The sequence below is a fragment of the Felis catus genome, chromosome D1, assembly GCF_018350175.1.
Source record: "Felis catus isolate Fca126 chromosome D1, F.catus_Fca126_mat1.0, whole genome shotgun sequence".
NCBI lineage: Eukaryota > Metazoa > Chordata > Mammalia > Carnivora > Felidae > Felis > Felis catus.
This window is the reverse complement of record NC_058377.1, coordinates 18,579,406-18,650,928: the sequence shown is the minus strand read 5'-3', so window position 1 is coordinate 18,650,928 and position 71,523 is coordinate 18,579,406. Positions and strand designations below refer to the sequence as shown.

Genomic DNA, 71,523 nt, shown 5'->3' with positions numbered 1-71,523 from the left:
TAGAAATATAGAAATATAAAAAAGTAAGAGAAGAAGGGGTGCCTGGGTGGCTCAGTCAGTTAAGCTTCCGACCCTTGACTGTGGCTCAGTCATGATCTTGTGGTTTGTGAGATGGAGCTCCGCATTGGGCTCTGTGTGCTGACAGCGTGGACCCTGCTTGGGATTCTCTCTCTCTCTTCTCTCTCTCTCCTTCCCTCACTTGTGCTGCCCTCTCCCTCTCAAAACAGTAATAACTACAGGGGCGCCTGGGTGGCGCAGTCGGTTAAGCGTCCGACTTCAGCCAGGTCATGATCTCGCGGTCTGTGAGTTCGAGCCCCGCGTCGGGCTCTGGGCTGATGGCTCAGAGCCTGGAGCCTGTTTCCGATTCTGTGTCTCCCTCTCTCTCTGCCCCTCCCCCGTTCGTGCTCTGTCTCTCTCTGTCCCAAAAATAAATAAACGTTGAAAAAAAATAAAAAAAATAAAAAAAAAACAGTAATAAATACATAAACTTAAAAAAAAAAAGTAAGAGCAGAAATTACCAGTCACTTGTGATCTTACCATCATTAGCATTCCGTCTTTTTCATTGTATGTGCATATAAACACACAACACAATACAAATTAGTCTATAAGTCAAATCTGGATTCCCATTTTCCTCTCAACTTTATATGACAAGTATTTTCCATATAATTAGGCAGTTTTTGAAGGTAATATTTTAAAAGCTTTCAACAGGTTCTGGGACATAGTAAATGTTTAACACATAGTGGCTATTATTATTTATGACACAGTATTCCACCAGATGAGTACACCGTAATTTATCTGACTTTCTGATTTTGATGAACATTTAATTTTTTTGTGTGCTTATTTATTTCTGAGACAGAGAGAGACAGAGCATGAGCGGGGGAGGGGCAGAGAGAGAGGGAGACACAGAATCGGAAGCAGGCCATCAGCCCAGAGCCTGACACGGGGCTCGAACTCATGGACCACGAGTTCGTGACCTGAGCTGAAGTCGGACGCTTAACCGACTGAGCCACCCAGGCTCCCCAGGCTCCATTTCAACGTGGGGCTCGAACCCCCAAACCATGAGATCATGACCTGAGCCGAAGTCGGGCGCTCAACCCACTGAGCCACCCAGGCGCCCCTGGTGAACATTTAGGTTGCTACCTTTCCCCCACTATTATAAACAATTGTATCAAGAAATATTTATATATAAAGTTGTGTTTGTCACTATGTCATACACCTGAAATGAATGTAACTTTATCAACTATACTCAAATAAAAATAAAAATACAATACAATATAATATAATACAATACAATACAATACAATACAATACAATACAATACAATACAATACAATAAAAGTGTGTCTAAGTTTCTCATCAGTTTCTTAGGCTCGACTCGTGGTAAAGAATTACTAGATCAAAGCTTAGGCACATCTTCACTTTTTATTTGGAACATATATTACCAAAGTGTTTTCCTAGGAGTGTACCTGTTTAAATTCTAACAGCAGTGTGGGAGAGGGTCCATTTCCTTTAACACGGAACTTGGGTGATCGTGTCACTTTGGTGAGCAGGGCTATATTGGTAAACAGCCTAGGGGTGCCTCAGTTGGTTGAGTGTCTGACTTTGGCTCAGGTCATGACCTCACAGTTCGTGAGTTCAAGCCCCGCATCAGGCTCTGTGATGACAGTGCAGAGCCTGTTTGGAATTCTCTCTTCTCTCTCTCTGCCCTTCAGCCACTAGTGCTTTCTCTCCCTCTCAAAATAAATAAATAAAGTTAAAAAAAATTATAATTATAATAAAATAAATCCATGCATACGCACAGCCTGACTGGCCCAGGTGCTTCTCACCCACCCGTGGAGGGATTTGGCAAGAAGGTGAATTGGCTTTGAGACAATACCAGTGAGATCTGGAAATTTCCTCTTCACGTAAACAGTTCTGAGCTATCACTTTTCTTCCCTAACCTGGCCCTTGTTATGGATCCTCCAAGAACCCTTGTGTTTCTTTTTATGTAACGTTCGCCCCACTGGTAATTCCTTATGCATCCATCCTCCCTGTTGGACTACCAGCTCCCCAAGATCAGGACTCTCTCGTCACATTAAAGCCTAGCACAGGGGCGCCTGGGTGGCGCAGTCGGTTAAGCGTCCGACTTCAGCCAGGTCACGATCTCGCCGTCCGGGAGTTCGAGCCCCGCATCAGGCTCTGGGCTGACAGCTCAGAGCCCGGAGCCTGTTTCAGATTCTGTGTCTCCCTCTCTCTGCCCCTCCCCCGTTCATGCTCTGTCTCTCTCTGTCCCAAAAATGAATAAACGTTGAAAAAAAAAAAAAAACAGCCCAGCACAGAGCCTGGTACCGAAGGGGCACCCAGCGAGCGTTTGCGAATGGAAGAACCATAGCCACGCGTAAACATGCCGTCAGTTAAGAGCCTTGAGCTGAATCATCCTCTCGAGGCTGTGTGGGTTTAAAAATGGAGGAAGTATTTCTTATATGTGATTAAACAAAATAAGCCAGTTACAGAACACTCTGTACTTTATGATCCCAGTTTTGCACGAGAGGGAGCAAGACAGGGAAAGAGGTAGAGAGGGACAGTGAGAGATCCAGAGACCATCACAGAGGTGGGGAGACCCAGGCAAAGACTAAACCCTGAAATATTAACAGCGATCATCACAGGGAGGGTGAGAAGGTTTCCTTTTTTTGAGTGTGTCTGCATTTTGCAAACACTTTATAATGTGCACGAGTTGGAAACGTTTTTTATTAAAATTATTACCAGATCTCAAATACTTTGAAACCTGGTATTCTAGTAATTTGGCAAACGTTACCTTATTTCCAGAGCCCTTTTCATCAGGTGGAGACATCTTAGTTATGTGGCCTCTTTCCTTCCCCCAGAGTTGTAATTTTGATTTTTTACTTGAGAAACCAGAGTGGAGAGGACACAGAAAAACCCACAAAGTTCCTAAACAATCTTAGAGGTTTTCCCCAAGCCAGCCGATCTCTTTGGGAAGGTGAGGAATGATCTTACTGAATGAAGAGGTGACCTAAGGTCAGCATTAAATAGATGTGTTGCTTTTCCCAGGGTTGGCTGAAAAGATCAAGTGACTTTCTGTACTGCGAAGTTATAATTCAATGATTAACGGAATCTCCTCACAGATTTACAGGCGTCAGTTCTCATTCCCCAAAGTGCTCCCCTCATTACCATCTCTCCTCTCCAGGGAAGAGCAGTCGAGCCCAATCCCCAGGGAGGAACCCCAGAGTTGCATTTGAGACGGAGAGACAGGTGCTAAGCAGAGCACAGGAGGGGAGGTGGGGGCAGGGGAGATAGGAGAGGGCAGGAAGGGGCATCCAGAAAAGGGAAAAACTATAGCCTCTATGTTTGAGGTGCTTATAATCTGCCCAATATTTCTTTTACTGCTTGAGAATTTCCTACTTCCTACCTTCCTCCCCACCCCTCACCCCCAGTAATTGTAGGATCCATAGTCCCTGGAAATACAGAATCTCAGAATTTTCTGGGATCAAATATAGAGGAAAACGTGTAACTCTTTTCATCAGACACGGTTTAGAACGTGTGTTTCTCCCTAACTTCCGGGAATTTGTGAATTAAAACTCATCAAACACTGCTTAAATGCTCTGACTATTTGATCCTGGACCCCTTGCATACTACCCTTGCGCCTGGTACACAACGTCTTATTTACTTGGTCTGTCTTTATGCGGTTTTGTATCCTTGTTCACCTCACAAATGATTGTAATCCACCTTAGATGCCAAAGTGCGGTATCTATTCATCTGTTCATTTATTTATTCTATGCGTTAGGTAAAGGGTAAGCTGCTGTGACAAAAGTGTAGCCCCTTTCTTTCTTATATACATCCCCTGACCTGAGTGGTGCAGGCTGGCAGGTGAGCAGGGGATTCTGCCCCAGGAGCTCCTTTGGGAAGCCAGTTTCCAGAATGTTCTTGATCTGCCACCTAATGAGATGATGTCGTTGTGCGATCAAAAGAGGGCCATAAGTATATCTGCATTTCCGCTTGTGGCAGAGTGAAAGGGTGCGATTCCAGAGCAAACGGGTTATCCTTTTATCTTTTTTAAAAAAATAAAACACTATTTTTTTAGAGCAATTTTAAGTTCAGGGCAAACTTGAGCCGAGAGTACAGGAAGTTCCCATACACCCCCTGCCCCTATACATGCATGGACTTCCCAACATTTGTTACAACCCGTGAATCTACATCGACAACATCGTTGTTATCCAAGCTCCATAATTTACGTTACAGTTCACTCTTGCTGTTGCACATTCTATGGGTTTGGATGAATGTATAATGGCACGTATTCACCATTGTGGTGTCATAATAGTGTCACTGTCCTTACGATCCTCTGTGCTCTGTCTGTTCATCCCGTCCTCCCCTCTCATCCCTGGCAACCACTGATCTTTTTACTGCCTCCATAGTTTTGTCTTTGCCAGAATGTAATAGCTGGGGATCATACAGGATGGAGCCTTTTCAGGTTGGCTTCTTTCACTTAGTAACATGCATTTAAGTTTCTCTCTGTCCCCATCGGTGTCCACCTTGCAGACGGTGGATCAGGAGACTTCTCAGCTTCCATAATTTTTTTTTTAATTTTTTTTTCAACGTTTATTTATTTATTTTTGGGACAGAGAGAGACAGAGCATGAACGGGGGAGGGGCAGAGAGAGAGGGAGACACAGAATCGGAAACAGGCTCCAGGCTCTGAGCCATCAGCCCAGAGCCTGACGCGGGGCTCGAACTCACGGACCGCGAGATTGTGACCTGGCCGAGGTCGGACGCTTAACCGACTGCGCCACCCAGGCACCCCTCAGCTTCCATAATTATGTGGGCCAAACCCTCATAATAAATCTCAATATAGGGGCGCCCGGGTGGCTTAGTCGGTTAAGCTTCCGACTTTGACTCGTGGTCTCACAGCTCATGCGGTCGACCACCGCGTTGGGCTCTGTGCTGACAGCTCAGAGGCTAGAGCTTGCTTCAGATTCTGTGCCTCCTCCTCTCTCTCTGCCCCCTCCACCACTCAGGCTTTGTCTCTCTCTCTTTCCCTCAAAAATAAACGTTAAAAAGTTTTTAAATAAATCTCAATATATAGATTTATATTTATATAATATATATTTACATATACATTAATATATTTACATATATATTAATATATATTTACATATATATTTGTATAAATATATATTCTGTTTCTCTGAAGAACCCTGACTAGTAAATCTCGAAATACACAATCCTCTGTAGAATCCTGGAAATCCAGAATCCCCATGTTGAGCTCCTTCTCGGGACTCAAAGTTCCTTGAAGGGGGGGGGGAACTATAGCTTTATTTATTGCTGAGTTTATTCAATTAAATATTCTTCAAGTAAAATATAATTTGTTAGTAAGAGTAGCAATAAAATGATCTCATTTATTCAGTGTGATTTATTTATTTTATCTTATTTAATTACCATACCATACTGGGGAGGAAGGTAATATTAGCCTCATTTTGCCGACGAGGAAGCTGGGATTTAGCAAAAGACAAGTAATTTGAGTAAAGTCACATGGTTCAGAAGCCAAATCTGCCTGACTCCAAGTCTTACTCTGTTTTTGCTACAAACACCTTCAATATAGAAAATGGAGCTTTCTGGGGCGTCTGGGTGGCGCAGTCGGTTGAGCGTCCGACTTCGGCCAGGTCACGATCTCGCGGTCCGTGAGTTCGAGCCCCCCATCAGGCTCTGGGCTGATGGCTCAGAGCCTGGAGCCTGTTTCCGATTCTGTGTCTCCCTCTCTCTCTGCCCCTCCCCCGTTCATGCTCTGTCTCTCTCTGTCCCAAAAATAAATAAACATTGAAAAAAAAAATTAAAAAAAAAAAAAAAAGAAAATGGAGCTTTCTTTTAAATGTTTATTTATTCATCTTAGAGAGAGAGCACGCATGCACAAGCACGGGAGGGACGGGGGAGACACAGAATCCGAAGCAGGCTCCAGGCTCTGAGCTGTCAGCACAGAGACCGACACGGGGCTCGAACCCATGAACCGCGAGATCATGACCTGAGCTGAAGTCGGACGCTTAACCGGCTGAGCCACCCAGGCGCCCCCAGTCTCCTCCGTTTCTGATGGGAAGCCTGATTCTGACAAACAGCCCCGTGTCCTCGGCTCCCATCACTCACGCCTCCTTCCCCGCCCTCCAAAGGAGCTGGTCACTGATCCAGGCACCAGTCCAAAAGAGAGGGAGAGGAACATTTCTCAGGCTGTCCCGTGGCTGGCAGAGGAGCCATCAACGCCTGGTCTGGGGGTGCCCCTGCATGAATGGATGCCTCTGGGGCAGGGCTGAGGGGAAGCCACAGAGAAAGTGCTACCCACCAGCCCTGCCCCTGCCTACCACTGACCACAGAGAGAAGAGAGCATCCCAGAACCATGGGATCTTCTTGTGTGTGTGTTTTGCACATACCTCCCCCTCTTTCCTTTGAAAGGACCATAACAGCTAAGTATCTGAACAATCAAGGCTTTATAAACTAATTTTTGACGCTTATTTAAAAAAAATTTTTTTATTGAGTTTTTAGTCGTTTGTTGAGAGAGAGAGAACACAAATGGGGGAGGAAGAGAGAGAGAATCCCAAGCAGGCTCCGCACTGTCAGCACAGAGCCCAGTGCGGGGCTTGAACCCACGAATTGTGAGATCATGATCCGAGCTGAAGTTGGACGCTCAACCGACGGGGCCACCCAGGCGCCTAACAAAATGGGGATTTTAAAGGTGGTTTAGCAAACGAAGAGGCTTGTTTAGATGACCTCAGCCCAGTCCACCAAGCTTTTGTTAAGTGCCTACTATGTACCAGCCGGGCACTGGGACCACACGATTGAATGGCATGATATTTCCCTTAAGGGAAACATGCCAGTTAATAGACGTTAATGGCACGAAGGTGAATGCTCTGGGAGGGTCGTAGGGGCACAGAGGAGGGGCACAGCCCGGCAATTCATGGAGAGCTTCTGAAGGAGGTCCGATCTGACTTGAGTCCTGGAGGAGGAGTAGAAGTCAGGCAGGTGGAAAATCTGGGGAGGACACGCTAGGGAGTCAAAGCAGCATGAGAAAGGGCACACGATGTGAGGTGACAGAGAGGAGATGCACCTTCTGCGTTCCGGTGGCTTATCTCCATGAGGAGGAAGCTCCATTCTCAATTCCCACCCTCTCTCTCCCTTGACTAATCAGAGTGGCTTCTGATTAGTGAATCTGAGAAGAATAATTTCCATGTGCCCGATTCAGCTCTCTTGTTTTCCCAATGGGAGTGAGCCATTTACAGGGAGCTCACGTTTGTCTCCTTCTGGGGTCTACAACGAGGAAGCCCCCTCCACTGCAAATAAGAGTCGCTTTCTTCAGTGTGGATTTTATCTGTAATAAAGGGGGTATGTATGTTGGTCTTTCGCATGCGATCTCCTCTCATATACTTAATTGACTCAGGACTCCAGCAGGGAAGAGAGGTGCTAGATGGGCCTTCTAGAACACACACAATGGGGATGTAAGGTGTGTAGTGTGAAGGGCAGCAGATGAGTTTCGACAGATCTGGAAGAGCCAGGTCCTTTGTCTCGAAGGCCATGGGTTGGATCCCTCTGATTGGTTTTAAGGTGGGTAGTATCCCTCTCAGAACTACATTCTACAGTTGTTCGCTCTGGCAACAGTGTAGAACATGGATGTTGGGGAGAATTACAGAAACAAAATCAAAGGCAGGGAGACCAATCTGTAAGTGACTGCAGCAGTATGTGTGGAGGAAGGCGAGGCCTGAGCTGCCTCAGGGGACAAAGCACAGAGGAGGGCATGATCCAGTAGATGCTAGGAGACCATATGGGTGACATTTGAGTATTGGCCATGTGTGGTGGAATGCATAAGAATAGTCTGGGATCAGTCCCCGTTTCCTGACTTCGGTAACTGAGTGGATTATAATGTCAGTTACCAGGGCGCCTGGGTGGCTCAGTCGGTTAAGCGTCTGACTTCAGCTCGGGTCGTGATCTCATAGTTTGTGAGTTCGAGCCCCCTATTGGGCTCTGTGCTGACAGCTCAGAGCCTGGAGCCTGCTTCCCATTCTGTGTCTCCCTCTCTCTCTGCCCCTCCTACGTTCACACTCTATCTCTCCCTCTCTCTCAAGAATAAATAAACGTTAAAAAAATATATAATGTCAGTTACCAAGAAAGGAAACAGGAAAACAATCTGGTCAGGGGGAAGTGAGGCAATGATGCGCGCGTGTAGTTTGGGCCATGTTGATTTTTATGTTTGGGATCTCCAGGTGAGATGTCTTGAAGCCTACGGTCAGGAAGGGTCTCAAGTCCAGCAGGGATGTACGTCACTATGGAAGATTTAAATATGGAAGCCATCAGCTTCCAAGGGAGCATTATAATCATGATTGTGTGGGATAGTGTGGGAAAAGAGAACATGGGGCCAGAAGGGAGCCCTTTGGGGAATGCAGACATTTAGGAAGTTGGCAGAGGAGGAAGACCCCATGAAATAGGACAGAAAGAAATGATCAGACACGCCGGGGGAGAATCATGAGAGATGTCAAACAAGTGGAGAATTTCAGAAAGAACCGAAGGAGAAATTGTGTCGAACACAGCAGAGAGGCCCAGTTAGACTAAGACTGGGGGTGTCCAGTGGCAATGTGGAGGCGATGCCTTTGGGAGCGGTTTGGATTGAGTGGTGTGGTCAGACGCCAGGTACGGTGAGGAGTGAAGACCCCATTCAGAGGGGCTGTTTTCAAGACGCTCAGCTGAGAAGCCAAGGGGACGTCAAGAGAGACCTTCTCCTCTGAAAGTGAATCTTGAAGGAGGGCAGAGGGCAAGAAAGGGAATTTATGGGGCTTATGGACCGAGCAAGGTCCCAAAGAGGACAGGAGATAATGAATTAAAAGCTGACGTGGGGGGAGGGGGTAGAGGGTGAGGGGCAGGGAGGAGGGGGTGGCCCCTTGAAGAGAAGAAGAAGTTATCTTGAAGAGGAGATGCCTTCTTCCCAGAGACCCTGAAGAACAAGGAAGGGTGTTTGCAAATGGGACAGGCATTGTCTCCTTGTTGAAGCAGTTTTTGGTGACAGCTGGCGAAAAAGACAGTAGAAGTTCAGGCCAGTGGCCTCAGTGTTTTTGGTGAAATAGGAGGCAAGGCCACGTGCTGACCTGGCCTTGGGACTTGAGAAAAGATTGGAGGCTTGTCCTGAACACCAGGCAGAATGGGAGAGGGGACGCTAACTGAGGACCCGGGGATCTAGGCTGGAGCCAGCCTGGCCAGAGGAGACAGGAGCTTCCCCGCACACCGCGTGGAAATGGCAAGAGCGAGGACCTCAGTGGTCTGTGAAACTCGAGAGGTGGCACTGAGGGCTATGCGAAAACAATGTAGACAGAAGAGGTCACCAGTAGGTGGTGGTTTCGTTCAGTTACGAGGTCCTAAACCAGTAACTAATGTTTGAACGGCTCTTTACATCTGGGGAAATGTTTTTGTAGACGTATTTCATTCGGTGTTCATAGCAGCGCTACGAGGCATCTGTTATTACGTTCCTGTTCTGCAGAGACAAAGCGAGACTCGCAGAAGGAGTGACTTCCTCAAGGTCAGACCAGCAGCAAAGGCGGGCTTCAAAGTATATTTTTGGTCTCCAGGCTTCATACACATACGATCTGGTATGTAAAAACATGGAGGATTCAAGTCAGGAACAAACAGAGACACGTTGGGTTAATTTTTCTAAGAATGAGGATGAATCTTTCCTTCTCTGCTCGTGACCCTGAGTGGGGTGCCTCCAAAAGGCTCACTGATGTGATGTGTACATCAAGGTGAGTCTTGGCTTTACCTGGCTATTCGGCCCACCCAGCCCACATGGGTGCATGTACACGCTGGCCAGTTCACAGCTCTGTGCTACCGTACCCGCTCTTCTTCTGCCTACAGGATTCACCCCATGGTTACCTCCTGGCTAATTCCTACGTCTTTCACAGCACCCCCCAAATGCCTTTCTTTCCAGAGACTGACCCAAGACACTGCTAGGTGCTCCTCATCGTACCCTGGGCTCTTCCCTTACTCCATCACATTGAATTTGTGGCCTATACACCTGTCTCTCTCACTAGACTAAGAGCTCTTAGAGACCGGGAACTCTGCCCTATGTGTCTTTACGTCTCCAGACCAAGTGCCGAGCACGGTGCTCGGGTCAGTCACCTGCAAACATGGAAAACGTGACCCTGTGGCACAACTCTCCGTGGAAACCAACTATAAGAGCGTAAGTTGGACCATCACACAATCAGCCTCGACACAGCCTCACTGTTCTTTTGCTGAGAAGACAAGCTGTGGCAGAAGGATTGAGGGACAGGTCATTAGGAAAGCTTTGCTTCCTTCCCCTAAGACTCGTCTTCCTTTTCACATCTGAAGTTCTAGTATTTATGTATATCCAGAAACTGACTACTTTTCCCCACCCATACTACGGCTACTAGCCCATCTCTGGGCTGGATCGGTGCGACAGCGTCCTAGCTGGTCTCTCTGCTTTATCCTTCCCAGGGGACAGAACGTTCCGCACACCACACCAGAGGCATCCAATTACAATGTAGGTCAGATGAAGTCCTTCAGTGACTCAATGGCCCCAATGGCTGCTGCCGCGTGCTGGTGAAAGCCAAAATCCTTTCAAATGCTCTACACGATCTGGCCCTCGACTCCACCTTCTACTCAGCCACAGTGATGCCCTCACTATTTTTTAAGACACCAAGGCCCCTCTCACCTCAGGACCTTGCATTGACCTTCCCTTGCCTGGAATTCTCCTCCTCCAGATTTCATTATCTCTCTCTCTCTCCTTTGTTCCCTCAGCTCTTCTGACTCAGGCATGTCCTTCTCAGTGAGGCATAACCCCTGTGCCACGCCCACCCCACCCCCAGCCCCCGCCGCCCCCATCAGACATTATAGCTTCCGACCCCTGCCCCTGACAGTGGCATCCGTCTCCTGCTTTATTTCTCTACTTAGCACTCAACGCCGACCAAAATACTACACGTTTCACTTTCTTACCCTGTTTATTCTCTGCCTCCCCCAGCAGGGCACAATTTAGAACCGCCTGGTTCATTTCCGCATCCCTCACGCCCAGAACGGCGTCGGGCACAGAGAGGGTACTCAATGGATATTGAGTTGAATGAATGATTTCTGATTCAAGTCTGACCTCTTATCTCCTGGTTAAAAATGGATGGTTCTCCAATTGTTTCCCATCCATTAATTCGGTTTGTGTTATTAGAGTCTATGCTTTTCAGAAGTAGAGACTGGTCTGCACCTCATGCCTGTTGACTAATGCGGGGTGACAGGCCTCGTAGCTCAGCCGCATCTGTCCTTTGTCCCATCCACCCACTCTGCCTGGCTCACTTGTCCCTGCCAGACCACTAGGTTTCCCTCTGCCTCCCTCTACCTGTCCCGTTCATTGCCTTGTCTCAGGAAAACCTCATCATTCCCGGGGAAATTCTTCCTTTCTGCAGCTTCTGCTAATTTAATCCTTGCTTTTTAATCAGATGAAAGGAGGTGGGGGTGGGAGTGGAGAAGGTACTCAGACCATCATACATCACTTTATGGAAGAAAAAGCCTGACATTCTCATTGGCGAATAAACCCTGGAGCCCTGGGCCTGGGAGGGACCTAAGAGGTCAGCTCATCTATCTTCACACCTGTGGGCAGTTCTGTATCGGAAAACCGTCCCCCAAAGGCAACTGTCCAGTCTTTTCTCTGACTGTTCTCTAAGGAAGCTATTTCCCTGACCTCCTTGGATAAGATGTTTTAGTACCTTAGCGGAAAATATGAAATTATCATTGAAGCACTTGCAATGCATAGAGTGAAGGCATAAGAGGACGAAGGTACAGGCTGGAGCCCTGGGCGGGAGGCTGGGCTCTGAGGCCAGACCAACGTGGGCTTGAATTTTGAATCGACCGCTAGTGAACTGGATGACCTTGGGCAAGTTAACCTCCAAAAGTGGGATTCTTGTAAAGCCCGGAAGACTTTATAAGCTTACGTGTGCGTATAAATAATAAGTGTATATGCTTAGTAAATGCTTCTTTCTTCCTTTCTTCCATTTCTCTCCCTTAGCCCACCTAAATGCATTTCATGTTTAAGAAACCATCCAAACCTTCATTAGAGAAATTTCAAGCGCGAGAGAATCTTCCAGCTTGGTGATCCCCCAAACATTTGCAAAAGACTATCCCTAAAGCATTTCCATTTGAACATAAATACAGTCGATTTAGAGGACAGACGACGAAGGCTGGGGAGACTGTATTTGAATCCCAGCTCCAAAATGTATAGCTGTGGGACTTGGGGGCTCTCGGCTTCTTACACTCTTCATTTCCTCATCTGTAAAATGGGTGTAAATTATCTGCTACCCTATGGAGTTCTTGGACGGATTAAATGAGATTATGTATGGAAAGAGTTCAGCATAGTGCCCTGAAACTTAGCCTGTGCTTAATAGATGATAATGATGATTTTAACGGTAGCTAACATTTAATATAGGTCAGGCCTCAAGAAGAAGTTTACCGATACTAATTCATTTCATAGGAAATGGTGAGAGAGCTTGGTGTTTTCATCGTCATTACGGTGATCATGTTTTAAAGCCCTGTGAAGAAAAGTGATTGAGTTCTCTGCCCTCAAAGGATCTGTTAAAGTCAATGAGGTGCTTCTATAAGGTCAGTGTGAGTGGTTGATGTTTATTCTGCTCAAGAGAAGGGGTGAAATGGGCTCAAAGAGAAACGGGTTAAAGCAGCAGTGTGTAGGAGAACCTGGCCCATCACCCCGAGGGTGCGAGCCAGTCCTTACCACGTAAACAAGGCTGGGCACTGTTCATTTCTCCAGCCTGAAGCAGCAGGCTGACCCTCCCCAGGACAGTCGTGCACTGAGTGGAAGGGGAGTGACAAGGGGGATCCATAGACCTTTGGGGGCAGTGTCGCTCAATTTCTGTGGCTTGTGAGTACACATCTCTCCAGAAGTGCAAGTCACCTAGAAGGAGAGGTATAGGATTTTAAGGTGCAAAAAAGCCACGGCAGGTCACCCTGACCTAGCCAAATAAGAAATTTGATGTGGGCCTAACAATGGCATTAATAATGTTGTCGAAGTACTCCGCAAACATTTTAATTTAGCCCACAGTTTTTTTAATTGTAAAAAAAATTTTTTTTAATTACAATGATGATTTTCAAAAACATTAAAGAAGACTGAGCAAGAGAAAATTTTGGCGACTACAAATGTATTAAAATTCATCACAAAAGAGAAAGCCTGCTACATATTAAAGGTGCCTGTGGCTGCACCATCCAGATGGTTCCTGACACATTGAGATCTTAGGCATAATCGTTTTCTACACTAAAAGGTGGAGATGGGCCATTTGAAAATAATAATGCAATTCCAGTTACCAGTTCAGGTTACCAAGCCTGAAATGTCCCTCTATGAATTGTTATGCTCTGTTGAAACTCCCAATTTGCTTTAATAACGTGTCAACTTTTAGACTGAAGTATGAAGGTAGCTGTTTTCTGAGAGCATGTTTGAATGGGTTTCTGGAACACTCAGGGAGACAACAGGTGGAACAGGATCATGTTTATTGGAAAGTGCCACTCGCACTCACCGCCCAGCTCCCAACCCAGCTCCTACAGCCACACCCAGGACCTTCTCAACTCAGCCCCTCCTTCTTGAAGTTTCCTCTTCTTGTGACAATGTCTTCTTCTCCCATTCTCTTGGCTGTTGGTTTCTTATCCATTAAGTTCAGGATTAAATATCATCCCTTAAGAGACCTTTAATGACTATGCCATCTAAAGCGGATCCCCCCCGCCATGACTCCAGCTTGCAGTGTGCTGGTGGTGTTTCATAGCACACGTCAGTGTATTTCCTTTGTTTGTTTCCTTGTCAATGGGCTCTCCCTACTAGACTCTAAGGTCCGTGAGGGCAGATGGACAGGATCCACACCTGCTTTATTTCTCATTACAGCTTTAGCATCTAGCACAGAGGCTGTGATCTAGCGGAAGCCCAATAAATACTGGTTAAATGAGAGAAATGAAAGTTCAATATTTCCTTTTAATTTATCACCTACTTATAGAAAATATACTAAAGCATGAGCCCTTTCTTGGCTCTGTTCTTAGATCTCTGTAGGAAATGCATGCAACTTATTTAGCTGAAGATGGGTAGCATTTGACCTTGGGTTATTTAAGGCCCAGAATAAGATTGTCAAAATGTATTGCTCAATGGCATGAGTCATACACACACACACACACACACACACACACATATATATATATCTTTGCAACAGAAGCAAAAATATATTACTCAATGACATCATATCAAATATATATATCATCATGCATATATACATATATATTTGCAATGGAAGCAAAATGTATTACTCAATGACATCAGTCATATATATATATATATATGTATATATATATATATATATGTATATATTTGCAACAGAAGCAAAAATAAACAAATAGGACTGCATCAAACTAAAAACATTTTGCACAGTGAAGAAAACCATCAGTAAAAGGCAACCTACAGAATGGGTGAAGATACTTGCAAACAATATAGCCAATGAGGGGTTGATACCTAAAACATAAAGAACTCATACAACTTAATAACAAAAAAAATCCTAATCAAAATGACTTAATTAAAAAAATGGGCAGGGGATCGGAATAGACATTCTTCCTAAGAAGACATACAGATGGCCAACAGGCACATGAAAAAATGCTCACCATCATTCATCATCAGGGAAATGCAAATCAAAACCCACAATGAGATACCACCCACATCTGTCAGAGTGATTAATATCAAAAAGACGAGAAATAACAAGTGTTGGTGAAGATGTGGGGAAAAAAGGAACCTTCATGTACTGTTGACAGGAATGCAAATTGGTACATCCACTGTGGAAAACAGGGTGGAGTTTCCTCAAAAAATTAAAAATAGAACTACCCATGATCCAGCAATTCGACTTCTGGGTATTTATCCAAAGAAAATGAAAACACTAATTTGAAAAGATATATGCACCCTTATGTTTATTGCAGCACTGTTCATAATAGCCAAGATATGGAAGCAACCTAACTGTCCACTGATAGATGAATGGATAAAGAAGATGTGGTATATATGTGTATACACACACACACACACACACACACACACACACGGGAATATTACTCAGCCATTAAAAAAAGAAATCTTGCCATTTGTGATAATATCGGTGGGCCTAGAGTATATTATGCTAAGTGAATTAAGTCAGACCAGAGAAAGACACATACTGTATGATTTCATTTATATGTGGAATCTAAAAAAAAAGAAAAAAAAAGAACAGAAACGCACTCGTAGATACAGAGACAAACTGGTGGTTGTCAGAGGGGAAGCGAGTAGAAGGATGGCTAAAATAGGTGAAGGGGATTAAGAGGTAAAAAACTCCAGTTATAAAATAAGTCTCAGGGATGTAATGTACAGCATAATGAATATAGGCACTAATATTGTAATAACTTTGTATGGTGACAGATCGTAACTAGACCAATCATGTTGGTCATTATGTAATGTATAAAAATATCAAGCCACTCCTAATATAATATTGTATTCAAAGCAATTACAATTCAATAAAAAGGTCGTACTAAATACAGTTTCATTTAAGGCTCATCTCCCCTTGAGTCATTGAGACAGTGTTTTCTTACCATTTAAAAGAAACGAGGATGCCCTCATAATATCTTACACAACATGGGCACCAATATCTTACACAACATGGGCACAAAAACTTGTCCCTTTCCTTTCCTTATAAAACTGTGAAAGGTAAAGATCACATCTCAGACTCTTAATAGCAGTTGGATTGAGAATCCACTGTGTGTCAGGTACTGGAATAATGCTACAGAGTCCTTGGCATACCAATTCTCATTTTACTCATGATGAAAATGAGGCCAATTAGAAATTCAGTAACCTTCCCCAGTCTCCAAACTTAGTAAGTGGCAAGGGGCAAGATCCGAAGCCAGATTTGTCTGATGCCAAAACTCATATGCTTAGCCCTCTAACAAACAGTCCAGCTTTGCCCAGGTATCTCAGTCTGCATCACCCAGAAGCAGCAACAAGCATCCTAGGACACAAGTTGAAGAAAAAGAAAGCTGTCTACGTTACCTTTCCTTGGATTATATCATCACAACATACACAAAACATCCCCAAAATGCACCCAGCAAAGGCAAGCCTGACGTTTCTGAGTAAGTAAATGTATGAAGGACAAGAAAATGAGATACAAGGGGTAGGTAGGCTGATTGGGAAGCCTTTCAAAAGGTGAATGTAGTTCACTAGATTTTAACGAGAGGAGAAAGAGGGACGGAGGAAGGAAGCAAGAGGAGGGTGGCTTCTGTGGTGGTCACTTTTAGCCCCTCCAACACCATTAGCTGTACGGCTTTTTGGTCATGGCCTGAAATAGAGCCAGGAAGGATGAGAAGGATGGTCAGGATATTGCATGTCTTAGTATAGCCAACACTGGCTGCGAGATTCTTGGGGAAGCAGGGTAATGACCTTCAGGAAAAGAGTAAGTCTTCTTTCTTCTTTGCTGTCGTGAATGAGTTGCTCCAGTGCGACAAAGGGACACGGGGCGGATGTCAGTAGTGGCTGGCATTTTCATTAGAGCAGGACCCATGTGAGTATGGCTTCCAGGACTGCGCCACCAAAGCCAAAGTCATTAGAGTGTATATTTAGAATGAGGTGAAGGAGCTTCTGTGCCCTTGTGGGTTAACTGTGGCTTCCACGTTAATCTTCCAAGCTTGCTGTAGAGAACAATTAATATGAGGGACTTTGTGCAGAGCAGACTTCCAAAGAGCTAAGATCTGAAGGACTATCATAATGATTACTCGGAGAAAGTTCCCGCCTACGGACCTGGTTTGAAAATAGGGAAAATTGTAGCTTGAGTTCTAACAAAGGGAACTTTGGTTCCTGTTGCTGAGTAGTCCTCCTGACTGACGCTTTATGGGTCCTTTCTGGAAGACAGGTGCTTCCTCCTCTCAAAAAATGATAGCATGGAAAAGATCTCAGCTTCAGCTAGGAGGATTAACTCTTTATGGTTTGGAACATTGGATTCTGCATGATCTTAAGACAAGGAAACAACCAGTTTGTGCTACCTCCCTGTGCTCTCCTTCCCTCCCTCCCCCAGGGTGGGCTCCATGTGAATAAAAGTGTGATTCATGGGGCGCCTGGGTGGCACAGTCGGTTAAGCGTCCGACTTCAGCCAGGTCACGATCTCGCGGTCCGTGAGTTCGAGCCCCGCGTCGGGCTCTGGGCTGATGGCTCAGAGCCTGGAGCCTGTTTCCGATTCTGTGTCTCCCTCTCTCTCTGCCCTTCCCCCGTTCATGCTCTGTCTCTCTCTGTCCCAAAAATAAATAAACGTTGAAAAAAAAATTAAAAAAAAAAAGTGTGATTCATTTATTCTGTCTAATTTCTTCAAACTTCATTGACTCTGTTTGCGTATATCCTTATTGGACCATGCTGTGATATTTAGTATGCACTTGAGGTAGATATCCAAGAAAGCACTTGCTTATTGCCAGCATTTAACACAAGCATCTAATCAAGTTCAGGTTACCGGGTTAATTATCATCCAGTTCCATAAAGTTTAATATAATTCTACTGCAATTAGTGATTATGTATTCATCCAACTGTTCAGAGGAGAAAAAAAAACATTAAATCTGGATGTGTAAGGTAAATTGTTTTAATTCAGCTAACCATTAGATTTGTTCATAAAATGTTTGTTAGGGTAAGATGTACAACTTGAGTTTGAATTAATATCTTTAGTGAGCCCACCATCAACTGCTTAAGGACCGAATTTTCACGAGTCTCTTATCTTCATACTCTGTCTTGACCGTGAATTACATTGATCTAAATCTGTTTTTTTTTTAATTTTAAAAATGTTTATTTATTTTTGAGAGAGAGAGAGACAGAGTGCAAGCGGGGGGAAGGGCGGAGAGAGAGGGAGACACAGAATCCAAAGCAGGGTCCAGGTTCTAAGCTGTCAGCACAGGGCCTTGATGCAGGGAACCCACAAACCATGAGATCATGACCTGAGCCAAAGTCAGACGCTTAACCGACTGAGCTACCCAGGCGCCCCTATAGAAATCTGTTTTTAAAAATACAGCATTTTAAGAATTTTCTCTTCACGTCAAGTTCATGAAAGCTTTTTAGACACTTCCTCTTAACAAGGATTTTATTTTATTTATTTGTTTATTTTTTAATTTACATCCAAGTTAGTTAGCATATAGTTCAACAATGATTTCAGGAGTAGATTCCAGTGATTCATCCTTTATGTATAACACCCAGTGCTCATCCCAACAAGTGTCCTCCTTAAGGCTCCTTACCCATTTAGCCCATTCCCCCACCCAAAACCCCTCCAGCAACCCTCAGTTTGTTCTCTGTATTTAACAGTCTCTTATGTTTCCCCCTCTTTGTTATTATATTATTTTTGCTCCCCTTCCCTTATGTTCCTCTGTTTTGTATCTTAAATTCCATATATGAATTAAGTCATATGATATTTGTCTTTCTCTGACTGACTAGTTTTGCTTAGCATAATACCCTCTAGTTCCATCCATGTAGTTGCAAGTGGCAAGATTTCATTCTTTTTGTTTGCCGATTAATACTCCGTTGTATATATATACCACATCTTCTTTATCCACTCATTTGTCAATGGACATTTGGGCTCTTTCCATGCTTTGGCTATTGTTGATAGCACTGCTATAAACATTGGGGTGCATGTGCCCCTTCGAAACCGCACACCTGTATCCCTTGGATAAACACCTAGTATTGAAATTGCTGGACTGTAGGGTAGTTCTATTTTTAACTTTTTGAGGACCCTCCATACTGTTTTCCAAAGTGACTGCACCAGCTTGCATTCCCACCAGCAATGCAAAAGGGATCCTCTTTCTCCACATCCTCGCCAACAGCTATTGTTGCCCGAGTTGTTCATGTTAGCCATTCTGACTGGTGGTATCTCATTGTGGTTTTGATTTCTATTTCCCTGATGATGAGTGATGTGGAGCATTTTTTTCATGTGTCTGTTAACCATCTGGATGTCTTCTTTGGAATAGAATCTATTCATGTCTCCACTGGGTTATTTGTTTTCTGGGTGTTGAGTTTGATTAAGTTCTTCATAGATTTTGGATACTAACCCTTTATCTGATATGTCATTGGCAAATATCTGCTCCCATTCCGTCGGTCGCCTTTTAGTTTTGCTGATGGTTTCCTTTTCTGTGCAGAAGCTTTTTATCTTGATAAGGTCCCAATAGTTCATTTTTGCTTTTGTTTCCCTTGTCTCCAGAGACGTGTTGAGTAGGAAGTTGCTGTGGCCGAGGTCAAAGAGGTTTTTGCCTGCTTTCTCCTCTAGGATGTTGAATGCTTCCTGTCTTGTGTTTAGGTCTTTCATCCACTTTGAGTTTCTTTATGTGTATGGTGTAAGAAAGTGGTCCAGGTTCATTCTTCTGCATGTCGCTGTCCAGTTTTCCCAGCACCACTTGCTGAAGAGACTGTCTTTATCCCATTGGATATTCTTCCCAGCTTTGTCAAAGATTAGCTGGCCATACATTTGTGGGTCCATTTCTGGGTTCTCTATTCTGTTCTCTAATGATCAACAAGAATTTTAAAACTTCTTAATGGGTATGTTGAAAAAGGTCCCCCTTAGACCCTTTTTCCCTCACAGAGAAAATGAGAGTCACCGGACAGGAACAATCTCAAATATTTGCCACTAAACTCACAAATGTCTCAATCTCCACACCCCATTTCTCCTCCTTCCCTCCCTTGACAGCAGAAGCACATTCCTCCTTCTTTCCAAAGTCGCTGCTCTTCCTGTATCCTGAATCTCAGCCTCTCCAGCCTCCAGTGACCTCCTCACAGACTTTCTGCAACTCCCTCCGCTCAATCCGTCACTTCCTTCCGTACTTAAATATCCTCCAATTTTCTCGCGTTTATAAAACATCTCCCACCTTGACCCAATGCCCCACCATCCACCCCTGGCTCCATCTTTGCTCTGCATTTGCTGCTGGACTTCTTGAAGGGCCATCTATCTTCACGTCTTCACTAACCAGTCACTGCACACCCACCCCAGGCTAGCTCTGCTCTCTCACCCTACTGACACGGCTTGAGCCGAGCTCACCCTAGACCTCCCTGTGTTAAATACACTAGAAGCTCCTCAGTCCTGAGTTTGCTTGGCTACTTGGCCACATGTGTGACCGCTGATGGTTGCTTCCATTTTGAAGCAGTCTCTTATCTTGGTTCCTGCAAAGCAACATTCTCCTGGTTAACCTCATTGGGTGGGCTCCTTCCAAGTTTCTTTACTGGTTTCTCTTCTTCTGCTTGACCTTCCAGTATTATTCAGGTTTCTGTCCTTGGCCCTTTTTTCACTCAACACATACTCCCTGGGCCACCTCTCTCAGGGCCCTTATTAACATCTATATGCTGCTAACTTCCAAATCTATTTCCCCTGCCACCCATCCATTCACACAGCAGGCAGTGTGGTATTCCTCAGACACAGGTCTCAACCTGTTACTTCCCTGAATACATTCTTCAGTATCTTCCCGTCGCTCTTGGGATAAAACCCGAACATCCTCACCTTGCATACCAGTCTTTCTAGGATTCCGTATTCCCACTGTGCTAGACCTCCTTCCTGGTCTTTGACGGCCCATGTTCTTCCAACTCTCGACTTCCTTCCATCCAGTTCTTTCTACCTGGAACCTTCTTCTACTGGCCCTTCCACGTGTCACCTTCAGATCTGTGATTAACGGTCCATCATTTTTGGAGACCTTTCCTTCCCCCCCACCTCCAACCCCAGGCTGAGTTAGGTCCTACTGCCTTGGGACCCCATAGCACTTCTGTATATTTCCTATGAAAATATTCACTATTTTTTATTTATTGATATTTCCCATTTAACTGTTCACAGCTCTATCCCACCTCCTATCTAATGTCCGATATACACAACAGTTGTGAGTAGATTCTTACAACTGCTAGTTGAATGAACAAATTTACCTAAATGATAATAACAACGTTATCTGAACGTTCATATGCGAGGATTTTCCCATTCCTTCCAGAAGGTGGTCCCTGTGCATTTTCCCATTTGCTAATCAGCTGCTAATTCCAAACCAGCCTGTTCATTTGAAAATAACTAGGCTCTTTTATAAACTTGTGGAGGAAAAGGTTGCAACACAAAAAGACAGCCGTGTCCTCTCCTGTTGTAGAAAACTGGGCGCGAGTGTAACTGAAAAGGCGTCTAACATCTGATTTAAATAACTCACGGCTTTTATTACCTTTTGGCTTGCTGGCTAATTTGCACACATACTCTGCAACCTGCTTTGAGTAGTATGATTAGTGGTTGACCATGAAAACATTGTCCTTTAAACAGTTAAAAATTACTATACCCCTAAATGTGGCTTTATTAACTCTTAGGCCTAGGTTTTTCCAAAGAAGGGGGAAACACTGTGATTTCTTTCTCTTTCTTTCTTTCTTTCTTTCTTTCTTTCTTTCTTTCTTTCAGTTTATTTATTTATTTTGTGGGGGAGACCAGAGAGAGAGGCAGAGAGAATCCCAAGCAGGCTCTGTGTTGTCAGCACAGAGCCCGACGAGGGGCTGGAACCCACGAACGGTGAGATCATGACCTGAGCCGAAATCGAGTCGGACTCTTAACCAACTGAGTCACCTTGGTGCCCTAATGCTGTGATTTCTAATGGAAAAACAGGATTAAATATGCAGACAGTAGAGCTTCACAGAAAAAATTTCAGGAGCATACTAGTTGCATATAATTGAAAAAAAAATCTTTTCACACACCTCCTTCTGGGCGAGACACACATTATTGACATAAGCATCTTCCCGGGGCCAGTGGGGATGTTCATCTGCCTAAATCTTGCCCTGCTGATGTTTAGTCCTGCTATTTTGTAAATATATTTGCTGGTGTTTTCTCTCTCTCTATCAGGACCCAAAATACTGGGAAATAACCTAAGACAACCACGATGCTTTGTGAGAGCCCGCAGATGACATTTACTAAACCATCAGAATGTGGAAAATCACTCCGATAGCCTGCTGCACCAAGAGTGCTATGCTGCCCCACGGGGAGGGGATGTGGGCACATGCACATACTGGATTTTATTTGGTTTGCGTATTTTGTTGTTGTTGCGCCTAAAATAAACGGCCAGGCCCGGAACGGTGGAGATTTAAACTCAGCCAAAAGGAACCTAGCAGGGAGAATGGATGCATCAGCGCCGGGCTGGTTGAGGGGTGAGATTTTCTAAAGACAAGGGAGGGAGCAGATGACCTTTCCAGAGCCCTCCGGTCTGCAGGTTTTATGATTCTGTGCACGTCCTCTGTCTAGACAAGAAGTGTGGATGAGCTAGCTTTTATTGCTAGCACGTGGGGAAAAGTGTAACTGCTCCACCTACAGTCTGATTCTGGAAACTACTCAGCCTCAGCAGGGAAAAACAGAACGAAACAAACAAAATTGGGGAGAGGGAAAAAAAAAACCCATTGGAAAGAATGTAATGTCAGTCTATAACAAAGAACACCCCCCCCCCCGCCCATTACATGTGCCTTTACTTCAGCCTTTCAAAGCGATTGTAATTTTAATGCCCGTGTGTTGTCCCGTTATCAGTCTTCATTCGTATATTTAAACGTCTAATATGTAAGACCGTGGCACGGGAGAAGGAAGAGATAGGAAATTTGGCTCTTTCTTTGCCGGGGGGGGGGGGGGAGGGTGGGGAACAGAAGCCTGGAGGGGTAAGTCAGCTGCCCCAAGTCAAGACCCAAGCGTCTGACTACCAAAAAGTCAGGTCGTGCAGATTTATTTCCACACTTTTGAGACTGACGCAACATTGCAGCATTTTCATTAAACGTTATACCTCAAATCCTTTCTCCTTCGACTCACAGGTCCTGGTACTCACTCCTCTAGACTCCAGGCAACCTGGGCGCACCTTCCGGCCTTCCCACTCTCCTTACCTCCGTGTGTAACTTCTAGACTTCCTCACAGTTCCATAACTTTCCAGATCTTACCAGGCCCAGGTCACAGCAGCCTCATTGTTCTTTCTCAAACACCCCAAAGACCTGCCCTGAATGCTTCTCTCACAGATGCCCACGCGGCTCGCTCTCTTTTCATTCACGCGGGTCTCTGCTCTGCTCATGAAGCAGCACCGTGGCAGTTCATTTTTTGAAAATTTTTTCTAACGTTTATTTATTTTTGAGAGAGAGACACAGAGTGAGCAGGGGAGGGGCAGAGAGAGAGAGAGAAAGGGAGACACAGAATCCCAAGCAGGCTCCAGGCTCTGAGCTGTCAGCACTGAGCCTGACATGGGGCTTGAACCCACGGACCGTGAGACCGTGACCTGAGTCGAAGTTGGACACGTGACCGACTGAACCACCCAGGCGCCCCCCCTTCATTTTTTTAAAAAACATTCATTAAATGTACTTTAAAACTTTTATTTATTCTCGGGGCGCCTGGGTGGCGCAGTCGGTTGAGCGTCCGACTTCAGCCAGGTCACGATCTCGCGGTCTGTGAGTTCGAGCCCCGCATCGGGCTCTGGGCTGATGGCTCGGAGCCTGTTTCCGATTCTGTGTCTCCCTCTCTCTCTGCCCCTTCCCCGTTCATGCTCTGTCTCTCTCTGTCCCCAAAATAAATAAACGTTGAAAAAAAATTAAAAAAAAAAAACCTTTTATTTATTCTCAAGGGTAGTGCATATACCGAACGTCGCATGAGGCCCAAAGCCTCCCTCAGCCTGCGAGGGGTCCAGCTCCCGTGCCAGACGGTCACTGAGAGGGATCGTCCTTGTTTGACACCACCTAGTGGCTTCAGGTGTGAATTACTGAACAGAAGGAGGAAGAGGAAGCGAGGAAACATTTCCTTATCACTTTGAGCCCTCGTTCTGGGTGCTAACTAAAGTCTGAGTCTAACATAAGCCTTTCTCTGTCCATAGGCACCGAATTTCTAATTACTACTCAAGTAGCTGGAAGCTTGGCATCTCAAAGGGAGTGGGAACTTCCCACGCCAGCTCTTAATCCAAAAGCCTGATAAACAGATTCCTCAATTTCCTACAGGATGGTACTTCGAACAATAGGATCTGCAAGGATTACCCACAACTACTCACTAAGTGATTTCACACTCATCGAGAGAGACTACTTTTTCTGCAACACCGGCACCTCCAAAAAGTTTACAGTGGGAGCTGCCCTACATGATATCATTAGCATAGTTGCTTTAGAGGGAATTTGAACACCTGCTTTAGTTTGTTTTTCTCTTAACCTTCTCCACAGAGTTACCATCCTGCCTACAAACTCACAATGTGACGCTAATTCCGCGTATCTCTTTGGACTTGTTCCTTCTGTAAATGAAGGGTTGAACTCATGATCCTTAGTGTCCTCCACAGGTCTGACATTTTGCAATTGCATAAAAGGTTCTAGAAGAAGGGTTACGATGTTAATCATTCACCCCTGTGAATGAATTAATCACCGGGCTTTAACCTAGAGAAAGACGGTGATAGGAGCGAGAGTTGAAGGGAAGTAAAAGGGCTTTGGTTAGCTGGTGTAGAATGAATAATAACAATTACCGAGTGCTAACCATGAGGCCCTTTGATCTAGGTACTCTGTAAGGGTTAAGTCAGTTTATCTTTACATTACAGCAGTGTTATCCTAGTGCATAACCAAAGGTTGTGAATTGAAACAGAACTATGTTTGAATTTTTTTTTTAACGTTTATTCATTTTTTTAGAGACAGAGAGAGAGCATGAGCGGGGAAGGGGCAGAGAGAGAGGGAGACACAGAATCTGAAGCAGGCTCCAGGCTCTGAGCTGTCAGCACAGAGCCTGATGTGGGGCTTGAACTCACCAACTGCGAGATCATGACCTGAGCCGAAGTTGGACGCTCAACCGACTGAGTCACCCAGTTGCCTCTAAACAGACCTACGTTTAAATCCAGAGTTCAAATCCTGACTTCCCCATAAGTTTGCTCTGTGATTTTGCACAGATTCACCTTCCCCGTCTCAAATTTCTTCATATGTAAAGTATAGAATGTGCCTCATAGGTTTTTGGGAAAGATTAAATAAGATAATGCATGTAATGGGCTCTGCACAAGGTATTACACAAAATATTATTCGGGGCGCCTGGGTGGCTCTCCACTGGGAGATCTTGGAAGGCAAGAGATTTATTTTACACAGGTGGGTGCAGAGGAGATCATTCTCCAGAGGTCTGAGCCCAGAGCATCAGCAGTGGGGACAATTTATAGTCTTTTGGAGTGTGGCAAGTCTTTTGGGTAGGAAGAAAACCCGGAAGGGGGGTCTTCGGGCAGGGACTGGAACCCCCCATCAGTCCTGTCAGCCATCTTATAACAGATTTTTCCCTATCAATAGAAGAAACTATATAAGCTCAGAACCAGTATCTGAATGCAAATTACTTTTATGCCATATATCTTTCTGCTAAATAGTGCTGTCACAATACTTTGCCTACTACACAATTTTCTCTTCTACTGCCCGAGGAGGCTCAGTAGAATTTATGGGCTCAAGGTCCCTAGTTGCATCAAATCTGCCTATCTACCTGTGATATTGTGATTTATAATAAAAATATATATATTTGGTCTTCATCCAGTTTCCGGCACACACAGCTCCTAAAACTCTTGGGATTTCTTAAGTGAGGAGAGTAATAAAAGTGTCATTTGTTATGTTAATGGGCTAACTTTTGGACCACACTGAAGGATGGGGACTGATTGCCAGGAGAGACAACCATGTGATTAGAGGGATAGAATTTTCAGTTCTCTTATTTCCTGGGAGGGGTGAGGGACTGGAGGTTGAATCAATCACGAATGGCCAATGACTTCATCAATCATGCCTCTGTAATGAAGCCTCCATAAAAAAAAAGGGGGGGGGGAGGGCTTCAGAGTGTATAGGTTTGGGAACTGGAACCTTTCTGCGTGGCACCAGGCCAAGCCCCGGACTCCACAAGGAGGGAAGCTCCTTTGTTCAGGACCCCACCCTACGTAAGTCTCCACCTGGCTGCTGATTCGTATCCTTTAATATCCTCTGTAATAAGCCAGTAATCTAGCGAGTAAACAGGTTTCCTGAGTTCTGTGAGCCACTCCAGCAAATTATTCAAACTCAAGGAGGCGGTTGTGAAAACCTCTGGGTTATAGCCTGTGGGTCAGAAGCAGGTACAGGTAACAGCTGGCATCTGAAGTGGCCAGTCTTGTGCGACTGAGCCCTTACCCTGTGAAATCTGATGCGATCTCTGAGTAGAGTCAGAGTGGAGTTGAAAGGCAGTTCACTCAGCTGGGGTCAGAGAATTGCTTGGTGGTATGAATCCCTCCCTCCCCAACACACACACACACACACACACACACACACACGCTGGAGTTGGGGTGCAGAATTCTTTTAATACCTTTATCTCATTTTCAGAGTCCTATTCGTTCCCCATCAATGCCATACCTTTAACATATAAAAGTCAATAAGATCAGGAATTTCATTTGCTGCCAGCACAATGAAACTTTGACGTGGCTTTCAGAAATTTGGCTCTACAACTGCAGAGGTAAGAGTTAATTTTAGGGCAATCATATTCTCATTTAGGGCAATTCTCGTTTAGGGCATTTGGGCTCCTTAGTTGGGTGCTGAACTGGGAATTTAAAGTCATAAACTCATCTTCTTTGTCTAAGTTTCTCAGCACACTTAGAAGCTCTGCATAAGCTTCTTACACTCCGTTTCCACTAGAATGTTCTATGTCTCAAACACTTGTTCCTCCCCAGCCTTGTCTTCCACACACACTTGATTACAGGTGTCTCCAAGTGATTATTTAAGTAACTGTTTTGCTATTGCAAGATCACGGACTTCCAACATCCCCTTTAATTTTGGAAACAGGGTTACTGATGACTTTAAAGCTAACTGAATCAGAGAATCACTTGCAGATAACACAAGACCAGTTCAGAGAACTGTTTTTTAAATTTTTTAATTGAAATACACAATGTTATGCTAGTGTCAGGTATCCAAACATAGTGACTTGAAAAGTCTGCAGAGATCTGATTCTTTTAAAAAAAAATGTGTTTAATGTTTATTTATTTTTGAGAGAGAGAGAGAGAGACAGAGTGTTAGCGGGGGAGGGGCAGAGAGAGAGGGAGACACAGAATCTGAAACAGGCTCGAGGCTCCGAGCTGTCAGCCCAGAGCCTGACTCAGGGCTCCAACCCATGAACTGTGGGATCATGACCTGAACTGAAGTCGGATGCTCAACCAACTGAGCCCCCCCCCCCCAGGTGCCCCAACAGAGGTCTGATTCTTAAGATTCTGACCCCTGGGATCACTTTCAGCGGCAGGTTCTTTATCAGCGTTCCATCAGAGAAGCGAGGATTTGACCACAGCTAACTGTGAAGGCTGGTTACAGTTCATAGGAGGTGATCGTTTCCGTCTGGTGTTGGGATCTGAAGTCTGTGGAGGAGGAAGTCAGGAAGGAAAGGCAAATGTGAGGTGGGCACGAGGGGGCGACGAAGACGGACTAGCACTTGGGAGACTGTGCAACTCAGGACGGTGGACCGGTGCCTTTGTCAACCCCTCACCACCCCTTTGAGATGGAGGGCGGCAGAGGCTAAAACACACATCAGGCCCAGAACTGGGAGAAGCCAAAGGGGAGCAGAGCGGAGTCACGGCTGCCGCAGGCCCAGATGCTGCGTTGGGCCAACCAGGCGAGCCAACTGCGAAGTTACAACGTGACTGAATCGGCAACAGTGATTCCTAGACCACCTCATCTTTCCAAGCGTGAAAAGTAACACGGTTGCCGCTCCATTTCCACCTTCTAAATCTGACACAAAACGACTTGGGCAGCCGTGCTAACCCACAAGCGTGTAGGAGAGTAATTTCGGGAAACACCATTCTGGCTCGGCTAAGCTGACCCAGTACAAGGCCATCGTACCACTGGTCACAGAAGAGATCGCTCTGAAAAACAGAAAATACTTGCAACTAAATAGCAATGAAGACACAGCGTATCACAATGTGTGGCATGCAGTCACTGCAGACCTTACAGGAAATTCGGTGGCTTTAAATGTTTATATTTATAAAGGAAAAAAAAAGAAATCACTGATCTGAGCTTCTGTCTTGAGAAGTTAAAGAGAAGACATAGAAAGGGAGAAAGGGAGAGAGACAGAGAGATCAATGTAACCCAAAAAAAATAAAAAGAAAAAGAGGCAGAAAGTAACAAAACCGAAGACAGGCAATGGAGAAAAATCAACAGGGCGAAAAGTAGATTCTTTAAAAAAGATCAACTAGGGGCGCTTGGGTGGCGCAGTCGGTTAAGCGTCCGACTTCAGCCAGGTCACGATCTCGCGGTCCGTGAGTTCGAGCCCCGCGTCGGGCTCTGGGCTGATGGCTCAGAGCCTGGAGCCTGTTTCCGATTCTGTGTCTCCCTCTCTCTCTGCCCCTCACCCGTTCATGCTCTGTCTCTCTCTGTCCCAAAAATAAATAAACGTTGAAAAAAAAAATTAAAAAAAAAAAAAAAAGATCAACTAAATGTATATTCGCTCAGCTCTACTGATCAAGAAAAGGAAGAAAACAAATGATCAGTATCAGGAATTTTAAAAAGGAACATCAAAAAAAAGATCTTCTAAACTCAAAAAAAAAAAAAAAAAAAAGGAAACATCACTACAGATCCTGTAAGCGTTGAATGTGTAAGAGGGAGGGGCCCCTGGGTGGCTCAGGCCACGATCTCTTGGGTCATGAGTTCAAGCCCCGAATCGGGTTCTCTACTGTCCTTGTGTAGCCTGCTTCAGATCCTAAGTCTTCCACTCTCTGCCCCGCCCCCGCTCAAAAATAAATAAACATTAAAAAAAACAAAAGTGTAATAGGGGAATGTTACAACTTTATGGCAAAAAACCTGAAAACTTAAAACGAAATAAACAAATTTCTTAAAAACCAGTGTATCAAAACTGACAAATGGAGAAATAAAAATATGAAAAGTCTTCTATTACGAATTTGAATGCATTATCAAAAATCTTCCCCCAAAAAGAAGTCCGAGCTTGCTTTGAGATAGGCAAAGACTTCTTAAATGGGACATAAGATGCAATAATTATCAAAGATGTAAATTGATAAATTGGTCTTAATCAAAATTAAATAACTTTCCTGTTTTTGACTTTAAAAATACAATTAAGCTGGGGCGCCTGGGTGGCTCAGTCAGTTAAGTGGCCGACTTCAGCTCAGGTCACGATCTCGTGGTCCGTGAGTTTGAGCCCCGCGTCGGGCTCTGGCCTGATGGCTCAGAGCCTGGAGTCTGCTTCTGATTCTGTGTCTCCCTCTCTCTCTGCCCCTCCCCCGTTCATGCTCTGTCTCTGTCTCAAAAATAAATAAAACGTTAAAAAAATATATTCAATTAAGGAAATGAAAAGGCAAGCTACAGATTGGAGTAAACATTTGTAACACATATATCTGACAAAGGATTTGTGCCAATATATAAAAATTCTTATAAATCAATAATAGAAAAACAACTTGATCTAAAATGTGGCCAAATGACTTGAACAGATACTTCAGAAAAGAAGTGTAAAACAGCCAAAAAGCATGAGAAAAAAACGTGTTTAACATAATTAGCCATAGGAAAATACAAATCAAGTACAATGAGACACTACTCCACACCCACTAGCATGGCTAAAAATAAGGACTGACAATACTGTTTGTGAGGATGTGGAGGAAATGGAATGTAAAATGGTACAATCACTTTGGAGAAGAGTTTGATCGTTTCTTGTAAAATTAAACACATATCTACCCTGGTACTGAGACATTATACGAACAGGTATTTACCAGAAAGAAAGGGAAACATAGATCCATACAAAGACTTGTACATTTGTTTGTAGCGGCTTTATTCATAATAACCTCACCTAGAAATAGACCAGAAATCCATCAGTAGACACACAGATAAACAAACTGTAATATACTGCAATGAACAGAGATAAAAAGGAAAAAACTACAGACATATGCAACAGCCTGAATTTCAAAACATGTAAGCTAAAAAAACTAGACACAAGAGTACATACTGATTCAATCTATAAGAAATTCTAGAACAAGCAAAATTCATCTCCAGTAACAGAAAGTGGATTGGTGGTTACCTAAAGGATGTGGAGAGATTGTGAAGGAAGATCAATTTTTTTCTGGTAAAGAAAATGGTCTGTATCTTTTTTTTTTTAATTTTAATATCTTTAAAGTTTATTTGAGAGAGAGAAAGAGAACAAGTGGGGGAGGGGCAGAGAGAAAGAGAGACAGGGTCCACGGCATCAGCGCACAGCCTGATGCAGGACTTGAACTCACGAACCCGTGAGATCATGACTTGAGCTGAGATCGAGAGTGGGACGCTTAACTGACTACACCACCCAGGCACCCTGAAAATGTTCTATATCTTAACTGGGTGCTGCTTGGATGGTGTACGTATTTATAAAAGCTCATTGAACCATACAGTGAGTACATTTTACTGTATTTAAATGATACCTCCATTAAGTTAATTAAAAGAAAAAAATCTTGATGAAGCACTGAACAAAACTCACCACAGCAAGTGCTCTCAAATATCGGAATGTGCACTAAGTGTCCAGGTTCCTATTTGTTTGGTAGAACATGTCAGGAGGCCACATTTTCATACAGGGAAATGGCTTAGTGTGTAAAATTATAATTTTAAAATAGATAAAATGAGGGGCGTCTGGGTGGCTCAGTCGGTTAAGCGGCCGACTTCGGCTCAGGTCATGATCTCACAGTCTGTGAGTTCGAGCCCCACGTCGGGCTCTGTGCTGACAGCTCAAAGCCTGGAGCCTGTTTCAGATTCTGTGTCTCCCTCTCTCTGACCCTCCCCCATTCATGCTCTGTCTCTCTCTGTCTCAAAAATAAATAAACGTTAAAAAAAATAGATAAAATGATATAAGAAGTGGATGAAAGTCTATAGTACAAATATTTTATTTTTTTGAGGTTTATTTATTTATTTATTTATTCTGGTGGCGGGGGGGGAAGGGCAGAGAGACAGAGACATAGAATTCCAAGTAGGCTCTGTACTGTAAGCTCAGAGCCTGACCCCACAAACGGTGAGATCATGACCTGAGCTGAAACCAAGAGTCAGACGCTTAACCGACTGAGTCACCCAGGTGCCCCAGCAATGTGTTTTTAAAATAAAATTATTTAGCAACAAATAATTTAGATATCTTACAATTGTTACAAAGAAAATTTACAGTATATGTGTTAACTCTGGCTTTTCTTACGATTTTCCTCTGTGCTCCCTATTTCTTGTTCACCCTGTGTCTTTCACCCTCCCATGTTAAGGCCAAAGTACCCAGGGGCGTTTTTTTTCTCCCAGTAGTTGATTTCCATTGAGGGGCTATCCTAGGTGTAATGACAATAATCATTGAACCTAGAAAGCAGAGGCTCACAATTTACATGAATTATAGCCTCTGTTGACATTTAATTGAGTGTTTCTAACCCGTTTAATCTTATTAGGTAGGCAGTATTTTCATCAGTTTGCAGATAGAGAAACCAAGGTCATGCAATTTGCAAGGGGCAGAGCCAGGACTCAAAACTATTTAACTCCAAAGCAATTAGTGTCTGTAATTCCTCTGAGATGAATTATACTCCAGCTGAAGCTATAGATTGTCCTCCCAGGTTCGTCATTTCTTGGTGTAATCAACCAATAATTTTGAAGATCTTTTTTTTTTTTGTATCCAGAACACTGTTATGTAGTAACTCCACGTGGATGCATTCAACTCCCTGATCGGTTCTCTTACTACTGATTCCTATATGGTCAGAATCCAGGGTACTGGCAAGTTTTGTTCCTTCATTCCTAGTGAACTTTGAGTGGAAAGAAAAAAAAAAAAAAAAGGACAGTCCATCCTTGATTAGGACCCATCGGAATCCTCTTTACTTTCCCTTTGACTCCTCCCAGGCACTTAGCAAAGGTCAGCTAATGAATAAGACCTGAATCGTTGGCTAAAAAGTGCTTAAGAATCTACAGCATTCGGGCGCCTGGGTGGCTCAGTGGGTTAAGTGGCCGACTTCAGCTCAGGTCATGATTTCGCGGTCCGTGAGTTTGAGCCCCGCGTCGGGCTCTGTGCTGACAGCTCAGAGCCTGGAGCCTGTTACAGATTCTGTGTCTCCCTCTCTCTGACCCTCCCCTGTTCATGCTCTGTCTCTCTCTGTGTCTCAAAAATAAACGTTAAAAAAAAAAAAAAGAATCTACAGCATAAGTATTTGCAGCATCTGGTGCAGTGTGTGACCTCTGGTAGGGGTTCCTTAAATGTTTATTTAAGGGAAGGGCATTCCCACCACTTCATTAATTCATTCAGCAAAGTATTTATCAAACCTCAACCATATTTTGGAGGGGGGGGGGGGAGACGGGGGCTGTTGGCACAAAGCCTGACACGGGGCTCAAATTCACAGACCGTGAGATCATGACCAGAGCCGAAGTCAGATGTTTGACTGAGCCACCCAGGTGCCCCTAACCTCAACCATGTCTTTCAAGGACACATAGTTTAATACAGTAATGATTCGCACCCGGTCTCTACTTTGAAGGATTCTGGGGTCTAGAATAAATTGGGTGCACTTAACAACGATACAGGACAGAAAGCAGTAACTGCTGATAGAAGACTGCCAGTCAAGGTTTTTGACACTGAAGAAGTCGGGAAGACAAGGAAAGGAAGTTCTTTATCCCTTAAGTTGGTTTGTTTCTTTGGATAGCTTTTCTCATGCTCTCTTGGCAATCTCATGGCCTTAAACTTTTTCTTCTCTGAATTAATCTCAAATCTTTGTTCTGATTGGTCTTCCTCCTTTCCTTCTTCCTCCCAGACATCATCCCTATTTAAATAATCTGCTAGCACTGCAGACCCCATGTATCAAAACCTGAACTCATAATTCTTCGCCAGATCTGTCCCCGACTTCTTTTAAGATGGGAAGAGAAAGAAACACGGGACAGAGAAATGAGAAGTAGGAAATTCACAGCACAGAGAGACAGAGAGACAAAGAACCAGAGACAGCAAAGAACAGGGACAGCACCTGATAAAGGTCTCTGGGTTTTTGAAATGTGTTCTTGTACCACCTCCATCCATTTCCCAATTTCTATCATAAAAGTGGAAAATGTTGACTGTCCCTTTCGGTTCTTTACCTACAAAAGGTTTCAAAGTCAAGGGGAAAAACCTTTCACTTGATGTTCCTGTGAGAGGGAATTTAGATCCTCACTTCCACGAATATTGTCTGAATTCCTCTAAAGGAGATTGGCCGATGCAGTAGTAGTATAGAAAATAATGGCAGACTACTAAACATCATACTGCTTAATAAGATTAGAATTTTTTTAAAAAGGCGGAAAAAAAGAAAAAAAAAAAGATGGGAGAGTGCAGACCAGCTTGATTATTACTAACGTTTTTGGGAAGCTTTCCTCTCCCTATAAATTCTGTCCTTTCTTTTCTATTAGCGACACAGTAGTAAGAACCTAGAGGAAACTAACACACAGGTAATTAAGGGCACAAAGACATCCAGTGGATAGATAACTTGAAATACTCTGGGGACTCATTCATCACTTCAATGCCTTTTACTGGGACCCCCGAAAAGAATAAATTACGTGCGCATGGCAAACTGGCTAGCTGTTCCAGAAAGCAGCTGCCCCATCCTTCCGGGCACAATTGGACACATTTTCCAGAATCTCTTTCAGTGTGATTGGCCATACAACTAAGTTCTGTCCAAAGGAACATGGCAAGGGCTATGCATGACTTTTAGGCCTGACCCACAAACATTTTCCATGGGTACCTTTCCCTCTTCCTCTGTGGGCTTCTTCAACAAGGAAGACTGTAAACTAGAGATAGGTAGCCCCAAGATGGAAGGAGCCTGGGTCTCAGGATGACTGGGGAGAGCTGCCCACTGACCAGAAACATCCACACTGGGCTTTACATGAGAGAAATAACCTTGGAAAAGTCATACAACTGCATTCCAATTTCCTCATGTCAAGGACTTGTAATAGTGCCTGATCAGGAGTGAAACTCAATAAACACTAGCTGTCATCCACAAGAGTCCAAAACTTTTGGGATGCAGCAAAAGCGATCCTAAGAGGTAACTATACAGCGATACAGGCCTACCCTCAGAAGCAAAAAAAAAAAAAAAAAAAAAAAATCTCAAATAAACCACCTACCCTTACATGTAAAGAAGCTAGAAAAAGAACAACAAAGTCTAACACCAGCAGAATGAAGGAAATAATAAAGATCAGAGCGGAAATAAATGATAGAGAAACTAAAAAAACAATAGAACAGATCAATGAAACCAGGGGCACGTTCTGAGAAAAAAAGTTAGTCAAATTGATAAACGTCTAGCCAGACTTACCCAAAAGAAAAGAGGGAGGACCCAAATCAATAAAATCACAAATGAGAGAAGAGAAATAACAACCAACACCACAGAAATACAAACTATTACAAGAGAGTATTATGAAAAACGATACGCCAACAAATTGGACAACCTGGAAGAAACGGGTAAATTCCTAGAAACAGATAAACTAGCAAAACTGAAACAGAAATAGAAAACTTGAATATTAGCCGTCATTATCAGAGGAAACAAAGTTAACTTAATTTCCTAATTTTGGGGGGTCAAAGTGGAGCACTGGAGCCAGGGGGGTTAGTGAACATCACTTGTTTGCATTTGTCAGTTACAAAACACCAGCTGGCACGCTAGTATGTTTAAGTAGCAGGACCCTGTCAACAGCAACTCAGAAAAAAATACTTTCTTCAGGACACCAAGCATTACGTTTTATGACAGGTCTCTTGCTAAAACACTCACGTCTAGTAAGAATGTGAATATAAAAAGAATGTGCTACCCCCTTCTTTCTCTCTTGACTCGGAGCATTTGGGAACATTTAAAAGTTTCAACAATCCACATCATGTCTGTGGTTTCAAGTTGACACAAAATTTGTACAAAGAATACTTTGTGCGGTTACAATATTTAACTGATACAGTTTAATAATAGTGATAATCAACTTTTATTGATTTTACATAAATAGCTTATAGAATGCCTTTCCAAATCATGTTTTTCCAACATATTTGTTACAACACACAACATTTCTTTACGAAAGTATTTGTTAAATCTTCTTGCACAGAATGTGGGGGAAAGTGAAGGGAGAGGAGAGAAAATAAGATTTCAAAGCTAATCTTCAGTGATAGGCCTAAATTTTTGGCAATTACTTCCTTTCATAGGAAATTACAGGATTGTAACTTTGAAACATATCAAAAGTGCAGTGCATCCTTTTAATTAAAAAAGCAGTAATGTCAAATATATTACTTGGGCATCAAATTTCCCTTTCTAAATATACTCAGGCTCACATAATACTTATTAAACAACGGTTTAAAACAATAACCATCAAAATCTTAAAATAGTCCCAGGTTTGGATTAAATCATGGTAGTATGAATATTTTCTTAAAAATTCTAGTTTATGTTTTCATCAGTAAAATGCAATTATTTGACAATGTCTACAGAGAAGCTTCCTACATGTAGGAAGATGATAATCTTCTTATACCTGCTATTAATTCGGTCATTTACTTGGCTGCTAATGTTTTATCAGTTTTTTTTCACACTGATGTTTCCACTTGAACAAACACTATGGGTAGTCATTACCTACCAACACTGAAGACTTAACCATTCCTGAAATAAGGAACCCTATTCCTATTAGTATTTCTTTGTTATGATGCTTAGTGTTGGTATTATCAAGCATAACATATTTTTCTTAATCAGTATGGGTGGATTAAGGCAAAAGGACATAACCTAGTCCCCTCGATAATTTATTCTCTATCCTTACAAAAACCATTGAGGCTATACAAATTATAGATACGCTGGCTAGAAAGACATAACTTGCCCTTTAGACCAACACTTAGTATTGTAAGCACGAGGTTGAAAATCTTGGTGTTCACAGACAGCATCTTTCCTTGACCTACCATCATGATGAGCAGAACCCACAACGTGGACTTTCAAATACCATTTACCTGCTATATCTCTTGGTTGTATGTATGTAGATTATTTTTCCTTAACTAAAAATATTTTGTCATATTCAATAACAGGGCAAAAATCTACTACTCAGTCTTTGTAAGCTCTCCACTGAATAATTTTCCATTTTTACAACCGTTTTCTGCGTGGCTGTTCCATTTTTCTTCTGTCATCTTCTTCACGTAACTAAGTGGTCCCTTCCCTTCAAAGGAGGAAGGATTTTTGAATGAGCCTCCAATTCTATCCCACAAGGTGAAATACTGTCCATAGTTATAGTCAAAGAACATGTGGTGGTCTGTATGATGGGCTGAGCCATTAATAAATGGCCTTAAAATGTGGGGAACACGGAAATCACCATCATGAATGGAAATCGTCCAGATATTGACCAGGATGTACAAGCCTAAGTAAACCACCTTGTGTAGTGGAAAGATAAAAGGGTATATATGGTAAGGTAGACTCTGAAGGAAGCCATCCACAGGGTGAAAAGCATGACTTGCAAATGGAGTAGGAATCTTCCAGAGATGATGAGGTTTGTGTATGCGCTACAGAAGGAAAGAACACAGTTAATAACCACCTTCACTTTTCAACTTAGCTTCCCATGCCCATGTCATGAGCATGTCATTTCCAATGACCTAACTAAAAAATCTCTGTAAATTCAGCAAAATCACTCATGTTATAAAATGCCCTCCTTTACCTGAAACAGTAACATTGTAACATAGCCCCTCCAGACCCATAAAGAACACAAACAAAATGAACCTGGTATCTGTCATGCTGTGGCTACTTAGGTATTTAGTAAGTTACACGAAATTCTGGGAAACAGAAAACAGAATTTGTAACCATACACTGCTGAAATGGATATAGTTTTTCTCTTTCCCCTAAATTTCACTCTACCTTATACACAAGTCTATGATGAAGGCCTCTGTGAATCCAGTAGATCAGCATGTCAGTGAAAAAGAGGAAGGACAGTATACTAACAATGAGCCGAAACCAGCCTAGAAGAGACAACACGATAGGTCAGAACCAAGATCCGGCTTCCAGGATCAGAATTTACTTTGTACTTGTCCATCTCAGTGGACCAAATATGATCCTAGACCTAACACTATCAACTGTTTTGGCTAATTCAATACATTGCAAATTAATCTTCCTAATCTCTCTGGCATCTGCTCATTTCCTCATCTGCCTCTCATAAAACCTTAAAGTGCCCCCACCTCAAATATTAAACTATGAAGACATTTATGAGACAGAAAAAAACATATGCTTAAGGCATCTTTCTTATTTAAATCTCTGGGCATAAATAACACTGTTTATTTTTCCTTCATCTTAATCCTCATAAAACATACCTTTACATACTATTTTCCTGCTTAGAACTTTATTTCCCGCTAAATACCTGAAACCTAGCATTTCCTCCACAACCCAACTATTTCTGATCTTTCCTGCCTGATCCATTCCTGTACTAACCAGGCTGGTTTACTCACTGTCCTCCCAACATCTTGAAAGTCTCACCTCTGTACCTTTACTCATTCTGTTCCATGTATCTAGAATGCACTTTCTCCTTTTATATTTACTCAGAGTCCTATCCACTTTTCAAGGCCTAGTCAATTCATCGCCCTACTGTATAATTCTTGTTCCTTCTTTTAAATATCTAACCTCTTACTTGGACAGCAGCTGTATGGGTGCAAATGAGCCCGAGGGCCAGTCCCAGATAGACCACTTATTTGCTGAATGACCACTTATTTGCTGAATGGGCAAGTTGGCAAGTTACTGACACTTTCTGTACATTAATTTACTCACCCATAAGAGGAACGTAATAACAGGACCTATGTCGTAGAACCGATATAGAATAAAATGGATTGATACGTGTGGAAAGCTTAGAAGTAGCTGGTACATATTAACAATAAATGTTAACTACTATTCTCGCTTTCTAATACTAGACACCAGAAATGTCTCTTCATTAAATAATTTCGGAATTTCACAAAAATTCAGTCACTGCGGGACTGGCTACAAGAGAAAAAAAGGAATAATCTAAAGGCCTAAAAATCGGGGATCATTTAAATAAACTACGGATATCTACATAATGTGATACTGTAACTCATACACTATATAAGGTCAATATTTACTGAATGAAAAGATGGCCATATATACATATATATAAATATATATATATATATACACTACTAAGAAAAAAAAGCAAAGTCCAAACCAGTATGTGTAGTAGGGTTTCATTTTTGTAGCATAAATGATGAAGTATACATGCATAGAAAACTGGAGGATGTATGTCAAAAGAGGTAGTTTCTAGGTAGCAGGACAGTGGATTTAAAATCCGTATTTTCTGATTTTCTATAATTATGTACTATTTGAGCTTTTGAGGGAGTCTGAATTCAATAAAGAGAATAGTAAATGAATGCAAAGCTCTATCTCTGATCTATCCATCCTCCCCTAAGCATAATTCCATCCATGACCAGCTTTAAAATTGATAGATTAGGAAATGTGTATTATGTGACAAGACATGAAAGCATAAAAACAAAGCATTAAAAACAATTAAATGGGGAGCCTGGGGGGCTCAGGTGGTTGAGCGTCCAGCTCTTGATTTTGGCTCAGATCATCATCCCGGGGTCATGGGATTGAGCCCACATCGGGCTCTGCGCTGACAGCTCACAACCTGGAGCCTGCTTGGGATTCTGTGCCTCCCCCTCTCTCTGCCCCTCCCCTGCTTGCACTCTGTCTCTTTTTCTCAAAATAAATAAACATTTAAAAAAAATTAACCAACATAAAAAGTTTTTAACTGAAAAAAAAAAACCCACAAACAATCTGTAATTATTTTAAAAGAAGAAAAAGAGGCAGATTTGGTTCTTGAGAGAAACCACTCTGTGCCTCATGTTCATATTATTTACTTACCACTTGGAAACTCTCCTATGTCATCATATAATTTGCTGTAACCTCTCAACTCTAGCAGGAACAATGCAACAGTGGGAATACTAATCCACGGCAATGACTGCACAGTAAACGTAATCTCTCTATAGACTTGATTCTGAAAACGAAATTTCCAATACTTAAAAACCACAAAGTCTATGTTAAACAAAACCAGCATGAAATTGATGAAATTGTCTTGGAATGGATTTTTCAACCTCTTTTATGTGAAGGAGCTTACTGCTAAACTGTTTCCGTTAAAATGTTAATACGTGGGAATGCATGTGTAAGAAAGACACTTCTTTTTTAAAAAGCAAATACGCTAAGTACCTTGAATTCTTGATCTTACTCTTTTTCTCACAAAATCCGCATTCTACACGTCTATTTATAAAATGATCCTTTCTTTCATAAATAACTTCCATCCCCAAACCTCTCTCGATTTTTTCTTTTTTTAGTCCTTGGAGGAACTGATAAATATAAATAACTGAAATAGAAAATGATTGTAAATAAATTTACAATCTCCTATCGTGTCAAAAGATATATATATATATATATACACACACACACATAGTAAAAACATACTTCAGTTTGTGAAAGTCAAACATTAAAGCAAATACACAAATGTGTGCATTTATTTATTCATCACTGTTAGCAAAGAAATTCTATATATCTAGCAAGACACCAGGCTTATAATTAAAAAAGAAAAAAAAAAGAAGTTGGGTTCATTTATTTGTTTCCATTAAGAGAGGGGATTAGCCCTACCAAAACTACCTAACCCATCTAATGCTGGTTGCAGAAATTTTTCTTAATGGTTATAACCAGTTTAACCTGAAAATCTCACACACAAATACGTATTATTTTTACAGTAAAAACAGTTGAAAAGTAGGTAAGAAAATCACTTACCTTTAAAAACTGTGGATGCTTCATTAATGAATGATCAAAGACAAAATAATAGCTCAGTGTTGCAAAGAAGAAATAAAGGATATAAGCGCCAAGATTTGTTACAATTAGGAGACTAATAGTTTGTCGGAAGATGTCGTCCTCAGGCCACGAGGCTGGGTAGATGTACGGCGTAAAAAAATAATAATCTGCAGCACTGAGTACAAGATCCATCTTAGTCCCTGAAGGATAAGCATGTGCAACAATTATTTACCCATGTTGATATTTTTTAATGCGAAACATTTTTAGAAAAACTATATATGAAGTTCCTGCTTAACGAATATCCTGAAGTTTGAGGACATTCTCTGCCGGTAAGGTTGTAGGGCAACAGGCACTACCCTACACTGCTATGGCCTTGCAAAGTGATACAGTTCCTGTGCAGAGCAATTTAACAGTATGTTACCACAATATTCCGCCACCACTGCAAATGTATTCAGCACTCACGTTTCCATCGGGTATTACCTTAGCCAATTCACCAGGGTTAGGTGTAGCTGTTTCCTGACCGGCAGAGTAATTTTCACCATACTTTCAGATATTTTTCATTACCCTGCTCCCTAAACTTGATTCCTCTCTTCTTAATACTAACATTCTTCTTCAGTAGTAGTTCTTCCTGATATATTCCAGCTTGTTTCAAGATCCACGAAGCAACCGGTGGCATTTATTTATGTTCTTGTCACATCCACTTAATCGGAACATGGTTAGGATCTTTGTTTTCTGTCCTGGGCGGTGGTTTCCTGGTTTTCGTTAGTTCTCTCTTGGTCCTCACCACCAGTGTAAAACTTTGGCAATCTGTTCTTCTAGTCTTTAAGTCACATGGTGGTAGTGCCCACACGGTCTTCTTCAGCAGGAGGCCTCACAGACACACGACGCACAAGTTCCTACAATATATAACTCCGTGTTCTGTGCTATTACCAATGACAGGTGCTTCCATTCATTCTGTTATTCATATGGGCTTTCATTGCCTCTTTTTTTTTTTTAATTTTTTCAACGTTTATTTATTTTTGGGACAGAGAGAGACAGAGCATGAACGGGGGAGGGGCAGGGAGAGAGGGAGACACAGAATCGGAAACAGGCTCCAGGCTCTGAGCCATCAGCCCAGAGCCCGACGCGGGGCTCGAACTCACGAACCGCGAGATCGTGACCTGGCTGAAGCCGGACGCTCAACCGACTGCGCCACTCAGGCGCCCCGCTCTTTTTTTTTTTTTTTTTTTTAATGTTGCCATATGCAATTAAACCCAAGGTAACAAAAACAGTCCCAGCAAATTGCAAGGGGTGGGGGTACCTGACAGGTGCACCAACACAAAATGGGCACCTCAGTCAGTGGGAGTAAGCCCTTGCCACCAAATGAGTTTGAGTGCCCACCTTTAAAAAACAAAAAAAACTTCTGGTTTTTCAGGGCTTTTCGGACTTTGAAAGTGTGGCTAAGGGACTATGGACATATGTTTCCTTTGTGTGACTTTGCTGCTGTTTATCTAACTCACGTACAAGGATTTGGATAGATTCTAATCTTAGGTGATTTAAAACAATGCTACAACGATTAACCCTACTTTGTGTAAATTTCTACAAGCAGAAAAGCTAGGACAGAGATGAACTGCATTGGTCACTCTGGTAGACACTGCCCAATTGCTCTGCACAGGCAGGAACTGTACCACTTTGAAGGCCACAATGCCTATTTCTCTACAAACTTAACAGACAGTATCATCGAACTTTAAGATGTTTGCTAATCTGATAGCAACAAAAATGATATCTCCGTGTATATTTACCTTTTTCTTATTATGAGTGAGGTTGAGCATGACTCCACATATTTAGAATAATTTATATTTTTTTCTGTGAAGTTATGTCTTTATCCCTTGCCCATTTTCCCACTGAGTTGTCAGTTTCTTAAAATCAAATTCTAGAAGTCCTTATTTATTAAGAGTGCTTAGCTCCTTTTCTGTGATAGGCGTTGCAAACATTTTTTTCTCACTTTGGCATGGAAAGTTTTTTTTTTTTTAAGTTTATTTTCATTTATTTTGAGAGAGATACAGAGAGCAAGCAGGGGAGGGTCAGAGAGAGAGGGAGAGAGAGAATCCCGAGCAGGCTCCGCATTGTTGGCACAGAGCCTGATGCGGGGCTCGAATTCACGAACTGTGAGATCATGACCTGAGCTGAAATCGAGAGTCGGATGCTTAGCTGACCAAGCCATCCCAGTGCTTAGTTTCAGTTAACTAATGCCAAATGCCAGACATTGACATATATCCTTCATCATACACTGTTAATTCATTCAAATAACAAGCATCAAGCTCTACACTAGATAATGAGCCTATAAAGATTGAAAAGATACAGTCAAAATCCATCTTCAAGATAAAGCAATTTTAGAAATAATTACATTAATGCAAGTGCTATAACAAAGGTATACACATATCTGATTCAGGCGTTAAAGGACATTATCAGAAAGAAAAGTTTAGAGAGAGGCATTTCAAATAAAAGTAACAACTTGCAAAGGCATGGAAAAAAGTCATGCTACATTCGTGACTCAGTGGGTGTCACTGGTGGGTGCCAAACAGTGTGACGGGTAAAACAGAGGGGAAAAAAATGTTTGAGGATAAACCTTATAAAAGGAAAGTGGTGTCAGACTGGGAAGGGCTCTGTTGCCCTGCTAGGGAATCGAACTTTCCCTCATATACGACGGGGAGATACCAAAAGGTCGCTGAGCAGGGAAGAGATTATAATTAGACCCGTACTTCATAGAAACCATTCCATTAGGAATATGAGTATTGATGAGAAAACGAGCAAGAGCCAGAGCCAGAGACAGACTAATTTGGTTGCTCCTGTGATAGACTAGCTCAGCTCTCAGAACACACATATTCATCAGAGATTGAGCAAGTAAAAAACCCACAGGGCTTGGGATGCCTGGGTGGCTCAGCTGGTTAAGCATCTGACTCTTGATCTCAGCTCAGGTCTTGATCCCAGGGTCATGAGTTCAAGCCCCATGTTGGCCTCAGCACTGGGGGGGGTGGAGCCTGCTTAAACAAACAAAAAACAAAAAACCCCATAAAACCCACAGGGCGTGACAACCAATTAAATACTGGAATATGAAAGAGGGAGAAATGCAGGATGACTATGAGATTTAAGCTGGCTCATGTGGATGATGATGTCATCATAATCAAAAGAGGGAATTCTGGGAGAGCTGTTATATTTGGTGCCGCAGGGACAAATATATATATTTGGGACACGCAGGGCGTGTAAGGAATGATGGGAGTCAGTTTGGGTCTTAAATCTAATTAGCATAGATTAATAAGCTTTAACTCTATGCTTATTCTTAGACATAAAGCAGTAGATTATATGCAAATATGAATCGGAAGTTCAACAGTGAGCTTGTACTGGTTGAAGCTGAAGCCATAAGGAGTAGAGACTGCTAAGGGAAATAATGTAGCAAAGGAAGTACACTAAGTCATACCAGGAAACATAAACATTTAGAAACAACCCAGCAACTAGGTATTGTGACACCACTAAAGGTTGGTTAAGAGTTTCCAGACTAATCTACGTGTTACCTATAGAGTCCCGTAGCCCTAAGACAATACAGTAAGTACAGTGCAGCCAAAAACAATTCAAACGGTAACCAGAAATCTACTTTAATCAACCTTCAATATCAGACGTGAGTAATAACTTTCACAAGATCTCAGTCCCTAACTTCAGTTTTGCTTTTATCCGAGGACCATGCTAGTTGTGTTCGTTTGTACATTCCCTGTGCATAATCGCTGCAATGACAAACCAGTGCCGGAAAGGGAGGCGGTTTAGATACTGTGAAATGAGACCTATTTTAAGTGTTTTTAGAATTTTGGCTTCAATTAATTTTATTTGTTGAATGTAGACATTAAGTATTCCTAAATACGTTGCCGTACTTTCTGACGTCTAACAAAGAAATCTTTCGAAATCAGTAACAATATAATCTCAAAATTGCAATTCAACTTGGAAGTTTATATTCAAACCCACATCTGTAAAATGAGATAACGTATCTTCATTACAGAATTGTTCTTAAGGTTTAGGCACTAAGTTTCTAGTCTTTTGGCACTGACACAGAGAAGTTATTCAAGAAACAGGAGCTATTATTACTGCTGCTACGGGAGCCAAAGCTGAGTCAAAATTACTTTAACCTAAGGGAGAAAGAGGTCATTTGGTTTTTCTTTGAAAAATAACTGATAATATCTAGTATCAATATTTACTGTACACTCGGCAGTGTAAATATTAGCTCATTTAAGCCTTTCAAGAAACCCCATGAGTTAGGTACTAGTATTATCTTATGGATCAAGAAGCTGGGCACAGGAAATACTAGTAATCTGCTTGGGATCATCAAGTAACAAATGCTGGAGCTGGAACTCAAACACATGCAGTCTGGCTGCAAAGTCCAAGTTCTATTTTTTTTTTCTTTTTCTTTTTTTTTTTTTAATGTTTAGTTGTTTAGAGAGAAAGAGCAAATGGGAGTAGGGGAGGGGCAGAGAGAGAGAATCCCAAGCAGGCTCCGCAATGGCATTGCAGAACCTGATACAGGGCTCAAACCAACGAACTGTGAGATCATGACCTGAGCCCAAATCAAGAGCTGGACGCTCAACTGACTGGGCCACGCCGGCACCGCACAAAGTCAAACTTCTTAAACTCGCACCAAGTTCCACTGCCTCTTCATCACTATCTCAACTCTTCAGCTCCTTAATGTTTACAATTCTCAGTGACTACAAATTCACATAATTTTGCATACGATTTTAAGGGGTTTATACCCCACTGAAGTCAGGGTCTTCACAGACCCTAAGTTAACTACCCATGACTGAAACAAAGCTGGTACTGTTTTACATTTACAGAAACAAAGAAACTTTATAAAAATAAAACACAGTTTTTAATAAAACACAATTAGGCTTAGAGTACCGGAGTCTACTCTTACTTTTGCTTTATTTTAGAAGTATAGACAGTAACCGCTAACATTTGTTGAGAATCAGGTATTATTTAAAAACATTTTTTTCTGGGGCACCTGGGTGGCGCAGTCGGTTAAGCGTCCGACTTCAGCCAGGTCACGATCTCGCGGTCCGGGAGTTCGAGCCCGGCGTCAGGCTCTGGGCTGATGGCTCAGAGCCTGGAGCCTGTTTCCGATTCTGTGTCTCCCTCTCTCTCTGCCCCTCCCCCGTTCATGCTCTGTCTCTCTCTGTCCCAAAAATAAATAAAAAACGTTGAAAAAAAAATAAAAAATAAAAACATTTTTTCTGTATCACTTGGCTTAATTATCACAATCCGAGGAGGTAGATAATTCTGTAACCTTCACTTTAGAGAAAGGGAAACTGAGGGCAGGAGTGTTTAACTTAAGTGACAAGTAACAACTGGGATGTATAGTCTAGAGTCTGTTCTCCCAGCTTCTACATTATCTCTCAAGTTGTACTCATACGGATGCGGCATTCCGAGTATTCCATGCTAATTACATTACATAATGAATGGGAAAGCATTCTGTAAGTAAGTGATCAAAGATCATGTACTTATTATTTTTTAGATGCTTATCATTAGAAACCTAAATACGCACGCACGCACCAACGGTGATATAAAGACAGGTAACCTGCTGGAAGGTTTTGGTTAAAAAATATCTGCCTACCGCAAGCTTTCCAGTTTGGAAACTTTACGTACTGACATTTGGAACTTTATCTATCTACACCACCTCCAAATTTATTCTGCTATAACACAGGGATGCCAAGAGACAGGACTTCTTCCTTTTTCGACGCTAACTCGATACATTATTTCCCTTCCCTTTTAGTCTTTACAAACCGCGGACTGTTGTCCCTCCATCCTAATTACGTTGCAGTAACTGGGGTTTGCACTGCAATTGTCAGGAGGTCACAGCCTAATTTCTTTGCCCCTTTAAAAAACAAAAAAGGGAAAAATCCCTCCAAAACATAGGGAAGTCTGTCTCAAAGCCAAGCATTAGCGTTCGCTGGACAGACTTCCCTGGGATGAGCGATCCGCAGTAGCCAACTTGTCGTTTTCCTCACGTCCCTCGCCGTGTGTGTTGCTTTCATGTGCGGGCCTCCTCGGCGCCCCGAAACGTCCTCGGGCCAGGCTACAGCCCCCAGACACCGCAGGTCTCCGGTCGCCCCTCTCCCCATCCCCGCCAGCGAGCGCCAGTGAGCGCCCCCTGCGCCCGCACTCGACGCCTCACGGCCTGCGCACGCTGTCAGGATGCCCGGCTGCCTGCCAATCCCTGCCGTGGGTCACCGCTGGAGCCCCAGCGCCCGCCCGGAGCCTGACACCCCGCAGCCGGTCGTGAAAGAAAGCGTCTGGCGCGCTCCCAACTTCCCCACCTGGGACCCATCCTGCGGATTTCTCTCCCTCCACTTCCCTTCCTCTCCTCGCCCATCCCTCTCCGGAGGTATTCCGCCGCCGCCGCCGCCGCCTGCCCTGCTGGCATCCCTACCTGCCGAAGGTTCCACCGCCGCCGACGTCGCAGGTTGCCTTGGGCCAAAGTGAGCCCAGCGGCGTTCAGCCAGCGGGCCGGGCAGGGAGGGGCGTAGCCAGACACACGCTCCTAGCGGCCGGAGCCGCCAGCCAATCAGGGGCCGGCGGCATAAGCTGATATGACGGCAGATCGCGCGACTTGGCTGCGCGCGACGCTTGGCGGTCACGTGGGCGCCGCGCACTCGGCCCTGCCCCCTTCGTCCTCCCAGTGGAAGAGAGGGCGGGACCGTGGTTCAGGTACCGTAGCGGCGGCGGGTGGAGTTTCAGGTTTTGTTTTTGTCTCTTTTCACTGTCACTGACGTGTGTAGCTCAGAGCCTGCCCGAATCAGGTTTCCTGTATTAACGGAAACATCCCTAAAACCGATGCTCTACGTTGAGGGAAATAGATATTTCCTTTGAGGTGAACGTCGGGTCGGGGAGGGGGGCGGGGGGCGGGGGGCGGGCGGTGCATTTTTCGACCCAGGTGAAGGAGGCTCGATTATCCGTAAGACGATTGCTGATATTTCTTAGCCGGGAGCCTGCCCTTTTATATAGCATTGAATGGCGGGAGTTTGGCTGAACCAGTTTAGGTAGGTGTTTTAACTGACACGAAGCTTTTCATAGAACCGATAAAGCAAATCTGTGCAGACTGAACGGGAATATGTGTGGCTTCCTAGAGCTTTGCTGTTGTCTGGGAGTGTGTCGGGGTTTTTGTTTGTTGGAATTACTTTTTTTTAATTTTTTTTTTTTTTTTTTTTGCGAAGTTTGCTTTTCTAGACGTAAATTGCGGTGGTCACCCTTGTAAATTTCCTGCGCGCCTCAGTGTAGTGCTTCCCACAGTCCAACCAGCAGTGTCAGCATCATCAGGGAGTTTCTTGGAAATAGAAATGTGGGGGAAATACAAATTTCAGACTTACTGGATCAGAATCTCCCCCGGGGCGGGGGGAGGGCGGGCAGGAATCTGTCTTTTAATAAACCGTGAGTGAGTCTAATGTTTGGTAGAGAACCACTGCTCTAATGAGTTTGACCAATCAGGAGAAAATCTGGCCTTCAGTTTTGCTCCCTCCAGGGGGATACATAGGAAAAAAAAAAAATTCTGGAAAGTAGGAGATGACAAAGTTTGGGAAATCATTTCTGTTTCCTTATAGGACCGTCAGAAGTGCAACAATGTAAGGGGAGAAATTATTAAACTCCGATCATAAACACCTGTTGTGTGAATACTGCTTTAAATGTCTGTGGCTTGTCTCCTATTTTCTTTTTTTAATTAGCTGTAACAGTATCTTAGCTGCAGGTGTGCAACATAATGACTTGATAACAGTATGTTTGTTTCAGGTATACAACATAATGATTTGTGCAATTGCTTGCTACTTTTTTTTCTTTTTTAGTTTATTTATTTATTTTTAAGAGAGAGCGGGGCAGAGGCTGAGAGGGGCACAGAGGATCCAAAGCAGGCTCTGCGCTGACAGCAGAGACCCGGATGTGGGGCTCCAACTCACACACCGGGGGATCATGACCTGAGCCCAAGGCAAATGCTTAACCAACCAACTGAGCCACCTGGGCGCCCCGCCTCCTACTTTCTAAATCGCATCTCTTCTCCTTTGTTTCTTTCGTTACTGTTCTCATTTCATCTTATAATTTTTGAAATTAAGATATTTTTGGTTTCGTTTCTGGGGAACATAAACATGCAGCTTGTTAACCTTAAAAATAAACAGGTAGTTATTTCGCCAGCAAACAAAAAAGGGGGGTTGTTTGAGAATAGCAGAGAATTACAGTGGGGGACAAGCAAGCAATGGGAAAATCACAGGCAAATCCACAGAGCAAAAGAAAGGATTGCCAGTTTATAGAGGAAAAGGGGAACGGGGGACGGCTTTTATAAATTGGAAGTCCATCGGAATGCACTGGGAGTTGGAAGCATGGTGGTTTTCATTGGCTGAGCTGTTGCCCGGGCAGAGGAAAACCTTTCTCCTACTGGGGTAGTCAAGTAATAGCAAAAGTAAATGGACTTGCAAGTTAGGCTCTTCCTGTTGTGTCCGCAATGGACTAGGAGTGCTAGGGTGTGAAAGCACCGGCTGCTGACCTCTCAGCTTCATTTTAGTGAGATTTCCTTGTATTGATACAGATTTAAAAGGCATCGACCTAGTACAAAGTTTCCAAATTTGCAGCTGCCGTAGGCTCCTTGTGTGGTTTGTTTAGTCCAGTGTATTTTTCTCCTTCACTTAAGTAATTTCACATAAAAAAAAAAAAAAATGACAGGGGCGCCTGGGTGGCGCAGTCGGTTAAGCGTCCGACTTCAGCCAGGTCACGATCTCGCGGTCCGTGAGTTCGAGCCCCGCGTCAGGCTCTGGGCTGATGGCTCGGAGCCTGGAGCCTGTTTCCGATTCTGTGTCTCCCTCTCTCTCTGCCCCTTGCCCGTTCATGCTCTGTCTCTCTCTGTCCCAAAAATAAATAAACGTTGAAAAAAAATTTTTTTTAAAAAATAAAAAATAAAAAAAAATGACAGACTATCGTGAAAGACTGGGAAATATGATATTGAAATTATAAACAAATGTCAAAAATAATATCCTGAATAGTTTGAATTTTTTCATTGAATATGTACTGGATAGTAAAACAGACAGTCATAAGTGCTACGGAGAAAACCAAAGGGTGAAAGGATCAAAATTGATGAGGGCTATTCCTTTAGACAGCATGGTCAGAGTCTCTCTGTGTGGGGAACATTTGACCACAGCAGAGTTAGGGGGCCCCATTTGGTTGAAAGGTTCTGAACTGAGATTCAGAGTCTGAATGGCTTTTTTTGTTTTAAGTTATTTTGAGAGAGAGCGAGAGCGTGCAAGTGGGGTGAGGCAGAGAGAGAGGAGAGATAGAGAATCCGAAGCAGGCTCCACATTGTCAGTGCAGAGCCTCGTGCAGGGCTTGAACTCATGAACTGTGAGATCATGACTTGATCCGAGATCAGAGGTAGAATGCTTAACCGACTGAGCCACCCAGGCTCCCCTAGGGTCTGAATGTTTTTGGTGAACAGTTAGGGTCACACTGGCTCCCAAACATCTATTTGTATGCATTTAGTTTAAAAAAAGAAATTTTTTTTTGAGAGAGACAGAGCGAGCAAGGGAGGAGCAGAGAGAGAAGGGGAGCGAGAATCCCAAGCAGGCTCCACACTGTTAGCACGGAGCCCTCACGAACCATGAGATCATGACCTGAGCTGAAACCAAGAGTTGGATGCTTAACCAACTGAGCCACCCAGGTGCCCCTGTATGAATTTAGTTTTTAGAGGAAAAGGAGTATTCAAGAAAAAGGTAGATGCACAAGTATCCAAAATCAGATATAGGAAGAGAAGATGTTTAGGCCTCAGCTTGGTGCCATGGATTAGGTTTTAACTTTTAGTATAATACTTAGTATTTTAGAGATCAGAGCTCCCTCTGAAAAGTAGATGAAATCTATGGTCTCTGTTCCCCTAAAAGTACACATTGTATATAGTAGAAGCTCTTCCTAAACACTGTCCAGTTAACGTTTTTAATATTCTTTCTGAAATATGCAGCTGATCCCTGGGAAGTACTAAAGAAAGTACTCCACAGCTAGTAGCCTTCACTTCGGTTCACTCCTGTGTATCTGCTTCCACCGGTTGAGAAGAATGCTTAGCAAGAGCTGGTTATGTTTGTTACCAATCTGTTTCCATCATACTCATAATTATGTAGCTAAATTACATAAATTGATAAAATTTGAGTCTGCAAAGAAAAAGAACTGTTTCTAAGAAAACCAAGAAGGTCGGGGTGCCTGGGTGGCTCAGTCGGTTAAGCGTCCGACTTCAGCTCAGGTCATGATCTCTCGGTTTGTGATTTTGAGCCCCGTGTCGGGAGCCTGGAGCCTGCTTCGGATTCTGTGTCTCCGGCTCTCTCTGCCCCTCCCCCACTTGTGCTCTGTCTCTGTCTATCAAAAATAAATAAAATGTAAAAAAGAAAACCAAGAATGCTTGGAAAGATGGGATAAAGATGAATGCTAATAAAACATAGCTATTCATGTTATTTTCTACTTTTTGTGTTGTGTAAGGCTTTAGATTGTATTTTTTCAACGTGGGTCATTTTAACTGCAGAGATAGTTCCATCAAAAGGCAAAGATGTTCAAAATTTAATACTGTGCAATTAAGATGTAAAGACACTGATTGTATAAATGTCTGTTTTTATATCTTGTCCACAACGATCATTTCTTCTCCCTCTCATCATTAACAAATGTTTAAATAAATTGCTTAAAACTTAAAAAAAAAAACTATTGAATTGGGTGTAGGCAAAGTGGTTATGAGCAACTAGAAAGAATTTTTTTTTTCTAAGTTTTTTCACTTATTTTGAGAGAAAGTGAAACCATGGTAGGGGAGGGGCAGAGAGGGAAGGAGAGAGAGAGAATCCCAAGTAGGCCCCGATGCGTGGCTCAAACTCACAAACTGTGAGATCATGACCTGAGCAGAAACCAAGAGTCAGACGCTCAACTGACTGAGCCACCAACAAGCCCCCTAGAAAGACTTTTTAAAGCCCCAGGTCTGGTAGGATTCTGCATTCGATTTGATTTGCAAGAGTCTTTGACTTGTCTCTACTTTGAACAAAATGAAACAAAGTCAAATGTAAAGCACTAGGCATATAGTTTGTGCAAGAACTCCAATCAGACGGACCATACTCAAGAGAAAGGCCTTGGAGAATGACAAGGGAGTACGTATCTAGGCAAAAATAATATTCTTTTTTTTCTAAGTTAGAATTCCAAGGTTTCTTTTTTTTTCTTTAATTTTATTTTTTAAATTTACATCCAAATTAGTTAGCATATAGTGCAGCAATGATTTCAGGAGTAGATTCCTTAGTGCCCCTTACCCATTTAGCCCATCTCCCCTCCCACAATCCCTCCCGTAACCCTCAGTTTGTTCTCCATATTTAAGAGCCTCTTCTGTTTTGTCCCCCTCCCTGTTTTTATATTTTTGTTTCCCTTCCCTTATGTTCATCTGTTTTGTCTCTTAAAGTCCTCATATGAGTGAAGTCATATGATTTTTGTCTTTCTCTGACTGATACTTTCACTTAGCATAATACCCTCCAGTTCCATCCACGTAGTTGCAAATGGCAAGATTTCCTTCTTTTTGATTGCTGAGTAATACTCCACTGTGTGTGTGTGTGTGTGTGTGTGTGTGTGTGTGTATTTACTTATACACACACACACACACACACACACACACACACACACACACATACACCACATCTTCTTTATCCATTCATCCATGGATGGACATTTGGGTTCTTTCCATACTTTGGCTATTGTTGATAGTGTTTCTATAAACGTGGGGGTGCATGTGTCCCTTCGAAACAGCACACCTGTGTCTCGTGGATAAATGCCTACTAGTGCAATTGCTGGGTCGTAGTTCTATTTTTAGTTTTTTGAGGAACCTCCATACTGTTTTCCAGAGTGGCTGCACCAGCTTGCATTCCCCAAAAATAATATTCTTAAGGCATATATATTGATAAGGATACAGGTTAGGCTTCATGTGACAGATACCCAAAATAATAGTGATTTACTCCAGAGAAAAGTTTTTCTTTTCTTTCACATAAAAGTGTTAATTTAATTAGCATGGCTGTCGGTGGCCACAAACCCCCAAGTTATAATGACTCCGACACAATAGAAATTTATTTATCACTCACAGATAGTTCAAATGGATGATCCTGGTCACTGGGTAGCCCTCCTCTACAGGGCGATTCAGGGATCCAGGTTTTTCCTTGCTATTTTCATAACTTTCTGTGTCTTATCTAGAGGAATGGGCAAGGCAATGGAACCTGCGTAGCCACATTTTAAAAGCCTTGGTCTGAAAATTCCATACATCATCTCTCACATTCTGTTGGCTATAACTCTGTTACCTGGCCACATCTAACTGTTAGGGAGGCTGAGAAACAGCCTGGTAGAAATCGGCTGGAAGTCTGTTTGTTCAGCTAAAATCAGAGTTTCTGTAACTGTAACAGTTAACTATTGCTTTGTAACAAATCGCCCCAAAATGTAACAGCTTAAAGCAAGAAACATTTACTTCGCAGTTTCTGTGGAGCAGGAATCTGGACGCAGCTTAGTCTAGGTGTTGGCCAAGGCTCTATTTGGAGAGGAGTGCTTCTGGGCTCACTCTGTTGGCTGTCAGCAGCCTCAGAAGATCCACTTCCAGGCTCACTCACAAGGCCATTGGCAGCCATCAAGTCCTTGTTGGCTATCGCCAGAGGGATTGATTGCTTGTCCTGTGGGCTTCTGCAGAGGGCAGCTCATAACATGCAAGCTGGAACAGAGGAGGAAGGGGAGAAAGCAAGAGAATGAGCAAGACGGAAGCCAGAATCTTTTTGTAACTTAATCTCAGAAGTGATATTCTATCACTTTTGCCGTATTCTTTTGTTAGAAGCAAGTCACAGGCCCAGTCCACATTCAAGGGAGCGGATTTCACAACGCGAATACCGGGAGGCAGGGACTCATAGGTTGTATTTTAGATGCTGTCATTAATTACTCTGAGAGAAGGGAAAGCAGATAACTGAGAAACAAGCGACCTATTCCAGTGTATTTATTTTTCTTTCTTATGATTCCACACTTCAGTAAGCTTTTTCAATTAACCAACCAATTCCAAATATCTTGGATAATAATAAAAACTAACACTTTAACAAGTGTCAACCACCAATTTTAGTCCTTTATTTGTATTATCTTGTTAAAATGCTGACCACCAACCCTTTGAGGTAAATGCATATTTTTTTTTGAACAATTTATAGACCAAGAAATTGAAAGCACAGAGAATTAAAAAAAAAAAATTTTTTTTTTAACTTTCATTTATTTTTTAGAGAGCGAGAGAGAGACAGAGCATGACCAGGGGAGGGGCAGAGAGAGAGACAGACAGTATCTGAAGCAGGCTCCAGGCTCTGAGCTATCAGCACAGAGCCTGACCTGGGGCTCAAACCCATGAACTGTGAGATGACCTGATCCAAGCCGACGGCTTAACCGGCTTGAGCCACCCAGGTGCCCTGAAAGCACAGAGAATTTAAATAACTTGGCCAAGGGCACACAACCTCTCCACACTCCTCACTCTGTCTCTTCACTGAGGCAGTCCACTGGACCCCACCATGGTTCTGTCCCTGTCCCACAGCCTAGAAACTCTCTTAGGTCAGAAAACTGGGTCGGTCACTGGGCTCATTCATTTGTTTCCTGTTTCTCAGGCAGTACTATCCTCCATTGCTTGACTTCCTCACAGATGACCTCACTAATGCTGACCAGGAAGTCCCAGGCTGATTGGTTTAAAATTCCACTCCTGGGGGAGGCTGAGACTGCAGTTCAGTTCGGTATGAAGTCTTGGTGGGGCTTCATAAAAGTGACACTCCACTTTGGGCCTGTTGTTTCTTTTTAGCACTCCCTTAGATGGACTCCATAGCAGAGAAGAACATAGGATCATTCACAGGCACCCATGACGCACACCCATAAGTTTCCGGAAATAACAAAGGAAGAGACAGTGGGTAAAGGAGCAGTCCTGTAACATTTGAACTGTTAATGTTGAGGTGTTGTCATTCCTAACCGTGGGCTCGTGCTGCCTGAGGAAGTTTGAGTTACAAATAAAAAGTATGTTCTGGAATAGAAGAGTGCACAGAGATGGTATTGACTTTCTCTAAGGAACTCCATGCAGCTTCACAGGTCGAGCTAAGACTTGAAGGAGAAATGGGAGTTCACCAGTGTCAGGTGAGAGGTAGGACGAGAAGGGGGAGGGAATTGTTTGTGCTGTGGGTGACAGCATAAAAGACCACAGCATGTTCTGGAATGTGAACATGGCCCTATAAAGCTCAAGTTGAGGGGTGCCTGGGTGGCTCAGTCATTTGAGCCTCTGGCCCTTGATTTTGGCTCAGGTCATGATTTCACGGTTCTTGGGATTGAGCCCTCTGTGCTGTCAGCACAGAGCCTGCTTGGGATTCCCTCTCTCCCGCTCTGTCTGTCTCTCTAAATAAATAAATAAACATTTAAAAAACACCCAAGTTGAGAATTGTCTTATAAACTGTGTTGTCTAAATGGAGTGTCTCTCAATCAGATGGGGCCCCAGATGTGGGGCAATGATCAGGTGGAAGCAGGTGGTACAAGAGGTGAAAGGATTCGCCTGGGGCAGAACAAAGGCAAGAAAAGTTTATTGAAAAGTTTATTGAATATGTCCTGGGGGGCAGGACAGCAGAGAGGCTATCTGAAACAAGGTAGTGGGAGGAGGTTGTTTTTAGGGAAGGATGGTGAGGAGGTATGGCGAAGTATGGAATTCTCCCTTTTTGGTAACTATGCTTGGTTGTAAGTATCCCATGGGTCAGTTAGGGCCTAAGGATATTTTGAGGTGAGTCGCCTGATGGGCCTGTCTGTACCCAGCCTGGTGGTTGCTGCGGGCCCTTTCTACATTCTTTCGCACAAGCCTGCTTGCCTAAAAGTGGCCTCTACATAAATGAGACCTAGAAGGATGGACCGATGATCGGGTTCTATTTGGTGGCATCCTTTGAAGCTTGGGATGAATTTCTCCATGGGAGGATTTAATTTGCATCTGCTGGGTTTCCTGGGAGTCCACTAATCCAAGATCACTCTAAAATTCTCACTTTGATGTTTTTAATAGTACCAGGACAATAAGAATTTGGCCTGTGGGCTGGCTTTCAGTCCTAAAGTTTAGTTGTTTTTGTTAAGATTTTATTTTTAAGTAATGTGTACATCCAACGTGGGGCTCAAACCTACAACCTTGAGATCAAACCTACAACGTGGGGCTCCACCAACTGAACCAGCCAGGCGCCCCTCAGTTCTAAGTTCTTGTCTGTGATTTCCTCCCTTTGCTCAGCACCAACGTTTGAATTTATTTATTTGCTTCTGTAGTCCCCTGGAGCCAGGGGTGGAAATTTTGTAGTGAAGAAGTTTATCCAGATACCTAGGTCACCAAATAATCAGAAACAGAATGAAAACCGTCTTTTGAAAAGGCTAGCGTTTTATTTACTGTCACCTTATATGCTGAGAAAACTATTTCCAGATTTCTTTGCTTTATAAAATTTGGGGAAAGGAAAGAACGTGGAAATGGCTAATCCAATGACAGAGAGCTGGACTTTTGCAAAAATATTTTTAATCTACTTATCACCAATGGGCCTTGAATGCCAGAGCAAATTTAGTCTGGTCTCTAGGTTAGTGACAAGAACAATAAATTTGAAGGCTTGCGTCCAATGCCAGCATTGTTACACATAAAGTTTGTGACTTTGGGGATTCATTCCTCCCCTGTAAAACACAGGACACGAATGCATACTGTACCTATTACATTCTAGGGCTACCATAACAAAATGCCACAATCTGGGTGGCTTAAAACAACAGAAATTTATTGTCTGACGGCTCTGGAGGCTGAAAGTCCAAAGTCAAGGTGCCAGCAGGGACATGCTGTCTCTGAAAAATTTACGAAAGAATCCTTCCTTGCCTCTTCCTGATTTGAGGTTCCTTCCTCAGTGCCTTAGCTTGCAGTGACCTCACCTCAACCTCTGCCTCTGTCAGTTACATGGTGTTCTCCCTGTATGTATACCCAAATTTCTGTTCTTAGTAAGGACATCAGTTATTAAGGGTTCGCACTACTCCGGTAGGACATCATTTTCATTAACTGATTCTTTCTGTAACAATTCTATTTCCAAATAAGATCACCTCCGGAAACACTGGGAGCTAGGACTCCAACGTTCGTTTTTGTGGAATTCAACCCAACTCATAACAACTATCTTCTAGGTCACTCCCTCCTCTGTTCCTCACAACACATCGTAGGTATTGTATATACCTTAGTTAAACACTTCTCTTTTTTTTTTTTAAGGCTGCTGACCTTTTTAAAAAAAAAATACCGGTATAATTAACATACAATGTTATGCTGGTTTCATGTGTACAGTACAGTGATTCAACAATTCTAAATGTAGGGGCACCTGGGTGACTCATTTGGTTAAGTGTCCAACTTCTGCTCAGGTCATGATCTCCCGGTTTGTGGGTTCAAGCCCCATGTCTGTCAGCACTGAGCCCGACAGCACTGGAGCCTGCTTCAGATTCTGTGTCTTCCTCTCTCTGCCCCTCCCCCGCTCACACTCTGTCTCTCTCAAAAATAAATAAACATTTAAAAAATTTAAAAGAAAACAAAAAACAACAATTCTAAACATTACTCCGTGCTTATCAATGTAAGTGTACTCCTAATCCACGTTTCCTATTTCACCCATTCCCCCATGCACCTTCCTTCTGGTAACCGTCTGTTTGTTCTCTATAGTTAAGACACTGTTTTTTGGTTTGTCTCTTTTTTAATTTGTTTGTTGTTTTGTTAAATTTCACATATGAGTGAAATTACATGGCATTTGTCTCTCTCTGACTTACTCCACTTAGCATTATGCCCTCTACATCCATCCATGTTGTTGCAAGTGACAAGATTTCATTCTTTGTTTTATGGCTGAATAATAGTCCTGTGTGTGTGTGTGTGTGTGTGTGTGTGTGTCTGGGTGTCTGTGTGTACCGCATCTTCTGTATCCACTCCTCTATCAGTGGATACTTGGGCTGCTTCTATAGTTTGCCTATAGTAAATAATGCAGTAAACATAGGTATGCCTATATCTTTTTGATTTGGTGTATTCATATTCTTTGGGTAAATACCCAGTAGTGGAATTACTGGATCGTATGGTAATTCTATTTTTCATTTTTTTGAGGAACCTCCTCCATACGGTCTCCCAACAGTGGCTGCACCATTTTGCATTCCCACCAATAATACACGGGGGTTCCCTTTTTTCTACATCCTTTCAATCCTTGTTGTTTCTTATGTTTTTGATTTTAACCATTCTGACAGGTGTGAGGCAACACCTCGTTGTATTTCTGATTTGTATTTCCCTGATGATGAGGGATGTCGAGCATCTTCTCATGTGTCTGTTGGCCATCTGGATGTCTTCTTTGGAGAAGTGTCTGTTCATATCTTCTTGTTTTTTTTTGTTTTTTTTGTTTTTTTTTATTTTTGGGACAGAGAGAGACAGAGCATGAATGGGGGAGGGGCAGAGAGAGAGGGAGACACAGAATCGGAAACAGGCTCCAGGCTCCGAGCTATCAGCCCAGAGCCTGACGCGGGGCTCGAACTCACGGACCGTGAGATCGTGACCTGGCTGAAGTCGGACGCTTAACCGACTGCGCCACCCAGGCGCCCCTCTTCTTGTTTTTTTAACTAGATCATTTTTTAGTGTTGGGTTGTATCAGTTCTTTGTATATTTTGAATACTGACCATTTATCAGCTAGCTATGTCATTGGCAAATATCTTCTGCCATTAGTAGGTTGTCTTTTTGGTTTTTTGATTGTTTCCTTTGCTGCTCAGAAGCTTTTTGTTTTGATGTAGCCCCAGTACTTTATTTCTGCTTGAAGTTATCACAGATAACTTCTGCTATTTCCCTTGCCTCAAGAGATATATCTAGAAAGAAGTTGCTGCGGCCACTGTCAGAGAAATTACTCTCTGTGTTCTCTTCCAGGCTTTTTATGGTTTCAGACCTTATGTTTAGGTCTTTAATCTATCTTTATTTTTTTTTAATTTTATAACATTTATTTATTATTGAAAGAGACAGAGCGCAAGCAGGGGAGGGGCAGAGAGAGAGACACACAGACACACAGACACACACACACACACACACACACACACACACACAGAATCTGAAGCAGGGTCCAGGCTCTGAGCTGTCAGCACAGAGCCCGACGCAGGGCTCGAACTCACAAACCGTGAGATCATGACCTGAGCCAAAGTTGGACGCTTAACCGACTGAGCCACCCAGGTGCCCCATCTTGAGTTTATTTTTGTGTTTGGTGTGAGAAAGTGGTCCGGGTTCATTCTTTGCATGTAGCTGTCCAGTTTTGCCAGCAATGTTGAAGAGATCATGTTTTCCCCATTGTGTATTCTTGCCTCCTTTGTCAAAGATTAATTGACTATATAGTTATGGGTTCTCTATTCTTTTAATTTATATGTCTGTTTTTGTGTTAGTACCATACTGTTTTGGTTACTACAGTTTTGGATTATATCTTGAAATCTGGGATTGTGATAACTTCAGTTTTGTTCTTCTTTTTCAAGATTGCTTTGGCTATTTGGGGGTCTTTTGTGCTTCTGTACAAATCTTAGGATTATTTATTGTAATTCTGTAAAAAATGATGTTAAGTATTTTGATAAGGATTGCATTAAGCCTATAGCTTGCTTTGGGTAGTATGGACATTTTAATAATATTCTCCCAATCCATGACCATGTAATATCTTACCATTTATTTGTGTCATGTTCAATTTCTTTGATCAGTGTTTTATAGTTTTCATAGTACAGGTCTCTCACCTTCTTGTTTTAAGTTTAATTCTAGCTATTTTATTATTTTTGATGCAGTTGTGAGTGGGGTTGTTTCCTTCTTCTACATCATCATTAATGTATAGAAATGCAACATATTTCTGTATATTGATTTGTATCCTGCAAACTTACTGAATTCATTGATCAGTATTAGTTTTTTTGGTGGAGTCTTCAGAATTTTCTACTTATGGTATCATGTCATCTGCAAAGAGTGAAATGTTTACTTTTTCCTTACAAATTTGGATGACTTTTCTTTCTTTATGTTGTCTAATTGCTGTGACTTGGACTTCCAGTACTGTGTCGACTAGAAGTAGTAAGAAGTGGACATCCTTGTCTTGTTCCTGACCTTGAGGGGAAAGCTCTCAGTTTTCCCCAATTGAGTATGATGTTAGCTGTGAGTTTTTCATATATGGCCTTTATGATGTTGAGGTATGTTCCCTCTAAACCTACTTTGTTAAGTTTTTTCTTTTTTTTTTTTTTTTTTTTTTTACCAGGAATGGATGCTGTACTTCTGATGCATTTCTGCATCTACTGAAATGATCATATGGTTTTTATCCTTTTTCTTGTTGATGTGATGTATCATGTTGATTGATATGTAAATATTGATCCACCCTTGCATCCCTGGAATAAGTGCCACTTGATTATGGTGAGTGATTTTTTTAATGTGTTGTTGGATTTGGTTTGTTAATATTTGGCTGTGGATTTTGCATCTATGTTCATCAGAGATATTGGCCTGTAGTTCTCTTTTTTTTTTTTTGTAGTGTCTTTATCTGGCTTTGGTATCAGGGTAATACTGGCCTCATAAGATGAATTTGGAAGGTTTCCTTCCTTTTCTATTTTTTGGAGTAATTAGAGGAGAATAGGTATTAACTCTTATTTAAATATTTGATAGAATTCACCTATGAAGCCATCTGGTCCTGGACTTTTGTTTGTTAGGAGTTTTTTGATTACTGAATCAATTTCATTGCTAGTAATTGATCTGTTCAAATTTTCTCTTTCTTACTGATTCAGTTTGGGAGGTTATGTCTGTCGGGAAATCCATTTCTTTTAGGTTGTTCAATTTGTTGGCATGTAATTGTTCATAATACAGTACTCTCATGTTTGTTTGTATTTCTGTGATGTTGTGATTTTTCTTCTTTCATTTCTGATTTTGTTTATGTAGGTCCTCTTTCTTTTTCTTTTTTTGATGAGACTGACTGGAGGTTTATCAATTTTGTTGACCTTTTCAAAGAACCATCTTATGGCTTCATTGATTTATTCTATATTTTTTTAGTTTATATTTTGTTTATTTCTGCTCTAATCTCAATATTTCCTTCTACTGGTTTGGGGCTTGTTTATTCTTCTTTTTCTAACTCCTTTAGGTATAAGTTTGGGTTGTTTGAGGTTTTTTTTTTTTTTTTTTTTTTTTTTTTTTGCTTCTTGAAGTAGGCCTGTATTGCTAAAACTTCCCTCAGAATAGCTTTTGCTGCATACCAAAGATTTGGGGCCATTATGTTTTCATTTTCATTTATCTCCGTGTATTATTATTGTTTTAAATATAATTTGTTGCCAGTTAGCTAACATACAGTGTGTACAGTGTGCTCTTGGCTTCGGGAGTAGATTCCCATGATTCATCGCTTACATACAGCACTCAGTGCTCATCCCAACAAATGCCCTCCTCAATGCTCATCACCCATTTTCCCCTCTCCTCCTGCCCCTTCCATCAACCCTCAGTTTGTTCTCTGTGTTTAAGAGTCTCTTGTGGTTTGCCTCCCTCTATGTTTGAAACTATTTTCCCCCTTCCCTTCCCCCATGGTCTTCTGTTAAGTTTCTCAAATTCCACTCATGAGTGAAAACATATGACACCTTTCTTTTTCTGACTGACTTATTTCACTTAGCATAATGCCCTCCAGTTGTTGGAAGTGACAAGATTTCATTCTTTCTCATTGTCAAGTAGTGTTCCATTGTATATATAAACCACATCTTCTTTATTCATTCATCAGTTGATGGACATTTGGACTCTTTCCATAATTTGGCTATTGTTGAAAGAGCTGCTATAAACATTGGGGTACATGTGCCCCTGTGAATCAGCACTCCTGTATCCTTTGGATAAATTTGTAATAGTGCTATTGCTGGGTCATAGGGTAATTCTATTTTTAATTTTTTAAGGAGCCTCCACACTGTTTTCTAGAATGGCTGCACTAGTTTGCATTCCCATCCAACAATGCAAGAGGGTTCTGTTTTTCCACATCCTCACCAACATCTGTTGTTTCCTTAGTTAATTTTAGCCACTCTGATTGGTGTGAGGTGGTATCTCAATATGGTTTTGATTTGTGTTTCCCTGATGATGCGTGACATTGAGTATCTTTTCAGGTGTCTGTTGGCCATCTGGATGTCTTCTTTGGAGAAGTGTCTATTCATGTCTTCTGCCCATTTCTTCACTGGATTATTTGTTTTTGGGGTGAGTTTGGTAAGTTCTTTATAGATTTTGGATACTAACCCTTTATCTGGTATGTCATTTGCAGATATCTTCTCCCATCCCATTGGTTGCCTTGTAGTTTTGCTGATTGTTTCCTTCGCTGTGCAGAAGCTTTTTATCTTGTTGAGGTCTCAGTAGTTCATTTTTGCTTTCGTTTCCCTTGCCTTCAGAGACGTGTCAAGTAAGAAGTTGCTGTGGCCAAGGTCAGAGAGGTTTTTGCCTGCTTTCTCCTCTAGGATTTTTGATGGCTTTCTGTCTTATGTTTGGGTCTTTCATCCATTTTGAGTTTATTTTTTGTGTATGGTGTAAGAAAGTGGTCCAGGTTCATTCTTCTGCATGTTGCTGTCCAGTTTTCCCAGCACCGTTTGCTGAAGAGACTGTCTTTATTCCATTGGATATTCTTTTCCTGCTTTGTCAAAGATTAGTTGGCCATATGTTTGTCGGTTCATTTCTGGGTTATCTCTTCTGTTCCATTGATCTGAGTGTCTGTTTTTGTGCCAATACCATATGGTCCTGATGATTACAGCTTTGTAATACATCTTGAAGTCTGGGATTGTGATGCCTCCTGCTTTGGTTTTCTTTTTCAGGATTGCTTTGGCTATTTGGGGTCTTTTCTGGTTCCATACAAATTTTAGGAATGTTTGTTCTAGTTCTGTGAAGAATGCTGGTGTTATTTGACATGGATTGCGTTGAATATGTAGATTGCTTTGGATAGTATTGACATTTTAACAATATTTCTTCTTCCAATCCATGAGCATGGAATATTTTTCTATTTTTGTGTGTGTCTTCTTCAGTTTCTTTCATAAACTCTCTGTAGTTCTCATTGTATACATTTTTCATCTCTCTCGTTAGGTTTATTCCTAGGTATTTTATGGGTTTTGGTGCAATTGTAAATGGGATTGATTCCTTGATTTCTCTTTCTGTTGCTTTATTATTGGTGTATTCTCTTTTCTTCACATTCTTGCTGACACTTGTTATTTCTTGTCTTTTTTATACTAGCCATCTTACCAGGTGTGAAGTAGTATCTCAATGTGGTTTTGATTTGTATTCCCCTGATGATAAGTGATGTTGAGGATCTTTTGATGTGTCTTTTGGCCATCTGGATGTCTTCTTAGGAAAAGTGTCTATTCACGTTTTCTGCCCATTTCTTCACTGGATTATTTGTTTTTGGGGTGTTGAGTTTGGTAAGTTCTTTGTAGATTTTGGATAGTAACCCTTTATCTGGTATGTCATTTGCAAATATCTTCTCCCATCCCGTCGGTTGTCTTTTAGTTTTGTTGATGTTTTCCTTTACAGTGCAGAAGCTTTTTTATCTTGATGAGGTCCCAGAGTTCATTTTTGCTTTTATTTCCCTTGACTTCGGAGATGTGTCAAGTAAGAAGTTGCTGTGGCCAAGTCAAAGAGGTTGTTGCTTGTTTTGTCCTCTAGAGTTTTGATGGTTTCCTGTCTCACATTTGGGTCTTTCATCCATTTTGTTTATTTTTGTATTCGATGTAAGAAAGTGATCCAGTTTCATTCTTCTGCATGTTGCTGTCCAGTTTTCCCAGCACCATTTGCTAAAGAGACTGTCTTTTTTCCATTGGATACTCTTTCCTGCTTTGTCAAAGATTAGTTGGCCGTACATTTGTGGGTCCAATTCTGGGTTCTCTATTCCTTTGATCTGAGTGTCTGTTTTTGTGCCAATACCACACTGTCTTGATGGTTACACCTTTGCAGTGGAGGCTAAAGTCTGGGATTGTGGTGCCTCCCACTTTGGTTCTCTTTTTCAACATTACATTGGCTATTCGGAGTTTTTTGTGGTTCCATACAAATTTTAGGATTGTTTGTTCTAGCTCTGAGAAGAATGCCAGTGCAGTTTTGATTGAGATTGCATTGAATGTGTAGATTGCTTTGGGTAGTATTAACATTTTAACAATATTTATTCTTCCAGTCCATGAGCATGGAATGTTTTAACATTTCTTTGTGTCTTCTTCAATTTCTTTCAGAAGTTTTCTATAGTTTTCAGCATACAGATATTTTACATCTTTGGTTAGGTTTGTTCCTATGTATTTTATGGTTCTTGGTGCAATTGTAAATGGGATCGATTTCTTGATTTTTCCTTCTGTTGTTTCATTATTGGTGTATAGAAATGCAACCAATTTCTGTATGTTGGTTTTGTGTCCTGCAACTTTGCTGAATTCATGTATCAGTTCTAGTAGCTTTTTGGTGGAGTCTTTCGGGTTTTCCATATAGAGTACCATGTCATCTGTGAGAAGTGAAGGTTTGACTTCTTTGCCAATTTGGATGCCTTTTATTTCATTTTGTTGTCTGATTGCCGAGACTAGGACTTCCAATATTATGTTAAACAACAGTGGTGAGAGTGGACATCCCTATCGTGTTCCTGATCTCAGGGGGAAAGCTCTCAGTTTTTCCCCTTTGAGGATGATATTAGCTGTGGGCTCTTCATATATGGTTTTTATGATGGTAAGGTGTGTTCCTTCCATCCCAACTTTCTTGAGGGTTTTTATTAAGAATGGGTGCTCTTGGGGCGCCTGGGTGGCGCAGTCGGTTAAGCGTCCGACTTCAGCCAGGTCACGATCTCGCGGTCCGTGAGTTCGAGCCCTGCGTCGGGCTCTGGGCTGATGGCTCAGAGCCTGGAGCCTGTTTCTGATTCTGTGTCTCCCTCTCTCTCTGCCCCTCCCCCGTTCATGCTCTGTCTCTCTCTGTCCCAAAAATAAATAAAAAAACGTTGAAAAAAATTTTTTAAAAAAAAGAATGGGTGCTCTAGTTTGTCAAGTGCTTTTTCTGCAGACTAGGAGTCTGGAGTTCCCGCTTGTCCAGCAAGAGGCGGACCCAGAATTGAATACAAGAGAGGTTAATGTCTGGAAGGAGACAAGAGCCCCGAGCAGGGGTTTTGTCTCCATATTTATTGAGCACTCAAGATCTTATACATGCGTGAACATGAAGAAAACAAGATCTTATACACGGGTTGAACATGAAGAAAGCAATTAGATAGTAATCATTAACTTATGTGTGTATGAAGTAAAGGGTCTGGGGGGCAAGTGGAGTTCGTGATCAAAGTACAATAGTATATTGGTGTTAGATGGAAAGTAATTTCCTGCAGGTGATATAACAAGTTACTAATGATCCCCTTACAATATCTCACTAGCTATTATCGGATGCTTTCTCCCGGTAGTGGTGGCTTTCCGCCCTAAGCTTTTTTCTAACCCATTTATGTAAGTAGAACCTATTTCCCCGCACATCTATTGACAGGATTATATCTTTCTTACCCTTTCTTCTATTAATGTGGTATATCACATTGACTGATTTGCAAATGTTGAACCAGCCCTGCAGTCCAGGAATGAATCTCACTCGATCATGATGAATAATTCTTTTAATACACTGTTGAATTCTATTTGCAAGTATCTTGAGAATTTTTGTATCCATGTTCATCAGGGGTATTGGCCTGTAACGCTTTTTTAGTGAGGTCTCTGTATGGTTTGGGAATCAAGGTAATGCTAGCTTCATAGAATGAGTCTGGAAGCTTTCCTTCTGTTTCTATTTTTTGGAACATCTTGAGAAGCATAGGTATTGACTGTGCTTGAAATGTTTGGTAGAATTCCCCTGGGAAGCCATGTGGCCGAGGACTCTTGCTTGTTGGGAGATTTTTGATAACTGATTCAGTTTCTTTGCTGGTTATGGGTCTGTTCAAATTTTCTATTTCTTCTCATTTGAGTTTTGGTAGTGTGTGGATGTGTAGAAATTTGTCCATTTCTTCCAGATTGTCCAGTTTGTTGACATATAATTTTTCATAGTATTCTCTAATAATTGTATTTCTGTGGTGTTGGTTGTGATCTCTCCTCTTCCGTTTGTGATTTTATCTTTGGGTCCTCTCTCGTTTCTTTTTGAGAAGTCTGGCTAGGGGGTTATCAATTTTGTTTATTTTTTCAAAATACCTGCTCTTAGATTCATTGATCTTTTCTACTTTTTTAAAAATTCTGTATTGTTTATTTCTGATCTAATCTTTATTATTTTTCTTCTGCTGGACTTGAGGTTTCTTTGCTGTTCTGCGTCCAGTTCTTCCTTTAGGTGTGTGGCTAGGTTTTGTATCTGGGATTTTTCTTGTTTCTTGATCTAGGCCTGGATTGCAATGGATTTTCCTCTTATGACTGCTTTGTTGCATCCCAAAGGGTTTGGACTGTCATGTTTTCATTTGTTTCCATATATTTTTAATTTCTTTTTTCATTGTCTGGTTAACTTATTCTTTAATAGGATGTTCTTTAACCTCCATGCATTTGGAGGCTTTCCAAATTTTTCCTTATGGTTGATTTCAAGTTTCATAGCATTGTGATCTGAAAGTATGCATGTTATGATTTCAATTCTTTTATATTTATTGGGGGCTGTTTTGTGACTCAGTATGTTATCTATCTCGGAGAATGTTCCATGTACACTCGAGAAGAATGTGTGTTCTGCTTTTGGATGAAAAGTTCTGAATATATCTGTCAAGTCCATCTGGTCCAGTGTATATCATTCAAGGCCATTGTTTCTTTATTGATTTTCTGTCTAGATGATCTGTCCATTGTTGTTAGTGGAGTATTAAAGTCCCCTGCAAGATTGCTTATGTTTGTGATTTATTGATTTATTTATTTGCGTGCTTCAAGTTGGGGGCATATACATTTACAATTGTTAGCTCTTCTTGATGGATAGCCCCCATAATTATGATATAATGCCCTTCTTCATCTTGTTACAGCCTTTAGTTTAACATCTTTTTTAATGTTTATTTTTGAGAGAGACAGAGCATGAGTGGGGGAGGGACAGAGAGAGAGAGTCAGACAGACAGACAGAATCTGAAGCAGGCCTCAGGCTCTGAGCTGTCAGCACAGAGCCTGATGCGGGGCTTGAACCCATGAGCTGTGAGATCATGACCTGAGCCGAAGTTGGAAGCTTAACCAACTGAGCCCCTGAGGCGCCCCTACAGCCTTTAGTTTAAAATCTAGTTTGTCTGATATAAGCATGGCTACCCCAGCTTTCTTTTGACTTCCAGTAGCATGATAGATGGTTCTCCATGTTTTTTGATTGGGGCACTTAGTCCATTTACATTCAGAGTTATTATTGAAAGATAAGGATTTAGTGTCATTGTGTTATCTGTAAGTTTCATGCTTGTGGTGATGTTTCTGGTCCTTTGTAGTCTTTGCAGCATTCCACTCACAGAGTCCCCGTTAGGATCTCTTGCAGGCCTGGTTTGGTGGTCATGAACTCCTTCAGTTTTTGTTTGTCTGGGAAAGCCTTTATGTCTCCTTCTATTCTGAATGACAGCCTTGCTGGATTCTTGGCTGCATATTTTTCCTATTTAGCACATTGAATACTTATATCAGACAAACTAGATTTTAAACTAAAGGCCCTTCTGGCCTGCCAAGTTTCAGTGGACAGGTCTGCTACTGCCCTTATGTGTCTCCCCTTGTAGGCTTAGGACCATTTGTTCCTAGCTGCTTTCAGAATTCTCTCTTTATCTTTGTATTTTGCCAGTTTCACTATGATATGCTGTGTAGAAGGCCTATTCTTGTTGAATCTGAAGGGATTTCTGTGTGCCTCTTGGATTTGGATGTCGGCTTCCTTCCCCAGATTAGGGAAGTCCTCAGCTATAAATTGTTCAAGTAAACCTGCCCCCTTCTGTCTCTCTTCTTCTGGAACGCCCATGATATGGATATTATTATGTTTCATTGAATCACCTAGTTCTCTAATTCTCCCCTCATGTCTAGTATTTTCTTTTCTCTCTTTTTCTCAGCTTCATCATTTTCCATAATTTTATCTTCTATTTCACTTAATCTCCTGCCTGCTCCTCGCTGTCACTATATCTGCTTTATTTTGCACCCCATTTACAGCATTTCTTAATTCGTCATGGCTATTAGTTCCTTGATCTCTGCAGCAATAGATTCTCTGCTGTCTTCTCTGCTTTTTTCAATCCCAGCCATTAATCTTATGATTATTATTCTAAATTCTTGATCAGATACATTGTTTATATCTGTTTTGAGCAGTTCTCTAGCTCTCATTTCTTCCTGTAATTTCTTTTGAGGAAAATTCTTCCGTTTTGTCATTTTGTCTACTTTTCTGTCCTTTATGTGTTTTAATAGCTTGTTATGTGTCCTGCACCTGTGAGCACTACTATATTAAAATGGGGTCATACACTGTCCAGGGCCTCGCCCTTCAGGAGGTATGTTTGGAGTGTGTTGCATGCTGTCTGTTGTTGTGGCTCTGGTTGTTTTTATCTCCCTGCTCGTAGTGGTGGTTTGGACCTTCTACCAGACGTGCTTTGATTTGTTCATTGAAGTAACCCTGAAAAAAATTTAAAAAGGGGTGGTGGTGGAAGAAGCCTTATCTCTCATACAAAGAGAGAAATGACAGGGGTGGAGAAAAAAGAAAAGAAAAAAAAATTGATCAGGCAGAGAATCAGAGAAACTATATGGCTTAATCCAGAGAGAGAGAGAGAGAGAGAGAGAGAGAGAGAGAGAGAGAGAGAGAGAGGAAAATAAAGGAGATATAGAAGAGGTGTGAAAAGAATAGATTAAAAATGTCTGCCTAAACAAATCAACAACCAGAATAGAGAAGGGAAGAAATAAGAGGAGGAAAAGAAAGAAATATATATATATATATATATATATATATATATATATATATACACACACACATATATATATATAAGAATTGACCAAGAATAAATAAATATATATATATATATATATATATATAATTGACCAAGATACAATTGACCAATATATAATTGATCAAGAATATATATATGTAATAAGAATTGACCAAGAATCAGATCCAAAAATGCAAAGCCACTGGACCGATATCTGACAGTGCCTTGGGACTGGTGGCTGTGCTGGTCTGGAGGAGGGACTGTCTGGTTTGATCAGTGTCAGTCTTGCTCCAGTAGATCCGCAGTTACCAAGCACAGAGGGGTGGGGTTTGGTGTGAGCAGGTCCCCCCTCCGCTGTGGGCCTGATGTCTTGTTCCCTGAAGCCCCCCCTCGGTGATGGGGAGACTAATGGTGACACCCCAGTCTTTCCTCCCCGGACCGGGTGTCCCAGACCACTCTGTTCAGGCCGTCCTCACAGAGCTGCACGGGCAGGAGTGAGCTGGTTTCTCCTGCTGCACAGTTTCCGGCGCCTCCCACGTGTTCGCCTGGGATTCAAACCCCAGCGTCTTAAAGGATCCCACTCCACACGCCCTGATTCCGGAGTAGTGCCACTCCACCCAGCTGACAAAGAGCCTCTGGCTGGCGGGTGCCTGCAAGGTCTTTTGTCCTTGGAACAGGTATATATACCTTCTTCCCAAGCACTCAAGGGAGGGGACTGCTCTCTCCAACTGCGCCTCTGAGCTCACTTCCGAACCCTGGGATGGCTCCTTTCCCCTCTAGATTTGTGCGCAGGGCAGCTGGCCCCAGTCCGGAGGAAGACCCACAATCCCGGATCCTCACTCTTAAGGGTATTTGCAAGTTAGAAATTGGTTCTTTATCCATTTTTTTCCATTCCCTGGTCCAGTCCGTGGTCTGGGGAGGTTTTCCTCTTGTCCAGATACAACCCTACACTTCCACAGCCTCTCTTTCTCTTCCTTTCATCTCTCCACAGAAAGGGATCCTTCCCCCCCGTGCCTACACCGCCTGTTTTATCTCTCCAAGTTTGCAAGCACGCACCTGTGGCTCTCCAGGTTGTCCCCTTGGGCCCCTGGAGATGTTTCTGTCACTCTGTAGCCTTGATTCCTGGAATTCCAAAACTTCTGGCCTTAATACTGCTATGTTTGAGGGACGAAGGAACTTTGGGTCCCCCTATTTTTCTACCTTGTTGACTCCCCTCCATGTATTTTTTAAAGTTCCTCTTTGATTTCGTGGTTGAACCATTTGTTGTTTAGTAACATGTTATTTAACCTCCATGAATTTGTGTTATTCCAGACTTTTTCTTGTGGTTGATTTCTGGTTTCATAGCCTTGTGGTCAGAGAAGATGCATAGTATGAGTTCAGTTTTTTTGAATTTGTTGAGACTTGTTTTGTGATCTGTTCTGGAGAATATTCCATGGATGCCTGAAAAACAATGTGAATTTTACTCTTTTAGGTTGGAATATTCTGAATACTCATTCAGAAAACATTCAAAGTAATTATCGATAGGTATGTATTTATTGCCATGTTGCTACTCATTTTATGGTTGTTTTTGTAGTTCTCTTTTCCTTTCTTGCTCTTTTGTCTCACAGTTAGTTGGCTTTCTTGAAATACTTGGATTCCTTTCTCTTTATTTTTTTGCGTATCTGTTAGCAGTTTTTGATATGTGCTTACCGTTAGGTTTATATTTAACACCTCTGCATATAGCGGTCTATATTAAGTTGATGGTCACTTAAGTTTGAACCTATTCTAAAAGCACTACATGGGGTGCCTGGGTGGCTCAGTCCGTTGAGCGTCCGACTTCGGCTCAGGTCATGATGTCACGGTCCGTGAGTTCGAGCCCCGCGTCGGGCTCTGTGCTGACAGCTCAGAGCCTGGAGCCTGCTTCGGATTCTGTGTCTCCCTCTCTCTCTGACCCTTCCCCGTTCATGCTCTGTCTCTCTCTGTCTCAAAATAAATAAAAAAACATTAAAAAAATTTTTTTAAAGCACTACATTTTTACTCCTCCTCCCCCCTCCTGCCCACATTTTAAGTATGTGGTGTCATACTTTACATCCTTCTATTTTGTTAATCCCTTGACTGATTTTTTTATAGATATACTTAATTTTACTGCTTTTGTGTTTTCCTTACCCTTACTTGCGGTCTTTCCTTTCAGCTCCGAGAGTTCCCTTTAACATATCCTGAAGTCTGGTTTAGTGGTGATGAAGTCCTTCAACCTTTTTGTCTGGGAAACTTTCTCTCTCCTTCCATTCTGAATGGTAGCCTTGCCAGATAGAGTACTCTTGGTTGGAGTTTTTTTTTTTTTCCTTTTCATTCATCACTTTGAATATATCTTGCAACTCCCTTCCGGCTTGCATAGTTTCTGATGAAAAATCAGCTGATAGCCCTAAGGGGTTTCTCTTGTATGTAACTGTTTTCTCTTTGCTGCTTAAAAATTCTCTTTTTACTACTACTTTTTGCTGTGTGTATTGGTGTATATCTCCTTGGCTTGATTTTGTTGGGAGTTCTTTGTGCCTCTTGGGTCTGGATTTCTGTTTCCTTTCCCAGGTTTGGGTAGTTTTCAGCTATTTTTTGTTCAAATAAATTTTCTACCCCCCATTTTCTCTCTCTCTCTCTCTCTCTCTCTCTCTCTCTCTCTCTCTCCTCTTTCTAGGATTTGCAATATATTGCAAATGTTACTATGCTTGATTGTGTCACTGAGTTCCCTAAGTCTATTTGTTGTTGTTGTTCTTGTTTCTCTCTCGCATTCAGCTTGATTGCTTTCCATTGCTGTGTCCTTGAGGTTGCTGACCCATTTTCCTGCTTCTTCTAGTCTATTATTTGTTCCATCTAGTATACATATTTTTAATGTTTATCTATTTTTGAGAGAGGGAGACAGAGTCAGAATGTGAGCGGGAAAGGGGCAGAGAGAGAGAGGGCGACACAGAATCTGAAGCAGGCTCCAGGCTCTGAACTGTCAGCACAGAGCCTGACCACGGGGCTCAAACTCACGGACTGCGAGATCGTGACCTGAGCTGAAGTCAGACGCTTAACAGATTCAGCCACCCAGGCACCTGTCCATCTAGTGTATTTTTAATTTCAGTTATTGAGTTCTTCATCTGTGATTGTTTTTTTTTTTCTTTACTTTCTGTATCTTTGTTGAGGGTCTCACTGAGGTCCTCCACTCTTTTGTCAAGCACAATGAGTATCTTTATGACCATTACTTAATTTTTTTTAATGTTTATTTATTTAGAGAGAGAGAGGGAGAGTGTGAGCAGGTGGAGGGTCAGAGAGAGAGAAGAGAATCCCAAGTAGGCTCCGTGCTAATAGCATGGGGCTTGATTCTGTGAACTGTGAGATCATGACCTGGGCTGAAATCAAGAGTTGGACCTTATCCGACTGAGCCATCCAGGCTCCCTTGACCATTACTTTAAATTCTCTATTAGGCATATTGCTTATCTCCATTTGTTTATCTCTTGCTGTGATTTTGACCTGTTCTTTCATTTGAGATATATTCTTTTGTCCCCTCATTTTGTCTAACTCTCTGTGTCTGTTTCTATGGGTTATGAAACTCATGAACGTCTTCTGCTCTTGAAAGTGGTGGTCTTATGGGGCGCCTGGGTGGCTCAGTCGGTTGAGCGTCCGACTTCGGCTCAGGTCACGATCTCACGGTCCGTGAGTTCGAGCCCCGCGTCGGGCTCTGTGCCGAATCTCAGAGCCCGGAGCCTGCTTCGGATTCTGTGTCTCCCTCTCTCTCTGCCCCTCCCCTGCTCATGCCGTGTCTCTCTCTGTCTCAAAAATAAATAAAACATTGAAAGTGGTGGTCTACGAAGAAGAGGTCCTCTAGTGCCCTGTAGAGCAGTACCCCCTTCCCCCACATCTGCCACTTCAGGGGCATTTCCTATGTGCGTTGCACGGGCACTACTCTTGTGGCTGAGCTGCTTTTA

General features: G+C 42.3%; 1 protein-coding gene and 1 long non-coding RNA gene across 2 annotated transcripts; both read right to left on the bottom strand.

The window, feature by feature from the left end:
* Positions 1-26,274: 26,274 nt before the first annotated feature.
* LOC123380371 lies at positions 26,275-30,156 on the bottom strand. Its single transcript, XR_006586052.1, has 2 exons — positions 29,691-30,156; positions 26,275-27,839 (listed from the first exon to the last, which is right to left on the bottom strand). It is a non-coding gene; the product is annotated as an uncharacterized LOC123380371 (long non-coding RNA).
* A 4,697-nt stretch (positions 30,157-34,853) lies between these two features.
* On the bottom strand, positions 34,854-46,274 carry SC5D (sterol-C5-desaturase). The gene is made up of 5 exons (XM_003992449.6): positions 46,144-46,274; positions 39,681-39,898; positions 38,766-38,898; positions 36,762-36,862; positions 34,854-36,412 (listed from the first exon to the last, which is right to left on the bottom strand). Exons 2-5 carry the CDS (start codon positions 39,888-39,890, stop codon positions 35,957-35,959), a joined length of 900 nt encoding a protein of 299 aa, XP_003992498.1. The 5' UTR covers positions 39,891-39,898; positions 46,144-46,274; the 3' UTR covers positions 34,854-35,956.
* Between the last annotated feature and the right edge of the window lie 25,249 nt (positions 46,275-71,523).

Bases quoted from the DNA above. Each gene is read 5' to 3' on its own strand.
- SC5D (XM_003992449.6), bottom strand. From the start codon at position 39,890: ATGGATCTTGTACTCAGTGCTGCAGATTATTATTTTTTTACGCCGTAC. The intron at 38,899-39,680 runs GTAAGTGATTTT...TTTCGTTTTCAG, and splicing joins AGCATCCACAGTTTTTAAAG to AATCAAGTCTATAGAGAGAT. The intron at 36,863-38,765 runs GTAAGTAAATAA...TGTCTCTTCTAG, and splicing joins CATAGGAGAGTTTCCAAGTG to GCTGGTTTCGGCTCATTGTT.